The sequence below is a fragment of the Equus caballus genome, chromosome 20 (assembly GCF_041296265.1).
Source record: "Equus caballus isolate H_3958 breed thoroughbred chromosome 20, TB-T2T, whole genome shotgun sequence".
NCBI classification, from domain to species: Eukaryota; Metazoa; Chordata; class Mammalia; order Perissodactyla; family Equidae; genus Equus; species Equus caballus.
In genome coordinates, this window is record NC_091703.1 from 51,233,216 (window position 1) to 51,305,304 (window position 72,089).

General features: G+C 36.0%; 1 protein-coding gene across 2 annotated transcripts; it reads right to left on the reverse strand.

The window, feature by feature from the left end:
- Nucleotides 1–18,987: 18,987 nt before the first annotated feature.
- Nucleotides 18,988–49,635, reverse strand: CRISP1 (cysteine rich secretory protein 1). 2 transcript variants are annotated; one of them, XM_070243953.1, is made up of 8 exons: nt 48,913–48,969; nt 43,572–43,642; nt 39,870–39,998; nt 35,533–35,623; nt 34,159–34,307; nt 25,217–25,314; nt 23,064–23,152; nt 18,988–19,612 (listed from the first exon to the last, which is right to left on the reverse strand). In XM_070243953.1, exons 1-8 carry the CDS (start codon nt 48,929–48,931, stop codon nt 19,485–19,487), a joined length of 774 nt encoding a protein of 257 aa, XP_070100054.1. In that variant the 5' UTR covers nt 48,932–48,969; the 3' UTR covers nt 18,988–19,484. The 2 variants fall into 2 exon arrangements, with proteins under 2 accessions (XP_070100054.1, NP_001075342.1); NM_001081873.2 differs by lacking the exon at nt 48,913–48,969 and adding an exon at nt 49,412–49,635 and having other exon boundaries at nt 18,989–19,612.
- Between the last annotated feature and the right edge of the window lie 22,454 nt (nt 49,636–72,089).

Genomic DNA, 72,089 nt, shown 5'->3' on the forward strand with positions numbered 1-72,089 from the left:
ACCTCTGAAGTAGGTGCTATCGTTACCTCTGTTTTACTTATGTGGACACAGAAAGTTCAACGGTCTTGTCCACACTCATAGAGTGAGTCCACGTTGCAGCCTGGATTCACAGCTGCTGGGTGGCATCACTGCTTTTGCTCTTAGTCTCTAAATTATACACTTAGAACTAACTTATTTGCTACAGTGAAGTATGCGCTGCCGCTGAATATTGTTTCTGCTTCACAGTCACTTGTTAAAAGTTATTCTATATTCTGTTAAATTTGTATTCAGTGTTTAGAAATGTGAAAGGCATGGCAAAGAAAATAAAAGTCTTTCACCCTCAACTAAAAATTAAAATTGCCATTTTTATGAGTTCCCCAAAAATATTGGTGTTCTGAATGCATGTGAAATAATGTAATAATGGGGTTCTTACACACAAGGGAGCACCCCTCCTTCCTCATTGTAAGGGTACTTGTCATGCACCTCCAATTTACCCAGATATTTTTGGGTGAAAATATGTTTTATAGGATTTTTAAATATTATATGTAATATAATATATTAATATATAAATATAATATATTTGTAGTTAATGTCATGTAAGCCATCACAAAATTTATAATTGGAGGATGTAGACAAAGCTCTCTCTTCATTGCTTCCTTATTTGAAATGCTCTCTTAGACACAGAATTATCCTCACATCCCTGAACAAATCACATCCCTTGCCCCCTGCATTCTATTCATTATATTTTCCCCAACTCTCCCAACAGAAGCAATTTTATGCTCCTCTGCCACTAATCATATATTACTGGTATACCTTTTGGAATTGATTTATTTTTAATATTATGTCATACTGTTTCTATATCTTTTAGAATTCCTTTGGAATGAAGGAGACTACCTCCTATGTATGTACACATTACAGTTTGTGGTCATTGCTGGGAAAATATTTGTAAACTAATTATATACAATGTTTTTTATTCCTGCTTCTCATATGTGTTTAGAAATTACAATGAATATATGAAACCACTTCCAATTAAGTAATATTTACCTTGCAAGTAATGAGACTGGACTCTTTGCTTTGTGGTTTGTTTTAATGATTGATTTGAAACAGAAGTCAATGGAAAAGTGAAGAGTTCTTAGTGAATGTTAATTGCAGAGAGAAAACAAACATCAGGGAGGATGGGGACAATGAGACAGTTGGAGACGGAGTTAAACACAGTAAGACTCTACTTAAGCACAGGTTTTACTGCAAGGACTTAGTTTTCTTTCTTTCTTTCTTCTTTTTGGTGAGGAAGATTGGCCCTGAGCTAACATCTATGTCAATCTTCGTCTATTTTGTGTGGGACACCACCACAGCATGGCTTGATGAGTGGTGTGTAGGTCCTTGGCCATAATCCAAATCCATGAATCCCAGACTGCTGAAGTGGAGGCTTCAAACTTAACCACGACATCACCAGGCTGGTCTGCAAGGACTCAGTTTTGTAGTCAATTAAATTATGTCAACCTTAAGAACACTTGTAAATCACGTGTTTTAAATATGAAGAAGACGTTGAACTCAATCCTTAGCTCCAGCATTAATAGAGATTACAACAATGCTAGTTGAGGTTGGATCAGGACAGGAGTGGGTGATGTTAATGTTAGTAAACTGAAGCCTTTACTGATTGGTATAAATTAGGATTTCAAGTACGATTAAAACCAAACAAAATTCCGTAAGTATATTGCCTCTTTATTGGTAGTAATGGGAGAAATCTGCCTAACACTCTCACTCTCTCATTGTGTACATCCACTTAGAGAACTGTAACTACATCTATGTGCAACAGATGGCCAACCAAAAGTGGAATTTGTTGTTTCAATAGGCTCTTATGTAAATCATTTCGCTACTCCTTAGAATAATTTTTGGATTACAAACCAGCTTAGATTTTCATTATATTCTCTGGCATCAGAAGTTTCACTGTCATATGTATGTGCTGCCATCTTGTGGTCATTTCCTAGAATTACTCTTCCTGTTGATAAATTTACTAAGCCATGCAATGAAGTGAGTAATTAGCCTGGCACACAGAAATAACATGTTTGCAGGTTTTGATTTACTCATACGAGAGAAGATATGATTTGTCATGGCTTCATCTAACTGGGTGAATAAGTTTTACAGAACACATACATCAGGGTAGAAGATCCCTCAAATATGGAAAGGTCATTATACTCATTAGTAAGGAAATCCTGCCTGTTGTGGCCAGGTTACCAAACGATTAGGGCTGGCCTTAACTGCTAACTCATAGCTGATTGCTTGCAGTGGACGCTGTGATGCGTTACCCAGGTCCTTTTCTGCAGCGAAGCACTTATCCCCTCAGCAGCTGAGAGTCCTCCCACGGGCTCCCCACAGTCTCCCTACTGTCTGCCTCTAAAAATTGCCCTTGTCCACAGACATACTACCTTCTCTTGGGTGGTCCCCATGCAAGAACTGTTGGATGTGGAACTGTAAATGCCAGGCCACCCCTCTCCACCTGGGACGACACAGAAGGATCGTCTTAAGTTTATACCTTCAGTGGAATTAGCTGAGGCCTCTGCTCTACAACCCAAGCTCTGCATGCATCCATCGGGCTTCTCTCCCTACCTCCACAGGTAGGTGTAAATCTGGAGGTTTTCCCCGATGAACTCTTCATGCAAATCTCCATTTCCCAGTTTGCTTATCTGCCTGCAATACTCATACACAGTTTGCAGCTCAGACCTCTTTGAGGAAGCTCTCTAGGACATTACCTCTGGTTAGTGTTGATAAGATACTCCGTTTTTGTTGTACCTCCCTGATTAAAATCACGAGAGTATTTACCACTTTGGTTTTTGCACCAAAGCTATGAATTCTGTCTTGAAGAAATGATTCTCTTTAATCAGGTCCTAACCCTAGATACTGACTTTCTTTTCCTTTCTTTGGGAACGCTCTGCCTGGTGGTTGTATTTGCTTCTTCAGTCCTATTCTTGTTCCTTAGATTTGCTGATACGAATTCTATCATCTCCTTCCCATACATGTCCTATGCACTTTTTATGGAACAGCTCAATTCTCATATTCCCTTTGAAATGTTATTCAGTTTTACCTGTGCACTTAATCTGTCATCTTGTTGATCTCTCAGACCTTCACACTTTACCACTTTGCTTTATGGCACCTCGTCTGTTCACAAACCAGGTTTATAGCAGAACGACAATTTCTCTCTCCTTTTATGGGATGCAAGGGAACTGGGGAATAGATTTGCCAACTTTTGTTTATCTGGCAGCACCACCTGGCTTAGATGCTGGACAACTTGATTCTCAGAGAGTGTCTCAGCCTCTGGGCTGCTGCCCATTGAAGATAGCTATGAAATGCGTCTGTAACTTGTTAAACACAATTTGCTGCAGTGACGATATGGACTCTCAGCATTAGCAATGAAGAGGTGGAATTTGAAATTAAAACATAACACTATTACTTTAGCACTTCAAAAAAGAAAATGCTTAGGTATAAATCTAAAAACTTATACATAAGAGCTCTATTAGGAAAACTACAAAAGTCTGAGGAATAAAATCAAAGAAGAGCTAAATCAATGGAGAGATATTCCATGTTCATGGAAAGGAAGACTCAATTCTTCCTAACTTGATCTATAGATTCAGTGCAATCCCAATCAAAATCTCTGCAGATTGGTTTGTGGATGTTGACATACTGATTCTAGTGTTTATATAACTTAAAGATTGCAGCAAAGCAGTTCTAAGAGTGAAGTTTATAGGGATAAATGCCTACCACAAAAATCTCAAATAAACAACTTAACTTGATATCTCAAGGAACTAGAGAAAGAAGAACAAATTAAATCCAAATTTAGTAGAAGGAAAGAAATAACAAATATCAGAGTGTAAATAAATGAAATAGATACTAAAAAGGCAATAGACAAGATCAATGAAACAAAGAGTTGTGTTTTTTTTTTAAAGATAAACAAAGTAGACAAACATTTAGCTAGACTTCCCAAGGGAAAAAAGAAGACTCAAATGAGGAAATTATAAACGAAAAGAAGACATTACAACTGATACCACACAGATACAAAGGATCATACGGGACTACTATGAATAATTAAATGCCACCAAATTGGACAACCTAGAAGAAATGGAAAAAAAATTGCTAGAATCATACAACCTATCTATACTGAATCATGAAAAAATAGAAAATGTGAACAGACCAATTATGAGTAAGGAGATTGAATCACTAATCAAAAACCTCCCAACAATAAAAAGCCCTGGACCAGTTCATTTCACTTATGACATCTCCCAAACATTTGAAGAAGAATTAATATCAATCTTTCTTAAGTTCTTTCAAACATTAGAAGAGTAGGGAACTCTTCCAAACTCATTTTCTGAGGCCAGCATTACCATGATACTGAAGCCAAAGACACCACAAAAATGAAAATTATGAGCCAATATCCTTGATGAACATAGATGTAAAAGTCCTTGACCCTAGTATATTAGCAAACTGAATTCAACGGTACACAAAAAAGATCATACACTATGTTCAAATGTGATTCATTACAAGGATGCAAGGATGGCTCAACATCTGCAAATCAATATATAAGATACACAACATTAACAAAATGAAGAATGAAAATCATATGATCATCTCAATATATGCAGAAAAAGCACTTGACAAAATGCAACATTCTTTCATGATAAAACTCTCAACAAATGGAGATAGACAGAATGTACCTCAACATGAGAAAGGTTATACATTACTGTCCCACAGCTGACATCATACTTCATGGTGAAAAGCTGAAAGCCATCCTCTGAGATGAGGAACAAGACAAGGATGCTCCCTCTTTCCACTTTTATTTAACATATTACTGGAAGGTCTAACCTGAGCAATTGGGCAAGAAAAAAAAAAGACATCCAAATTGAAAAGGAAGAAGTAAAATCTTTTCTATTTGCAGATGACGTGATATTATATATAGAAAATCCTAAGGACTTTACCAAATAACTGTTAGGACTGATAAACAAATTCGGTAAAGTCACAGAATACAAAATCAATACACAAACATCAGTTTTGTTTCTACATACTAACAACAAGCTATCAGAAAGAGAAATTAAGAAAATAATTCCATTTATAATTACATCAAAAAGAATAAAATACCCAGGAACAAATTTAACCAAGGAGTGAAAGACTTGTGTGCTGAAAACTGTGAGACATCGATAAAAGAAGTTGAAGACAACACAAATAAATGAAAAGATATTCTGTGCTCATAGATTAAAAGAATTAATATTCTTAAAATTTCTATTCCACCCAAGGCAATCTACAGATTCAATGCAATCCCTATTAAACTTCCAACAGCAGTTTTCATAGAAATAGAAAAAACAACCTTAAAATTTGTATGGAACAACAAATGACCCCAAATAGCCAAAGCAATCCCCAGAAAGGCAAACAAAGCTATTGATGTCATACTTCCTGATCTCAAACTTTATTACAAAACTATAGTTATTAAAAAAGTATGATATTGGCATAAAAACAGATACATAAATCAGTGGAGCATAATAGAGAGCCCAGAAATAATCCCACATATATATGGTCAATTAATTTACAACAAAGGAGCCAAGAATATACAATGAGGAAAGGACAATCTCTTCACTCAGTGGTGTTAGGAAAAGTAGACAGCCACATGCGAAAGAATGAAACCGGACCCCTTTTTTATACTATACACAAAAATCAACTCAAGATGGATCAAAACCTTGAATATAAGACCTTAAACCATAAAACTTTTAGAAAAAAACCTAGGGGGTCAGCTCTTTGACATTGGTTTGACAATGGTTTTTTTGGACTCGACACCAAAAGAAAAGGTAACAGAAGCAAAAATAAACAAATAGGACTACTTCAAGCTAAAAAGCTTCTGTTCAGCCAAGGAAACAATTCATAAAGTGAAAAGGCAACCTATAGAATGACAGAATGCAAACTACATAGTCCATTAGGGGCTAATATCCAAACGTACAAGGAACTCATACAACTAAAAACAATTAAAGAGCAAAAAGGCAGATAACCCAATTGAAAAATGGGCAAAGGACCTGAATAAAACATTTTTCCAAAGAAGACATAGAAATGGCCAACAGGTACATGAAAATGTGCTTAACGTCACTAATCATCAAGGAAATGCAAATCAAAACCACAGTGAGACTATCACCGCACACCTGTTAGAATGGCTATTATCTAAAAAGACAAGAGATAAGAAAATGCTGTCTAGGATGTGCAGATAAGGGAGCCCTTGTACAACTATTGGTGGGAATGTAAACTGATGCAACCACTATGGAAAACAGTATGAAAGTTCCTCAGGAAGTTAAAAATAAAACTATCATAGGACCCAGCAATTCCACTTATGAGCATATATCCAAAGGAGATTAAACCTTTATCTTGAAAGGATGTCTGTGCTCCAGGATTCATTGCAGTATTATTCACATTAGCCAGGGCATGGAAACAACCGAAGTGTGTATCAGCAGATGAAAGGATCGATGGAATATTATTCAACCTTAGAAAAGAAGGAAATTCTGTCATTTGAGACAGCATGGATAAACCTGGAGGACATTGCGCTAAGTGAAATAAACTAGACACGGAGAGAAAAATACTGCATGGTATCACTTACATGTGGAGTCTTAAAAAAAGAAAGAAAAAATGAACTCAGAAACAGAGAGTAGAAAAATAGGAAAGTAGTTCTCAGGAGGTAGGGGGAGGGGGTAAATAGAGAGAGGTTGGCAAAAGGGTACAAAGTTTCAGTTATAAGATGAATAATGTCAGAGGATCTAATGTCTAACACAGTGACTATAGTTGGTAACATTTTATTATATAATTGAAATAAAAAAATTAAATTACTAACTTAGCACATGACATATGCTAAAGTGTACAGTATCAAGAAGTTATTTTGTGGTAAGACTTTTGGAGAATAGCTAAAACATTTTAGTGTTTTTTTCAATTTTGGTGCTAAAAATGAATCTTCAACAATGTTAGATTAAGATGTCCAATAGTCAGTAGCTGTGGAAGTAGCATTACTACTTCCATATTAAGTTGTAAAAAAGGGATTCTTGAAAATATTGTTAATGTGTAGTTGTGTGGGAAATGCTTATGGCTTTTCTGGAAACCAGCAATGAGTACCTATTTTATACAGTGTCTGTATTGCCGTAAGATGGGCTCATTTTATAGCACTGAAGATTGTTCTCATGAGCAGCTCAGTATAGCTGCATATCACACTTTTCTCAAAGCAAAAGAACTCCCTAGGGCGATATTGTGTGTAGCTGAGAAAACTACATAGAGTGGAAACCTTCTAGCTATCTAACTGCCATTCATCCTGTCATCATTGCATTACTGAAGTATTCTTAATTGTTAGATTTTTATTTTTTTCTCTTCACGATGAGGATCTGAAACCTGAAAATTTGAATATCCAAATTAAAAAATATAATAATAGAATAGTGTACCGGGTCACATTTCCCATCATGAATGGGTGCAAATGCAAATGCAGACTGGATAACCTAATTCATCATTGCCAGGTCACTCAACAGTTCTTGAGGATATCTGAGCCCAAAGTTGGATCACATAGACATATATCTACTTACAGTTAGTCACTCCTTTGCATTGCCCTCTGTCAGCTCACACTGCTTTCACAACGTTCTGGCATTTCTGCAGCATCTTCACTCCAATGCTACCGTGGAAGGGTAAAAACCAAGCACAGGGTCATTAAAATTTCCATGATAAGATTCTAGTTTATTTTCTGAAAATCCCAGTCGAGCAGTATCCTTAGTTGTAGAAGCCAAAAAGTAAAATAATGAGATTTTTCCTAAATATTTTGGTCAGAGGAGGAAGACAAATATTTCAATTTAATGTATCATTTGTTGATTCACAAGATCAAAATTCGGTTATAAATTCAGATGTAGTAAAGAGTTCAAGGGAATGCTTCCTATAAATCAGACCAGGATTAGGAATCCACCCGTGACTTATTAGCAGTTTTACCAGGCCGCGTTATTTAATCTCTTTGTATCTCAATTTGTGCATCTATGAATTCAACCCATTAATCACACCCAAGTTTGTTTCAAAAATTTAGTGAGTGCCTCAGGCAATACAATTGTGATATGCTAAATCTTCTACTAAGTGCACAATTAATAAGTGACAGCTTTGATTAGAAGCACGTATAGTTTCAGGCATCTCAATTTGTAATTGTGAATGATAAAAATTAATATCTAGGCCCAGCCCGGTCACGTGGTGGTTGAGTTTGTGCACTCCACTTCAGTGGCCAGGGTTCACAGGTTCGGATCCCGGGCACGTGGCTAGCACTTCGTGTCAAGCCACGCTGTGGCAGCATCCCACATAAAATAGAGGAAGACTGGCAGAGATGTTAACTCAGCAACATTCTTCTTCATACACACACAAAATTAATATCTAACACAACACGCCAGGATCTGTTGAAAATCTACTTTCCCTTGGTTTATCCTCACAGCAACTCTACAAAGGAGGTACTGTTATTATCCCCATTTGCAAATAAGGAAAGTGAGGCATAGATATGTTATCAGGTAGATGTCAGCAACAGCTCTTCTGCAGGTAAGATGAAAGAACCTCTTTGTCAGTAGGTATGGGACGTAATCTCCCTACCACTTTCATCCTCTCATATGTATGTCCACTTAAAGGACTGCAACTCATTACCAACAAAGTGTGGAGGTTGTTTCTTTTTTATTATAAGCTTTTGTGTAAATCATTTAGCTACTCGTTAGAATAATTTTAGGATATCAATCTAACAGTTTATTTTCTTCGGCTTCAAAAGTTTCACTATCATAAGTGTGTGCTGCCATCTCGTGGTCATTTCCTAGAATTACCCTTCAAGTGAATGAATTTTCTAAACTGGGATGAGTGAAGTGACTCAGCCTGGCACATAGGAAAAAAACACATGCTTTTTTCTTTTCATTTTAATTATTTTACACCCAAAAGACATATTTATATCAAAACTATATGTAATTGAAGTAATAAGATTGACAGAACCACCCAATCAGGGCACAGGGCTGCATACCACACATATCACAAATTCCCTGATGCGCTCACTAATAAAGACATCTCGCCTGTTATGACCAGGGTACCAGATATTTAGAACTGGAATTGACCTGGCTGACTCGAAGCTGGTTGCGTCCATGATGCTGCGAGGCATTGCCCAGGTCCCTTTCTGCACTGAAGCACTTATTTCCTGGCAGCTGGGAGTCCTGCCCACAGACAGCTCTACGTCTGTTCTCTCTAAAAATTGCCCTCATCCGTGGCCAGAAACTCTTGCCTCGGCCAGAGAACTGGTAGATGTGGGAATTGTAAATGCCAGGTCACATATCTAGATTCTTTTTCAGTTTTCTTGAGACACAATTGACATAAAATTCTGCATAAGTTTAAGGTGTACTGCATAATGACTTGACATACACACGCTGTGAAATAACCACCACGGTTAAGTGCAATTAACATCAATCTTCTCATATAGTCACAAAAAATGTTTTTCCTTGTGCTGAGAACTTTTAAGATCCATCTTCCCAGCAGATTGCAAATAAACCATACAGCAGTGTTAACTATCGTCATCATGTTGTGGATTACATCCCCAGTATTTGTCTTATAACTTGAAGTTTGTACCTTTTGATCACCTTCATCCAATTCCCCCACCGCCTACCTCTGGTAACCACAAACCTGATCTCTTTTTCTGTGACTTTGGTTTGTTTGTTTCTTTTAGATTCCACATATAAATGAGATCATACAGTGTCTTTCTCTCTGGCTTATTTCACTTAGCATAATGCCCTCAAGGTCCATCCATGTTGTAAACTGCAGGGTTTTTTTCTTTTTTATGGCTGAATATTATTACATTGTATATATATATATATACACCATATTTTCTTTATTCATTCATCTGTAGATGGACACTTAAGTTGTTTCCATGTCTTGGCTATTGGAAATAATGCTGAAATGAACATAGGGGTGCAGATAGCTCTTCAACATACTGATTTCTTTTCCTTCAGATATATACCAAGAAATAGAATTGTTGGATCATATGGTAGTTCTATTTTTAATTTTTCAAGGAAGCTCCACAATGTTTCAAATAGTGGCTGTAGCAATTTACATTCCCACCAACTGTGCACAAGGGTTCCCTTTTCTTCACATCTTCACCAGCATTTGTTGTTTCTTGTCTTTTTGATAATAGCTATTCTAAAAGTTGTGAGGTGATATCTCATTGTGGTTGTGATTTGCGTTTCCCTGATGATTGGTGATGTTGAGCATCTTTTCATGTAGCTGTTGGCCCTTTGAATATCTTCTCTGGAAAAATGTCTATTCAGGTCCTTTGCCCATTTTTTAAATTGGATTTTTTTTTTTGCCATTGAGTTGTAGGAATTCTTTACATATTTTGGATGTTAACCCTTTATCAGGTATATGATTTACAAATATTTTATCCCATTCCATAGGTTACCTTTCATTTTGTTGATTGTTTCTTTGCTGTGCAGAAGCTTTTTAGCTTAATGTAGTCCCACTTTTTTATTTTATTGCTTATGCATAAAAGTGTCATATTCAAAAAATCATTGCCAAGACCTATGTCAAGGAGCTTTTTCCCTATGTTTTATTCTAGGAGTTTTATGGTTTCTGGTCTTACATTTAAGTCTTTAATCCATTTTGAGTTAATTTTTGTGATTGGTGTAAGATAGGGGGCAAGTTTCACTCTTTTACATGTGACTATCTAGTTTTCCCAGGACCGTTTATTGAAGAGACTCTTTTTTCTCCATTGAATATTCTTGACTCCCTTGTCAAATATCAATTGACCATATATGCGTGGGTTTATTTCTTGCCTCTCAATTCTGTTCCACTGGTCTGTTTGTCGTCTTTTATGCCAGTGCCGTCCTGTTTGATTCCCGTAGCTTTATGATATAGTTTGAACCAAGAAGTGTGATACCTCCAGCTTTGTTCTTCTTAGGATTACTTTGGCTATTTGGAGTCTTTTGTGGTTCCACACTAATTTTTGGATAGTTTTTCTACTTCTGTAAAAAATGTCACCAAAATCTTGAATAGGGATTGCATTGAACCTATAGATGACTTTGGGTAATGTGGACATTTTAACACTATTTATTCTTCCAATATATGAATATGGGATATCTTTCCATTTATTTGTGTTTTCTTCAATTTCTTTCAACAATGTTTTGTAGCTTTCAGTGTAGAGATCTTTTACCTCTTTGGTTAAATTTCCTCCAAAGTATTGTATTGTTTTTGATGTTATTGTAAATGGGATAATTTTCTTTATTCCTTTTTTGTATAATTCATTGTTAGTGTATAGAAACACTACTGATTTTTTTTTTAAAGATTTTAGTTTTTTCCTTTTTCTCCCCAAAGTCCCCTGGTACATAGTTGTATATTCTTCGTTGTGGGTCCTTCTAGTTGTGGCATGTGGGACACTGCCCCAGCGTGGCCTGATGAGCAGTGCCATGTCCGCGCCCGGACTCGAACCAACAAAACACTGGGCCGCCTGCAGTGGAGCACGTGGACTTAACCACTCGGCCACGGGGCCAGCCCTGAAACTACTGATTTTTGAATGTAGATTTTGTATCCTGCGACTTTATTGAATTCACTGATTAGACCTAACAGTTTTTTGGTGGAGTCTTGAGGATTTTCTGTATATACTATAATGTCATCTCCGAATAGATAGTTTTACTTCTTCTTTTCCAATTCTGATGCCTCTTATTTCTTTTTTTAGCCTGATTACTCTGGCTAGGACTTCAAGGACTATGATGAATAGGAGTGGTGTGAGTGGGCACCCTTGTCTTGTTACTGATTTTGGAGGAAAGCTTTCAACTTTTCACCGTTGAATATGATGTCAGCTGTGGTTTTACCATATATGTCCTTTATTATGGTGAGGTATGTTTCTTTTACACCCGATGTTAAGAGTATTTATCATAGAAAGAATATTGAATTTTGTCAAATGCTTTTTCTCTGTCTATTGAGAATATCGTATTATTTTTATCTTTCATTCTATTAATGTGATGTATCACATTTATTGATTTGCATATGTTGAGCCATCCTTGAATCCCAGGTATGAATCCACTTGATCATGGTGTATGATCCTTTTACTGTGTTGCTGGATTTGGTTTGCTAGTATTATATAGACAAGTTTTTCATCTATATTTGTTAGGGATATTGACCTATAGTATTTTTTTTTTCTTATAGTGTCCTTATCTGCTTTGGGATCAGGATAATGTTGGCCTTGTAAAATGAGTTTGGGAGTGTTCCCCTCTCTTTGCTTTTTTTGGAAGAGTTTGAGAAGTATTGGCATTACCTTCTTTAAATGTCGGTAAAATTCACAGTGAATCCATTTGGCCCTGGGCTTTCCTTTGTTGGGAGGTTTTTGATTACTGATTCAATCTCCTTACTAGTAGTTGGTCTATTCAGATTTTCTATTTCTCCCTGATTCAGTCTTGGTAGACTGTATGTTTCCAAGAATTTATCCATTTCTTCTAGAGTGTTCAGTTTGTTGGCATATAATTGTTCATACGACTTTTTAATTTCTGTAGTATGAGTTATAATGTCTCCTCCTTCATTTATAATTTTGTTAATTTGGGACCTCTCTTTGTTTTTCTGGTTATTCTAGCTAAAGATTTGTCAATTTTGTTTGTCTTTCAAAGAACCAACCCTCAGTTTTGTTAATGTTTTCTATTATTCTCCTTTTTACCTATTTCATTTGTTTCTGCTCTAATTTTTATTATTTCCTTCCTTCTGCTAACTTTGGGCTTAATTTATTCTTCTTTTTCTAGTTTCTTGATGTTTGAAGTTACATTTTACATATATTAATTTTTTTGCTTCTCCTGAGTTTATTTAGAGTCTGTTGTGACTACATCTTAACTCAACTTCTCTGTGCGCCAATTTTGCTTATTTCCTACTTCCACAGCAAGATGTAAATCTGGAGAGCTTTCCCCAGTAAACAAACGCATGCTAATCTCTAATCTCAGAGTCTGTTTATCTTATTAGGTGAGCTATCTGCAACACTCTCTGTATCGTTTGCAGTTCAGACCTCTTTGAAGAAGCTCTCTGGGACATTACCTCTAATTAATGCCAGTTAAATACTCCTTTTTCGTGGTACATCCGTGGTTAAAATCACAAGTGAGCATCCACAGTTCTTGCAGTAAGCCATCAATTCTGGCTTTGACAAGTGGTTCTACTTCTACTTTTCCTAACTCTACAGATTCACATTTTGTTTTGAAAATCTCTGCCTGGCAGTTGTGTTTGTCTCTTCAGTCCTATTCTTGCTCCTTAAGTTATTGCTGCTAATTCTATCACTTTGTATCCAAGTCGTATACATTGTTTATGGAATAGCTCTAATCTCATATTCCATTTGAAATGTTACTCAGTTTTACTGGTACACAATGTATCATCTTGTTGATCTCTCACTTTTGCACCTTAGCACTTAAAACAATTCATTCCTTTATTATTTTCTAATATTTTCTGTGTATTTGTCTTTAATCTGCAATATTAAGATTTCTGAAATCAGAAGCTCTACTGTCCATTCACTCTTTTACCTGCTTAGCACCTCCTAGGCATACTTATTTGCTCATCTACAAACCAAGAAGTTTGGACCCTATTTGTCCTAAGAGAGGTAAGTAGTTAAGAGTAGGATTCTCGGGGCTGGTCCATTTGCGTTTGAATCTGGGCTCCAATACTTATGACTTTGGCAAGCTACCTAATTTCTCTGAAGTTCAGATTCACAGTCTGTAAAATGAAGATGATGGTATTATCTACTTCACGGAATTACTGAGAGAATTAAGAGTTAATGTAATAAGGTTCCGGAAGAGTGCCTGTCAATAGTAAGCATCTCAGGTGCACATCAGCTGTAACACTCACTATGCAGGAATGCCTATGATAGCTATTGATTTTTATTGTTTCGTTTGAATGACATTTTGGACTAAGACATCCAAAAGGTAAATCGCGAAATCATTTTTCTATTCACTTGCTTCCTTGCCCTTCATCATTTGCATGAGGAAGCTGTCCCTCAGAATCACCCTCCAGAAGCTGCACCATTTCTAACCCTTGTTCCTTTACACCCATCCAAGGTTCCAGGAACCAGGATACGATTTCCCAAAAACCTGAGTGATGCTTCTGGGAGACAATACATGCGAGTCTAATCATATGCCTGAGACTTCCCTACATTTGTTTTGTTTTATAGCACCTAGTCTGCTCACACAGCAGGTTTATAGTGGTAACACAATTTCTCTCTCCTTTTATGGGATGCAAGGGAACTGGGAAACAGATTTGTCAATATTTGTTTATCTGGCAGCATCCATTGGCTTAGATTCTGGACATCTTGATTTTCAGATAGGGTCAGCCTTTGGGCTACTGCTCCATGAAGACAGCTATGAAATGCCTCTGTAACTTGTTAAACAAACTTTACCGTAGTGATGATATTGACTCTCAGAATCAGCACCAGCTGAGAGCTTGGGGCTGTCTGCACCCTAGACCCCCCAAATCAGGATCTCAGAGTGTGGGGCCCTGGAACCTGTGCTTTACCACGTTCTTCAGGTGATTTTTAAGCACGCTCATGTTTGAGAAGCACTGTCCTAGGGTACATTATGAATGAAATTAGACTGTCTGAGTTGAAATTGTTGATCTCTTATTTACTAACTGTATGAATTTGGGAAAGTTATTTACCTCCTCTGGGCCTCCATTTCTTCTGCTGGTGCGTTATAGGTTTGTTTGTGAAGACCAAACTTTTAGTATATTAAAAGTGCTTAGAACTTAATAAAAACTCAATAAACACTATTACTATTATTGGCTTCATTATTGCTGCTGTTTAACTAATCTTACCATCTTCAGCATGTTGCTGACTGATGAAATTATTTCCTTCTTGACAATGTTACATGTGGTAGCAATTTTTTTCTTGGACAGTTGGCGATTCAGTGAATAGTGTATTATATGGGACTCTGACTATTTTGCCTGTTACCAGACTATTACTAATCATTCTTACTTCCTTCAGACAGAATTTGTCACATTAAATATAGCATTTGTAGACCTACGAGTGATATGAATTCATAGTTTAAAGTGAATAAACAGTAATATATAGTATTTTTGAATTTGTGGATTCCATTTCTCAATTGCTAGTCTTGAGTGTTTCTGAATCAGTGTGACATTACACTCGTCTATAGCATAGTGCACTGGATATTCTGTGAACAGGGCTTTTAAATTTATAGTTGATACTTTCAGCCATATTGTAGCATTTTTTATTGCTCAATACTAAGTACAGTAGAAGGTTTGATATTGCACTCTTTACTGATGACTTCCCTTCCTTGACTCATTTCTTGCCCCACTCAAGTGTTCACTTCATCTTGCAAATAAATCTCTCGCACTTGAGTTCTCATGTAAAGGTTTTTTGGGAGAACCCAAACTGGGAATGTCATTACTGAGTACAAAACCTCAAGCATCATTTTTTTTTTTTCCTGAGGAAGATTAGCCCTGAGCTAACATCTGTGCCAATCTTCCTCCACTTTATATGTGGGTCATCACCACAGCATGGCTGACGAATGATGTAGGTCTGCACCTGGGATCCGAGTCCATGAACCCGGGCCACTGAGTGGAGTGAGCCAGACTTAACCACTACACCACAGGGCCGGCCCCCTCAAGCATCATTAATCGGGGTTTATGTCTTTGTTTTATTCATATGAAATATACACCAATTTTTGCATCCATATGTATAAGAAATTTTAAAATATAGAAAACTCAAACTCAGTCTACAATCTAGAATTTGTGAGTATTCTTTTAATTTTTTACCTTTCAACTTACAAGTTACTAAAAAGAAAAATAAATGGCCTCATGATGTTTAGGTCTAACACTATCTCCCCTGACATTTACTCTCCAATAATGGTTTTCCTGTCACTTCTCCTCGTTCATACAATTTTGGTCTCCTGAAACAAATTCATCCTCTTGTTTTGGTTTCCATAGTCAACCTAAGAGGCTTTAATATGCATGTGGATGACTGTAACTTCTGATGTCCTAGGCCCTTGAATTCTTCCTATTTTAAATTTCTCCTTTAATGCTCTTTATCTCTTCCTCTTTCTTGGTCTTATCTGGAATATTATGATTGCCCCAAAATGCCATACCTCTAAAGGTCAAGTGTTTCCTTCTCCAACCAGGATCTCTGTTCTCCCAGATTGTTAAGGTTGCTCACCCTGAATGCTCTTCAACATAATGTAGCCCTGAAGGTCACTCTGCATTCTCTCTATTCTTCAGCTCCTTTATTTATTTATTTTTTTTTTTGCTGAAGAAGATTCTCCTTGAGCTAACATCTGTGACAATCTTCTTCTATTTTTTGTATGTGGGACACCTCCACAGTGTGGCTGGTGAGTGGAGTAGGTCTGCACCTGGGATTCAAACCCATGAACCTGGGCTGCCAAATCTGAGTGCGTGTAACTTTAAACACTCAGCCATGGAGCTGGGCCCTCTTAAGCTCTTTCTTGCTTGTTATTTCTTCTCTAACCATGTTCTGTCATTTAAAAAATTATTTTGCCAATCCTATGACTCATTTGCCTTCCCCTCTATTCCATCCAGACACATCTCACATTCTTCTTTGTAAAGTGGGAAGTTTCCAGCTCCACATTGAAAGAGTGAAATGTACAGAGATTCTGAGGGGAAAGAAGCAAGAGGTTTCATCAAGGCTCCTGGTAAAGGACAGTCTCTTCAAAAGTGGTGCTGGGAAAACTGGACAGCCACATGCAAAAGAATGAAACTGGACCACTATCTTATGCCATACACAAAATTAACTCAAAATGAATTAAAGACTTGAATGTAAGACCTGAAACCATAAAACTCCTAGAAGAAAACATAGGCAGTAAGCTCCTTGATATTGGTCTTTGGTGAAGATTTTTTGGATTTGACACCAAAAACAAAGGCAACAAAAGAAAAAATAAGCAAGTGGGATTACATCACACTAAAAAGCTTCTGCACAGCAGAAGAAACCATCAATAAAATGAAAAGGAAACCTACTGAATGGGAGAACATATTTTTAAATGATATATCCGATAAGGGGTTAATATCCAAACTATATAAGGAACTTATAGAACTCAATAGCAAAAAGCCAATCTAATTGAAAAACGGGCAGAGGACCTGCATAGACATTTTTCCAAAGAAGGTATACTGATGGCCAATAGGTACCTGAAAAGGTGCTCAATATCACTAATCATCAAGGAAAAGAAGAGCAAAACCACAGTGAAATATCATGTCACACTTGTTAGAATGGCTATTATCAAAAAGAAAAGAAATAAGAAGTCTTGGCTAGGATATGGGAAAAAACTCACCCTTGTGCGCAGTTGGTAGATATGTACACTAGTGCAACCACTATGGAAAATAGTACGGAGGTTCCTAAAAAAGTTACAAACAGAACTACCGTATGATCCAGCAATTTCAATTCTGAGTATTTCAAGAATAAATAAAGAAAATGAAAACACTAACTCAAAAAGATATTTGCACCCCCGTGTTCTTTGCAGCATTATTTCCAATAGCTAAGAAATGGAAACAACCTAAATTTCCATCAATGGATGATGGATAAAAAAAGTGAGATATATATATATATATATATATATATATATATGTAAGAATATATATAACAGAATATTGTTCAACCATTAAAAAAGAATGAAATCTTGCGATTTGAAAAACATGGATGGACTTTGAGGGCATTATATGAAGTGAAATAAGTCAGAAAAAGATAAATACCATATGATCTTACTTATACGTGGGATCTAAAAAAACTGAACTCATGGAAACAGAACAGATTGGTATCTAGCAGAATTGAGTGGGGAGGAGTGGTGGCAGGGGTGAGGGGTAGGGGTTGTTTGCGAAGGTGGTCAAAGGCACAGACTTGCTGTTACAAGTTAAATAAGTTCTGTGGATGTAATGTACACATGGTGACTGCAGTTAGCAATTCTGTATTGTATATTTGAAAGTGGCTAGAAACTGGACCTTAAAAGTCCTCATCACAAGAAAAAATTATTTGTAACTATGTGAGGTGATGATTGTTAACTAAATTTATTGTGGTAATTATTTCACTATATATATATTATTGTATATATATATATAGTATTGTAGAGCTCTTAAAATTGAGAATCAGGAATGTGTTACCTTTACCCAGGGCATCAAATCCAAGTCATTCAGGTTGGATTTCCTTCAAGTTTCCCTGTAATCTGGATCCATACTTGTGCTCATTTGCTCTCCGTTATTAAACGAACAACCTCATCAGATTTTTGTCCTCAATCATGCTCTTTACCGCCTTTGTTTCACAGGTCTTCTGGACGTTCATTAGTATATATACACACACACACACATATCTGGTTTTAACAGAACAGTGCCTTCCAGATCCTGAGTCCAGTCATGGCACTCCCCATGACCGTGCCCCTGGAAAATCCCATGAGATGTCATTCTGTGAGTAAGTGTGCTGCTGTGTCTATAAAGACTCCTGGTAAGCTGCAGTCATGGGGGTGAGTTGGGAAGCATTCAAAAAATTGCACTGTAATTTGTGTCACATTTCCTTGGAGATATTTGGCATATGAAGCTTATTTAGGGTCACACAACTAATTCTCACCTTGAAGTGAAACTTCTGTGTTATATGTGATAGGACAAACGGAGGAAACCTAGGGAATTTTCTTTTATATAAAATTTCAGAAAGAAAGGGCACATTTATGAAAAAAGAAAACCCAAAAATGAAAACAAAATACCAGGCACTGGGCTCTCTGTGTAGCCATACACTTCACCAGGTTTCTGTAATGTTCAGATTCACTAATATTTACCCCTCATTTGAAATGAGGGAGACAATAGCCTTTATATATGGATCACACCTTGTGTGTAATCACTGTAGAATACATATTTGGTTAATTTAAGGACACAGTTTTTGTTTTTTCCTGATTTACACTCGTGTATAGATATGACAATGAAACAATGAGATGTTTAAACTACTTTCAATTCAACAATATTTACCTTGCAAGTAAGAAGACTGGACTCTCTGTGTGCTTTGTGGATTATTTTAATGATTGATCTAAAATAGAAGCAAAGTTAAGAAGTGAAGAATTGCTAGTGCATGTTAAGTTGTGCAGGGAAGACAAATATCAGGGTGGCTGGAGACACAGGAGAGCAGAGGGAGGAGTTAAACATGGAAGACCCTCCCCCAGCACAGGTGGTTCTTGAGGGGCCCCGTCATACCATCAGTTGAGTTATGACAACTTATGCACGACAAGGCACATCATTTAAAGATGAGAAAGGTGTTGAAATGGATCTTTCACTCCAGCAGGAAGAAAGTTTAAGACTTTACATGAGGATGTATCAGGACAGAAGTTGGGGGCATTGATGTAAATATCTGATGCCCATAGATGATTAGTGAAAATTAGGATTTTGAGTGCAATTAAAACCAAAAGAAATTCAGCAGAAGCTACTGAAGCAAGTAAAGTAAAAGATATAATCTAGTAGACGTTTCCCCAACAGCACATTACAGTTGCGAATAACAAAGGTTATTTTATCTCAGTGTCACACAGACAAGTAGCTTTGCAGAACAGTTTAACTGACAAGTGGCTACATCCAAGAGCTTCTTTTTGTGTCTTACACTTATTGGATTCATCATAGTAGAGGCAGGGGTTAGCTGAAAGAACAAAACATATTTGCGTAATATTATCTCAAGAAATCACAGTCACTGAGAAAAGAGATCATCTCCTTAAAGACATAAACATAAAATTTATTAAGAATAGCTAATTAATTTTGATTATCACGAGCTAGTAAAATCAGAATGGAAGACAGCTAATGAGTTAAATGGGGTCAGTTATTAAAGCAAAGAAGATTAAAGTCTGGTTTGATGTTAAACAGATTTCTTTCATCACTTTTTCTGGTAGGACTATATCTAAGCACATTGGAGATAAATCATACTTATCAGTTATAACGCCATTCTGAAATCATCAACATCATAAGCTGTATATAAAGGGATAAACTTTCATTCATTCTCAAGATTGCTTTGGCTATTTGAGGTCTTTTGTGCATCCATAACAATTTCAGGATTGTTTGTTCTATTTCTGTGAAAAATGCCATTAGAATTTTGATAGGGATTGCATTGAATCTGTAGATAGCTTTGAGTTGTATGCCTTTTTTTAACGTTATTAATTCTTCCAATCCTTGAAAATAGAATATTTTCCCATTTGTTTGTGTCTTCAATTTTTTTCATCAGTGTCTTATAATTTTCAGTGTATAGATTTTTCACCTCCTTAATTAAATTTATTCTAAATTAAATTAAATTAATTCTAAATTAGGTATTTTTTGATGCAATTATAACTGGGATTGTTTTCTTAATTTCTCTTTCTGATAGTTTATTGTTAGGGCACATAAAGGCAATTGTATTTTGCATATTGATTTTGTATCTTGCAACTTTACTGAATTCAGTTATTAATTCAGTTAGTTTTTTAGTGAAGTCTTTAGGGTTTTCTACATATAATGTCATGTCATCTGCACATAAACACTGTTTTACTTCCTTTTTGAATTGGATGATTTTTATTTCTTTTTCATGCCTAAATATTCTGGCTAGGACTTCCAGCACTATATTGAATAAAAGTGGCAAGAGTAGGCATCCTTGTCTTCTTCCTGATCTCAGAGGAAAGGCTTTCGGTTTTTCACTGTTGAATATGATGTTAGCTGTGGGATTGTAATATATAACCTTTTGTATGTTGAGATACGTTGCCTCTATCTCCAGTGGTGGAGAATTTTTATCATGAAATAATATTGGATTTTGTCAGGTGCTTTTTCTGCAACTATTGAGATGACCATACGACTTTTATCCTTCATTTTGTTAGTGAGGTGTATCACACTGGCAGATTTGTGGATGTTGAACCATTCTTGCACTCCTGGAATAAATCTCACTTGATCACGGCATATGATCCTTTTAATGTATTGTTACCTTTGGTTTGCTGATGTTTTCTTGAGATTTTTGCACCTAGCTTCATCAGGTATATTGGCCTGTAGTTTTCTTTTATTGTAGTGTCCTTGTCTGATTTTTGCCTCATAAAATGAGTTTGGAAGTGTTCCCTCCTCTTCAGTGTTTTGGAAGAGTTTCAGAGGTGTTGGTATTAATTCTTTTTTAAATGTCTTCTAGAATCACCAGCGAAGCCATCTGATCCTGGATGTTTCTTAGTTGAGAGGTTTTTTGATTAGTGATTCAATCTTCTTATGAGTAATGAGTCTGTTCAGATTTTTTACTCCTTCACGATTCAGTCCTAGTAGATTATGTGTTTCCAGGAATTTATCCATTTCTTCTAAATTGTCCAATTTCTTCACAGTAGTCTCTTCTGATGTTTTTTATTTGTGTGGTATCCGTTGTAATTTCTTCTCTTTCATTTCTAATTTTGCTCATTTGAGTTTTCTCTCTTTCTTTTTTTGGTAAGTATAGCTAAAGGTTTTTCTATTTTGTTTATCTTTTCAAAAAACAGCTTAGTTTCATTGCTCTTTTCTATTGTCATTTTAGTCTCCATTTCATGTATTTCCATTCTGATCCTTTTTATTTCCTTCCTTCTACTAAATTTGAGCTTAGTTTGTTCTTCTTTTTGTAGTTCCTTGAAGCATATAGTTAACGTTTATTTGAGCTCTTTCTTTTTTGTTAATATAGGTATTTATTGCTATGAATTTTTCTCTTAGAACTGCTTTTGCTGCAGTTATATTGTGTGCATTATATAAATTACAGTAATTTATATAATTTCCTCTATTTTATAAGTAGAAGTTTTGTTTTCATAAAATTTACTTGAATTATACTCAACTGATTATATCTGCATATGCAGGTCTTATATTTCTAGCATTATTTCCACTCCAGTGTGTCCCAATCTTAGATATGGATCTTTCTTTAGTATCTGTCATCTTCTCATACATTTATGGATGACTAAAGGGCTTAAGATGTATTTCTTCTATGCCAGAGATTCAATCTTCTTGAGTAATACTTCTCTCTTTCCTACTCTCATTTTACTTCTATTACATTTTTCATACCATTGTAAACATTGCTTTTATCTTTTGGTAAAAATCGTAACCCATTACTCCCATCACAGATAATTAGTAGGTAGTTTGTCTTTCTCCAACTGCATTTCTTTTCAGAAATGGAGTCTAAAAAGTGAAGTTGAAAGTGAGAGAAAGAGGAAAAGAGAGAGAGAATGAAAGAGAATGAGGGAGAAAAGAGAATAGATATCTAGATCTCTCTCTCTATACACATCTACATAGAGAAAGAGAGAGTGAGAAAAAGAAAAACAAAGAATTCATTTTCCTTACTTTAAAAGCAAACAGTGACAACCTGAGCAGATGAAGGAAAATAAGCCTTGTAGCCTTCCAAGTCTGAAGAAAGATTTTTTCTGGGTTCGTTATTTCTCTACAAATTTATTGAAAATTGTCTTGTCAACATTATCCCCAAATTAAGGAATTACTTTTGCAGGAGGCTCTAGAAAAAGGAACTTTTGCTATCTAAGGGAATGAACATGTAAATGGAACCCATTTGGTTAATAGTACATTGTAGGTAAGATTTACATTAGAAATAAAAGGAAGTACTTAAGGGTAGAGTGTAATCATCAGCTAATCTCTTCCGATGTGTCAGTGAGAACCTGGAAGAATGAGGATCACTTTGTAGGAATTTATATGCCATAATAAGTGGTCAGATAGGTAGGAGAATTATTGAGTGGCAAGCAATCTGAGAACACTGGTAACCTGAAAACAACGTGTCTAATTTTGGGGCCACAGTAAGAGAGCCCAGAAACTTTTTCTAAAGCAGAGAAAAATTTATGCTTATATTAACATCTTAACCGGGGTGCCCCTAGTAAGGTCTTTAAGCTTTAAGGTAGGTACTTGAGTGTGTAGACCTAAACATTTCTAATTTCCATTCCCATGGATTTAATTAATGGTCTTCTTGGTCACACTGGGGATGGGGAAAGGGAAATCAGAAATAATGTTGATATCTCAAGTGTGAGGATTGAGATGAAAGGGCTAGGAAAGTGCAATATTGTTAAACGCTTGATTTGAAGTACAGATGGCCCCCGGATCAACAGCCATCACTAAGCAAACTGAGATGTAAAACTTACTACAAAGTCTATCTTCACAGTCATTTGGACAGTCTTTACACGGAGTTCCCATATTATAAGGCACGTTCTTTTTGTCGGGATCATTTCCCCTTAAAAAAGAATAAAGAAAAAAGTGGCTAATAAAGCTGATGTTTGGAAAATGCATATAACATTTTACTCTCTATTACAATCAACTTTAAAACAGTTTTTGAAAACCGCTTGTATCTAATGATGATAATCTTTTTTGTTTTTAAGATTTTATTTTTCCTTTTTCTCCCAAAGCCCCCCGCTACATAGTTATGTATTTTCAGTTGTGGGTCCTTCTAGTTGTGGCATGTGGGATGCTGCCTCAGCATGGCCCGATGAGCAGTGCCATGTCTGTGCCCAGGATTTGAACTGGCAAAACCCTGGGCCGCTGAAGCAGATTGTGCGAACTTAACCACTCGGCCACGGGGCCGGCCCCTAATGCTGATAATCTTTGAGACAGGTTTAAGACTTCTAGACTTATAATGATGCTAACTTATTCTTTTGCATGTACAACACGTGACTCTGGGGTCCTAACAACATTTTGAGGCAATTTGCACCTCTTCGGACAGTCAAGTTCTAACGGGACTGAGACCGTAACAGTCAAGTCCCAACAAGCAGGAGGGCTTTCGAGCCACTCACAATAGGACACTTTTGTTTTTTATACCCATAGGGACTTGGTAAACAGTCATGCAAAAGAACACGGTTCTCAACAATGTTAAGAAAAATTTTAAGTGACTCAAATTGAAGATGTTCTAATTTCATCTTGCACCATGTCATGAGAAACTTGATATATGTTAGTGTCTTTTGTAGAAACACATGGAGTGTTATAAAAGATGAAAGTACATCAGCAGGGCTAAATTTAAAGTGTTAGAGTTGGGGGAGAGTGAGAGTAGATGAGAATTTCCAGTTCTGAGCTAATTTGAAATTTCAGAGAAGACAGTCTTAACCAAAGATATCTAAGAAAATAATGTGGCTTACAGCTGATTCTTACTTAATATCAGTAAAAATAAAGTAAATGTTCTGGTTGAAATGATATTCTGTTTGATATTTTTCTCTTTGATATCTGAGCTGTTAAAATTTTACTTTATAAAAGAAACTGACTACTTCATTCAGTAAGGGATTTTGTGAGACACTTGGCTTAGTGTTTGGCTGAGAAAATTCTCCTATCATAGCTCCACTTTTTTTCTTTTGTATTGTTAGAAGTTCACCACAGACCGCCAGCCCCTGCAAAGATTTAGTACAATCGATATGTTATAGATGCAAAGAAATCTTACTGTCTTCAGCCCTAATTATATAGATAGAATCACAAGAAATATCTACTGAAGTAACGACATGACAAGACCAGAAAATAACTCATATAGAGCTATTATATGAGTATGTTATATTTATTGAATGTATAGTAATATTGGAGATCTCATTTAAAGTGTAAATATGGTAGTGTATTATCAGATAAATCATTTTTGTTGATTCATATTGAACATCTTTTATTGTGCTACACACATGGGAGACAGTGGTTAAGCACGATGCTTGGAACTCATATAAGCACAGTTGATGGGGCAAAGAAGCACACCAGCTCCTCACTGAAGCAATCAGATTATCTCTTCTAGGAATTTTTACTCACCCCTTTGACAACATGAAAACTTAATTTATAAAGAAAAGACATATACCAATAGTTAGACTAAAAAGCTAAATACAAGAACACTTGGCTTCTCCTGTATATTCATTCTTGATGTTCTACTGCATTTCTGCCCTTGTGTTCTAAAAATAGTCTTTCAATGTTGAAGTAAATCTTCTTTCTTTGTGTAAGCTGGCTCAAATTTGGTTCTCTTAACTAATACTACTTGAAGATTCAACGACACATAGCAAGACTACTGGTAATATTTCTGAACTTGAACATTCTATTAATGAGATATAGATTTATTTAGAAAAAATATTTAAGTGAAAACACCTGTGTGTGTGTGTATATATGTGTGTGTGTGTGTGTGTAATGTTTTAGGCATTGTCTAAATGATATTATATAACTAAAGTTCTGCTTAACTGAAATAGAATCTTTATTTGAGTTTTCTTTTATAAAGTTTGAGAAGCTAGATTATGTGAGGGGGATGTATTTCTAAAAGCTATGTGAAACCAAGCTGTATAATACATACTCATGACAGTAGTGACAAACGTAGAGATACTGAGTTGACCTTCTTTTGGAGCATGATGATATGCCACAGCCAATGAGGTAAGAAGTGGCCCAAACAAGCTGCAAAGATAAAGAGGTTATTTTATTAATAATTTGAAATTTTGCTAAATGATTACAATATTGTTATCCATGGTTGAAAATAAACACACTTGCTTTAAGGATGCTTTGATCATGAGTTATTAGAAAGATTCCTATGTGTCTAGAAAACACACATGCATATGCACACTCAGTGGCCACCACTGATACTTGCTCATTCCCTTTTTATCAAATCTATATGGAAAATCAGATAACATGATGAAGGCTGCCTGGTGGTTATATAAAAATTGAAGCATGGAAGGAACTTTACTCAATCATTAGAGCCCAGGCTTGGTGTAGAGTAATGAGTTGGCTTTGCGGCAAAATGACTCACGTTAAATTCTATCTCCACCACTTCCTGGTGGGATGGTATTTACCAGTTTGCTTTATGTTTTGAAATTTCATTTTCTTATTTGTAAAGTGAGATGTAATAATACTATCTTCTACATCATAGGTGTATGGTTGGAACTGAATAATAAAACTTTTAAGTGTATGAAAGAGAAAATATTAAGTTAGTATCTCAGACTGATGAGAGTTAATGCTCTTGTGATGGAAATAGTGGCTTTAGTCCACTTTTATCTGAAAGAAATGGAAGGTAGGAATTGATGTCACAAATTTTTAGCTCTCTGGGTGAAAATGTTATTTTTACCCCCTTAATGTTTGATAAACAAATTATATGAATAGTTTAATGTTATAGACTCCAGGCACATAATCTTTTATCCAAGGGTATAAATTCTAAAAGAAGAATGCTATTTGCTAATATTTTATTTAGAATTTCTGCAATGCTATCCATTAGTGATTAAGTCTACAATTTTTAAATGTTCTATCTTTGTCAGCTTTTAACATCGATTTTGAATAGGGGTTGTTTTAAATATATTTTATTTTTGATCTTGTGAAACTCATCAATAGTCACATCTGAGTCTTCTGCTTTGGAGACAGTAGTTGTTTTTCCAATTTTTTTATTTTATTGCATTTTAAGTGTTTAAAAATATCTATTATGGGTGAGTTTTGCTAATTCATATTTTTCTGGAAAATAACCCACCTGGATCAGATATTCAAAGTCATTTCTGTAGAACTAGCTTATGTTCTACACTGCAGCCCAATGATCTTTTAAAAACATGAATAAGGTTAAATCATTTACCTGCTCAATGACTTCTTACTACATTTAAAATACAACACAAACTTTATAATAGCTAATAAGGCTCCAATGATATGACCCCACTTCCTTTCTGTTCTCATCTCCTTCCACTCTTCTGTTTATCATGTTCCAGCCTCCTTTTGTGACTCCTTTCCTAGTCTTTCCTCTGTCCTTGAACACACCCAGATCCTAGATATTGCTTTCTGAATATTATTCCACACTAAAATTAAATAGAACTCCTTGGAGAAATGGTTGGCCTCTATATGAAATAGGAAAAAGACAAGGCAATGCTGGAAAATTTACCAATCTGGGTCAAGGGATGCAAAAAGCTAATGAAGTCATGGCCCAAAAAAAGCACAGTAAGTGACTTAAAATGGCTTCATTAGCCAAATAAGGAACAATGTGAGCATCTACTTAACACATTGAATTAAAACAACTTGTGAGTCTGTAGTGATTCTGAGAGACAGAAAAGGAGAGGGAACAGGATAGAGAGACTGTTAATAAATGAAGAATGAATGATAAATAGAAAACCAGCATTATACGACTTTAAAGGTAATAATTGATTCAGGAAAGATCATCAATGGCAGCTAAATGAGCAGAAAAAAGATTGTTGGGGAGTAAGATCTTCACATGATCTCAAATTGTTTTCCTATAGTTTATTTATTTTTTCCAAAGTATCATTACAATTGAGAGATCAGATGGTCATCATTTTAACTAATTCAACAAAATTTAGCATAACCAACTACATGGTCACCCTGAAAAGTGAGTCTTCTGATAATATTCAAAAAAGTTACAGAACATTATCTTTCCTATTCTTGCCAAAAGATTTAACTTAAATCTGATAATAAAGAAACGATCAGACAAATTCAGAATATGTGTTCTAGAATACAAGTAGCTTGGGTGCTCTAAAAAGTCATGAAAAACTAAAGGAGGGATAATATTATTGGAACAATTGGAGAAAATTATAGATGGAATGGGTACTAGATGATATTACTGAATTAATACTTATTTTCTTAGATATAAACATGATATTGTAGTTTTATAGTACACTGCTCTTATAAATAGGAAATACATGTTGGCATACTGAAGTTCAAGTGTTATGATATCTGTAACTTGCTTTCAAAGGGTTCAAAAAAAGTTTACATTTTTATAGAGATATAAAACAAATTTGACAAAATTTTAAGAATTTGTGAATCTAAGTAGTAAGGGTATTTATTATACCTTTATTGAAACCTTTTTGTAGACTTGAAATACTTTCAAATAAAAAACTGGGGAAAGAAGAGTGACGTCAGCAAGATGGTGGATTAGGAAGTTCTAAGCCCTCATCTTCCTATGTATACATTAAAAAAAAAAAAAAATCTACTGGAACCTGGCTAAAACAACTTTATAGGAGCTCTGGAAAACAGTCAAAGATCTATAGCAACCAAGTACACACCAAATCAAGAAAAAGCCACAATCAAAATGGTAGGAAATTTCATGATTTTTTACTTGTCCTTGACACATCTCCTCCCTGGCATGGCATAACATGGTTGGGAGGAAGTGGCTTAGTCCTGGTTTCCTGACTTGGGCTGGAGGAAGTAGAGAGGACTTTGTTTACAGTGTTCTAATCTCTTTATGGGCTGCCTCAAGGACAGTTCTCTGTTTTGCCTGACTGAGAGCTTACATGGGGAACTGTGACATAACTCAGATCTCAGGTTAGGAACAGCTGTGGGAAACAATGGCTGTAGCTTATGATAGCTGAAGAGAGACTAGAGGCTCACTAATACCTGAGGCTAGAGATTATGGGTAAAGGAATACTATAAAACATGGAAAGTGCTGAGAAGAAACTGGGATGAGATACTGTGGGAAATAAAGACATTTAAAAGAAGCTGTGTATTTGGGGGAATTGGGAAAAAATCACAGGCACAGTCTCTGACAAGATATGTGCTCAGAAAAAAACATGAGAACTGGACTGATCCCTAGTCTCAAAGTATGCTCTGCTGATTAGTCAAGGTCTTCCCTACCAGTCTCAAAGACTAGGAGAGATGGCTCTTTTTCTTTAATGCCCAACTTTCAACAAGAAAAAAAAATCACAAGGCATACAAAGAGGAAAACGTGGTTCATTCAAAGAAACAAAAGAAATCATAGAAACCATCCCTGAATATGCACAGGTGTTAGGCTTACTAGACAAAGACTAATACAACTGTGCTAAATATGCTCAAAGAGCTAAAGAAAAAACAGGCAAAGAACTAAAGGAAATCAAGGAAACAATGTGTGAAAAAAATGAAAATATCAACAGAGATTGAAATTGTTTTTAAAAAGGAGAACCAACACAACTTCTAGAGTTTCAAAATACAATAACTGAACTGAAAAATTCACTAGAGGTGATCAAGAACATAGTTAAACAAGCAGAAGAAAGCATCAATAAACTCGAAGACTGGTCATCTGAAATTATCACGTCCGAATAGCAAAAAGAAAAAAGATGAGGAAAAGTAAACAGAGCCTAAAGGATTTATGGAATATCATCAAGTGGACCAATATGTATATATTATGGATTCCCTGAAGAATATATGGAAAGAAAAGGGTAGATAAATTATTTGAAGAAATTATGGCTGAAAATCTCCCAAATTTGAGGAAAGACATGGATCTACAAATCTAAGAAGCTTGATGATCTCCAAGTAGAATAAAACCAAGACCAAAATACACTATATTCAAACTCTCAAAAACCAAAGACTAAGAGAGAATGTTAAAGGCAGTAAGAGAACAATGACTCATCATGCACAGAGAACCTCTAATGAGACTACTAGAGGATTTCTCAGCAGAAAACTTACAGGACAGAAGACAGTGGGGTGATAAATTTAAAGTGATAAAAGAAAAAAAAAGTTAACCTAAAACTTATATCTAGTAAAACTAACCTTCAAATAGGAGGGAGAAATTAAGATAGTCTCAGAAAAACAAAATCTGAGGGAGTTCATTACCACCAGACCTGCCTGACAAAAAATTCTGAAGGGAATCCTTCAAGATGAAATGAAAAGATGCTAGACAGTAACTGGAAGTCATATGAAAATGTAATAATCTCCAGTAAAGTAAATACACAGACAAATGTGAAAACCAGCATTGTTATGATTTTGTTTTGTAGTGTCATCTTTTATTTTCTAAGGGATTTAAAAGACAAATGCTTAAAAAAATAATAAATCTATGTTAATAGATGTGCAATATATAAAGAAATAACGTTTGATGATTAGATAAAGTGGAGAGTTGGAACTGTAAATGAGTAGTTTTGGTATACAAGTGAAGTTGATATCAGCTTAAAATGGATTATTATAACTTTAAGATGTTACGTATAATCTCCATGTTAACCAAAAAGAAAATATCTATACTGTATACACAAAAAGAAATGAGAAAGGAATCAATATGTGCCACTACAAAAAAATCCACTAAGCCAAAAGAAGACAGTAATGGTAAAATAAGGGACAAAAAAGCTATAAGACATACAGAAACATTCCTAAAATGACAAAAGTAAGACATACAGAATACTGCAGCTAGTACCAATGGAATACACATTTTTCTCAAGCATACATGGAAAATATTTCAGGGTAGACTATATATTAGGCTACCAAACAAGTCTTAATACATTTAAAAAGTTGTAATATAATAAAATATCTTTTCTAATTACAATGGAATTAAAATAGAAATCAAAAGCTGAATGAAAACTAGAAAATTCACATTAAAAAATCCAAATATGTGGATATTAAACAAAACACTCTTAAGAAACCAACAGGGAAAGAAGAAGTTACAAGGGAAATTAGAAAATGTCTTTACACAAATGAAATTGAAAACACGACATACTAAAGCTTAGTGGAAACTGCAAAAACAGTGATAAGAGGAAAATGCATAGCTATTAATGGTTATATTAAAAAAATAAGATTGCAAGTCAATAATGTAAGTTTTACCTTAAGAAACCAGAAAAAGAAGAACAAATTAAATCCAAAGCTCTCAGAAGGAAGGAAAAAACATAGATTAGAGCACAGATAAACAAAACGGAGATAGAAAAACAATGGAGACAATCAATAAAACCCAGAGTTGGTTCTTCAAAAAGATCAACAAAATTGACAAATCTTTAGCAAGATTAACTAAGAAAAAAAGAAAATAATCAAGTAACTTAAATAATAAATATCAGAGTAAAGATAAACAAAATAGACAATAGAAAAACAAATAGAGAAAATCAATTGAACCAAGAGTTGGTGTGTCAAAAAGATCAACAGTAGTCAGAAACCTCTCCATCAAGAAAAGTTTTGGCTCTGATGGCCTCACTGGAGAAGTATATCAAATATTTAAAGAAGAACTAACACGAGTAATTTTTAAAGCCATCTAAAAATTTCAAGATGAGGAAACACTTCCTAACTCATTTTATGAAGCCAACATTAGTCTGATACCAGAGGCAGACAAAGATGCTACAAGAAAAAGAAAACTATAGACCAATATCTCTTATAAGAGTGAAGCAGAACTCAACAAAATACTAGAAAACTAAATTCAGAAGCCTAGGATTATACGCTATGACCAAGTGGGACTTATTGCTGTAAAATAAGGATGGCTCAACATATAAAAATCAGTCAATGTAGTCCACCACATTAATAGAACGATTGGGGAAAAAAGCACATGATCATATCAATTGATGCAAAAAAAGCATTTTACAAAATTCAACACCTTCTCATGATAAAAACCAGTAATAAAAGAAAACTGTCTCAACATAATGAAGGCTATACATATAAACCTCTCTGCTAACATTACACTCAATGGTGAAAGACTGAAATTATTCCTTTAAGATCAGGAACAAGAAAAGGATCCTGGCCTTTGCCACTTCTATGAAACATAGCATGGTATGTCCTAGTTAGAGCAATTAGGAAAGAAAAAGAAATAAATGTCATCCAATGTGGAATGAAAGAGTAAAATTATCTCTGTTCATAGATAACATGATCTTACACGTAGAAAACCCTGACAATACCACAAAAAAATTGTTAGAACTAATAAAGAAATTCAGCAAGTCTGCAGAGTACAAAATCAGCACGCAGAAATCAATTGTGTTTCTATACACTTGTAGTGAATAATCTGAAAAGGAAATTAAGAGAACAATTCTATTCAAAATAGCATCAAAAAGAAAATACTTAGAAATAAGCCTAACTAAGGAGGTGAAAGATTTATATACTAAGAAGTAGAAAACATGGCTGATAGAAATTAAAGAAGACTCAAATAATGAGAAAGGCATCCAATGTTCATCGGCTGGCGGACTTAATATTTTTAACTTTACTTAGTATTACTCTAAGCAGTCTACAGATTGAGCACAATCCCTATCAGAATCCCATGACTTTCTTTTCAGAAATAGAAAAATTCATCCTAAAATTCCTATGGAACCTCAAGGGACCCCAAATAGGCAAACAATTTGAAAGTGCAGAAGAAAGTTGGAGGTCGTATGCTGCCTAATTTCAAACTTTACTACAAAGCAACAGTAATCAAAGCAGTGTGGTACTGTCATCATGATAGATATATAAAAACCCAAGGAATAGAATAGAGAAGCCAGAAATAAACCCTTACATATATGGTCAAATGATTTTCAACAAGGGTGCCAAGACCATTCAATGGGAAAAGGACAGTCTTACCACAAATAATGTTTTGGAAACTGGATGTCCACATGGCAATACATGAGGTTGGACCCTACCTTACACCATATAAAAAATTAGCTCAAAAAGAATCAAAGATCTCAATGTGAGAGCTGAAACTGTAAAACTTTTAGAAGGAAATATAGGGGAAAACTTCATAATATTGAATTTGGCAATGATTTCTTGGATATGACAAGAGAAACACAGGCAATAAAAGAAAAAATAGAACAATTGAAATTCATCAAAATTTAAAACGTTTGTTCATCATAGGTCACTATCATCAGAGTGAAAAGGCAATCCATGTAATAGAAATTAATATTTTTAAATCATATAATCGATAGAGGATAGACATCTAGAATATATAAAGAAATCTTACAACTCAACAACAAAAAACAAACTACCTGATTAAATAATGAGCAAAAGACTTGAATAGACATTCCTCCAAAGAGGATATACAAATGGTTGATAAGCACATGAAAAGTGCTCAACATCAGTAATCATTAGAGAAACGTAAGTCAAAACAACAGTGAAATACCACTTTACACCTATTAGAATGACTATTATAAAACAAACAAAAACCAACATAAAATATAAAAAGCATATGTATGTTATGAACTGAATTTTTACGTCCTCCCAAAATTCATATTCTGAAGCTTTAACCCAACAGTGTGGCTCTATTTGGAGACGGAGTCTTCAAGGAATTAATGTAGGTTAAATGAAGTCATAAGAGGGGGACCATGAGCTGATAGGATTAGTGTCTTCATAAGGAAAGGCCCCAGAGTCTGCTCTCTCTTCTCTCTCTGCATGCAGGCACAGAGGAAAGTGTATGTGAGGACATTGTGAGAAGATGGCTATCTACAAGCCAGGAAGAGAGCTCTCACAGAAACTGACTATGCTCCAGAAGGTCACAGACTATCAGCCTCCAGAACTGTGAGAAAATAAATTTCTGTTGTTTAACCCACCCAGTCTGTGGTATTTTGTTGTGGCAACCCAAGCAGACCAATACACTGTGGATGTGAAGAAATTGGAAATTTCTTTGCTGCTAGGAATGTAAAATGGTGCAGCTGTTGTGGAAGACAGCATGCCAGTTTCTCCAATAATCAAACCTAGAATTACCACGATTCAGCAATTCTACTTCTGGGTGTATACCCAAAAGAATTGAAAGCAGGATACGAACAGGTATTTGTACACCAATGTTTATAGTAGTGTTGTTCTCAATAGCCAAAAGGTAGAAACAATGTAAATATCCATCAGCGGATGAATGGATAAACCACAAGTGGTATTTACATGCAATGGAATATTATTCAGCCTTAACAAGGAATGAATTTTTGACACATGCTACAACGTGGATGAACATGGATTGAGGATATTATACTAAGAGAAATGAGGCACAGACAAAAAGACAAATATTGTATTATTCCAATTATATGAGGTATCTAGAGTGTTCAAATTCATAGAGACAAAAAGTAGAATGGTGGTTGCCAGAATCTGGTGAAGAGTAGGCAATAATGTGGAGTTACTGTTTAATGAGGACAGAGTTTTAGTTTGGAAAGATGAAAAGTTCTGGAAGTAGATGGTGGTGATATTTGCATAACAATTTGAATGTAACTAATGCCACTGAATGTTAATGCTATAACTTAAAAATGGTTAAAATGGCATTTTTATAGTGTATATACATACATGTGTATATAAATTATTTTACCCTCATAAAATTAAACTAGAAAGAAGGAGATATTAAAAGGCACTATTATTATTGCCATTCTTTACAAATATTGCAAATGTAATTTATAAATGACATTGATGTTTTATGATTTTGTCACTTCCCAGGAAACCAAACGTGTAAAGAAGGAAACTAAGAGGTTAAAAATTTTCTCTAAGCCATCTATTGAGGGAATCGCATTTCCCTGTGTTCCAAATTATAAGAGGAACTCAGTGAGTCAAGTGTAAGTTTGTAAAAAGTGGGTAAAATGAGTTTCCCTGGTTCTCAGTCACCTATTTTCCACACGTGCTTATAGTCGCTTAACTAATGTGTATATTTGCGAGTACACAGTTTACCTGAGTATAATGCTCAATTATTACTTCATCATCTGTTGATATCCATTGCCCATACTTGAAATATTTAGACTCACTGAACCAGATTCCAATTACATTTGACCATGAGATAGGATAAGATGTCAGATGCATATTTTCTCCACAAAAGGTATCTGAAAGGAGGAAAAGGGGCAGGATCATACTCTAAAAGCCTTGGAAATGTTTCACAAGGATGCTTTTCTCATTTTTATTTTATAAATGTTTGACTGGTCATCTAAGTAATGTCTTATAAGAGGAGGCAAACTGAGCTGTTTCTCTGCTGGCGGTTTTCTTGCTTATTAATAAATGAACTTGTGTTGCTCAGGTTTGGTGAGAAGTTGACAGTACGATATGATGTAAAAGCTTGGAAATCAGATCAGCCAACGTCTCAGTCTCTTACACTTCCTGGATGATGGAGAAGGGTGAAACAAATCAGAGTAACCTATGAGTTGTTAACAAGGCCCATGGCTTGAAAGTAGCCACACAGAGGTATTCATCATGCAAGGACCTTGAAGTGAACATTTGCTCCTTTAGGCATTCACTTGTGATGTGAGCTCTTGATCAAACATGGTTTTCGGGAGTGATCTGCCTTTCTCTGGGGCAGGGAAGACTCAGGTTGCTAACTCACAGCTCAACAACAATGGAAAAAGATGCCCAATAATCTGTAAATATAGTAGGAAGACTCACACTGCTAATTCACTGCTCAAAAACATTGGGCAAGGATGTCCAAAAATCTGTAAATATGGAAGTTTCATTAGTATTTTAAAAGTACTTTGTAATAAGTATGTCGTAAATGTTATTAATGTCTACTTGTGTAGAAATGGCTTTTCTACATTGCTTTTCTACATTACTTGTGTAGTAATGGCTTTTCTGGAAAGTAGCAGTGATCCACCTAAAGTGTCCGCCATGGGATGGACTCATTTTTGAGCAGCTAAAATTGTTCTTATGGGCAGCTCAGTAAAGTTGGGTATAACTCACTTCTCAATTGTTTTAGTGTTCCAAATCTAAAGATATTGCCATGGTGGATGTTGTGGGTAGCTGGATAACTACATAGAGTGGAAACCTTTTAGCTGTCCAGCTAATTAATCCAGTCATTATTGTATTACTCAATTAGTCTGTAATATTGAGAGCTTTGATTCTTTACTTCTGATGAGCAGAATCTAGAATTTGAAAAAATTTGAATATCCAATTTTAAAAATTAATGATAAAGAACAAAATAGTGCTGTGGGCCACAATTCACTGCCATTTATGGGGCAAATGGAAATATAGACTGGATGACTTAGCTGACCCTTGCCAGGTTACCTAATAATCCCTGAGAACTTCTGAGCACAAAGGTGGGTCATATAGACATATACCTACTTGTAATTCTCCTCTCAACTGCCTTGCTCTCTATCAATTCACACTGCGCGGACAACCTTCTGGCGTTTTGTGCAGCTTCTTCACTCCAATTCTACAAAAGGAGAGTAAAATGCAAGTAAAATACAAAATGCATGATCTTATTGGCATTTCTTATTAGAATCAGATACAATTCTAGTTTACTGTTTCTAAAAACCACAGACTAGCCATATCTTCAACTGTATGAGATAACAGTTTGAAGAATAATACTGCTCTTAAATATTCTGGTTGGAAGAGGAAGACAGAATTTTCAGTTCATCATTTTAGCCCTTGAATGTACAAAATCAAAATTTGGGTAATAATGTTCAGAAGTGGCTTCTCTCTCAGAAGTGTTGAAGAGTTTAAGTAAATGCTTCCAGTAAAACAGACCAGGGTTAGAAATCCACCCCATCTCTCATTAGCAGTTTTACCTCTGACACTCTATTTAATTTCCTTGAATCTCAGTTTCTTCATCTGTAAAATGTGACCCATAATTCATACCCAATAGTTTGTTCAAAAGTTTTAATGTGACAATCATCCAATACTACTGTGATATGATAAATCTCATGCTATGTGCTCAATAAATAAATGATGGCAGTGATTAGAAGCAAGTACACAGTGTCACACATCTCCATCTAAAATTATAAATAATAATAATAGAAAACAATAGCTAAACCTACATGCCAGGATCCGTGACCAATTCTGTATGTATAGTGTCTCATTTTTACCCACAGCAGTTCTACTATTATTATCTCCATTTGGAAATGAGGAAACTGAGGCACAGAGATACTGCATACATTTTCAGGATAACACAACAATAAGTGGCAAGAAGTGAATTGGAGTCCAGGTTATCCTGTCTGCTGAGGGTGTGCTATTAATTCTCAATGTGTATCAGTTGTGCTGAGTTGAAGCCTTTTCTTGGATATATATACCTTCAAGAAGGGTGAAAGGCAGATAGTCTATATCACTAGTTAGGGGACCCTGTGACAAATGTTCTCACTAACATGCTTTCATCCTCCCACTGTGTCCATCCGCTTAAAAGACTGTCCCAATATGTGCATGCTGCACATTACCAAAGAAAGTTGTGGAGTTTGTTTTTTACTATAGGCTTTTACATAAATCATTTAGCTACTTTTTAGAATAACTTTTGGATGACACCCTAACTTAGATTTTCAGTATTTTTCCTGGCATGATGGAAGTTTAACAGATATATGTATATGCTGCCATCTGTGTTAGTTTCATAGAATTACTCCTCAAGTTGATGAATTTACTAAACCGTGAGATGAATTAAGTAACTCATTAACCTAGGCTCAAAGTAAAAACATGGCTTTGTAGGGTTTGATTGTTTCACTAAAGAAAAGATGTGTTTTAGTAATGGATATGTCTAACTGAAGCAGCAGAGATGACACAACACATCCCCTTAGGGCACAAGATCTCCTGGCAGTGGGAATACCACCATTTCACTCACTAGTAAAAAATCCTCCCTGTTATGACCAAGTTGCCAATTGGTTAGAACTGGAAGTCATCGGCTAAGTTATAGCTGATTGCTTGTCACGCATGCTACCATGCACTACCCAAGTCCCTTTTTGGATCGAAGCACTTATTTCCTCTTAAGTTGGGAGTTGCGGGGGCCTGGAATTGGCCACCCCAAGATATGTCTTTGGCATGAAGATTGTTTGGGGTTGATTACTTTTAATAAACTGCAGACAAGAAAGCAACTGAAAAGTAGAATTTACTTACCCTTTGTTAGGAGACATTTACATTTGTAAGGGAAATCTCCATCTGTAAAGGTGTCTGCCTCTCTGTACCAGGAAGAAGGGGGATGACCTTATCTCTAGAAGCTCTTCTCAATGCAGAAGGCAAGGACTTAAATCTGTATAATAATCTTCTTCCTGTTTATTGTGCTTGTCTGGTAACCTCCTGTAACTGACTCCCCCCACCCCCAACATCCTCCTTTGTGTTTAGCTGAATGTGATATTTAAAGTGGTGGCTTCAGCCGTTTTGGTGAGTTGCTCAGGTTGCCTGAGCCTCTCCCATGTACACGTGTTATAAGTCTTTGTTTAATTTTCTCCTGTTATTCTGTCTCATGTGAATTTAATTCGTTCTCCGGCCAGAAGAACCCACAGTGGGTAGAGGAAATGTCTTCCTCCCCTACAGAGTCCTACCCACAGATAGCTCTACTGTCTATCCTCTTTAAAAATTGTCTTCATCCATGAGCATAATCCCTTCCCTGGGACAGTCCATATTCAACAGCTAGTAGATGCGGCAACTGTAAATGCCAGGCTACCTCCCTCCAAGTCACAACAACTCAAAGGGTTGTCCTAGTTGTATAGCTTCTGTAGAACTAGCTGAGGCCTCTGCTGTGACTACATTACAGCCCAACTGCTCCAAGTATCCATCCTGCTTCTCTCCCTACCTCCATAGGTAGGTGTAAATCTGGAGATTCTTCCCCAGTAAACGTCCTTCATGATAATCTCCATCTCAGAGCCTCCTTATCTTATTGTGTAAACTACCTGCAGCATTCATTACATGCCCTCTGTAGTTCAGACCTCTTTGAGGAAGCTCTCTAGGACATTACTTCTGATTAATGTTGGTAAGATACTCCTTTTTTGTGATACATCTGTGATTAAAATCACAAGTGAGTATTCATGGTATTGCACCAAAGCTATGAATTCTGGCTTGAACAAATGGTTCTATTTAATCAGATTCTAATCCTACGTACAGAAAATTTTTTCTATTTTGGAAAAATCTCTGCCTGGTAGTTGTGATTGACTCTTCAGCCCCACTATAATTGTATAAGTTCCTTTTCATCTGTGTCCTATGCACTGTTTATGGAACAACTCAACTCCCATACTCCCTTTAAAATGTTACTCAGTTTTACTGGTGCACATAATCTATCATCCTTTTCATCTCTCCTACTTCTGCTCCTTAGCACTTGAGCATATTCATTCTTATGTTATGTTTTAATGTTTCCTGTTTATTCACCTTTAATCCACAATAATAAAGTCTCTGAAATCAGAGGCTATATTTTCCATTTACTCTATAACCTTTTTAACACCTTTTGGCTGCACTCATTTGCTCATCTGGAAACCAAGGAGTTTGTCCTAAGAGAGGTGAGTGATTAAGAACAGGTCCCTGGAGCTGGCCTATTTGCATTTGAATCTATACTTATCCAGTACTTATGACTTTGGATAAGCTACCTAATTTCTCTAAGGTTCAGATTTATCATCTGTAAAATGGAGATAATAATACTATCTACATCACAGAATTATTGAAAGAAATAAATGAATTAATGTAATAAGGTTCCAGAAGAGTTCCTGTCAATAGTAAGCATCCTGTGCATGTCAGCTACAACACTTACTATGCAAGAATGCCTATGATAGCTATTGATTTTTATTGCTTTTTTCCAATAGCATTTTGGACTAAGATGTCCAAGAGATAAATTTTGAAATCATTTTTCTATTCACTTGCTTCCTCTGCTTCATCATTTCCACGAGGAAGCTGTCCCTCAGAATCGTCCTCTAGCGCCTGCTCTGTTTCTAACTCTTGTTCCTTTAAGCCCATCCAGGGTTCCAGGAACCAGGATAAGGTTTCCCAAAACCTGAGCAATACTCCTGGGAGACAATACATGCAAGCCTAGTCATACACCTGAGCCTTTTCTAAATTTGTTTTGTTTTATAGCACCTAGTCTGCTCACACAGCAGGTTTATAGTGGAAAGACAATTTCTCTCTCCTTTTATGAGATGCAAGGGAACTGGGGAATAGATTTGCCAACTTTTGTTTATCTGGAAGCATCAGCTAGCCTAGAATCTGGACATCTTGACTCATAGAGAGTGTCTTAGCCTCCATGCTCCTGCCCAGTGAAGACAATTATGAAATTCCTCTGTAAGTTGTTAGACAAGGTTTGCTATACAGACTATACTGACTCTCAGCATCAGCATTGGCTGGGAGCTTGGGGTGGTCTCCACCACAGACCTCTCAAGTCAGGATCTCAGAGTGTGGAGCCCTGGACCCTGTGCTTTGCTACATTCTTCAGAGGGTTTTTAAGCACCCTCGAGTTTGAGACGCACTGTCCTAGGGTACATTATGAATGAAATTAGGCTGTCTGAGTTGGAATAGCTGCTCTGTCATTTGTCCGTTGCTCTGTATGATTTGGGGAAAGTTGCTTACCTCCTCTGGGCCTCTTTCTTCTTCTGCCTCTCATAGGTTTGTTTGTGACGACCAAACTTTTAGCATATTAAAAGTACTTATAACTTAATAAAATCTCAGTAAACACCATTACTATTACTGCATCATTGTTGTTGCTGTTTAATTAATCTTACCATCTTCAGCATGTTGCTGGCTGGCGGAACTACTCCTCTTCTGAGAGTATTATGTACAGTAACAATTTCTTCTTGGACAGTTGCCAACTCAGTGAGAAGCGTATGATATGGAACGCTAGCTGGTTTAGCCTGTTATCAGAAAATTATTAATTACTCTTCTTTTAAGTGGAATTTGTCATGTATAACATATCACTTGCAGACCTATATGTAATATGAATTTATATTTTATATTAAATAAATGATAATCTACAGCATTTTTTAACCCACACTATCTCAGTATATTAGCTTCCATTTCTCCAGTGCTAATTTTGAGGATTTCTAAATGTCAGTCTGACATTATTCAAGTCTATAGAATAGTGCACTGGATATTCTGTGATTGGGGTTTTTCAAATTTGTGATTGGTATTTTGGGCCATGTTGAAGCACTTTTTATTGGGCAATATGAACCAGAGTGTGTTGATCTCACACCTTTTCTGACTGACTTCCCTTCCTTGGTGCACTCCTCACTCTACCTCCAATGAATGTTTTCTTTGCTTCCCAAATAAAACACTGTCACTTGACCATTGTCTGATGGAATATGTCTGGCAGAACCTAATCTGAGAGATTCATTATTGAGTACAAAGCCTCCAGCACCTTCAACTCAGACTCTACATCTTTATCTCATTCATGTGAGAAAACATTAATATTTGCACCCGTATGTGTAAGTATAAAAATAGAATTCAAATCAGCTACATTATAGAATTTGTGGCTGTTCTTTTAACTTGTTTATCTTTTGTCCTGAAACTTACTAAGAAGAAAAATAAACGTCCTTAATATTTTAGGTTAGCATTAATTGCTATAAAGAGCAGCTTCTTTCGTGTGTGCGATATGTTACATGTAATTCATACCTTTTTTTAAAAAGTGGCACATGGTTTAGTATAATTTGAGCAGTATCTATTTATTTCTCAACTACCACAGGACAATCAATGTAGCTTCTGAATGAATAGGACCCAGTGCCATACCTCACTCAAATATAGAGGCAGTTATTTTCATTTATTTTATTTCAACAGTTTTAGGGTATGGGGAGAAGGTATAAATGTGGAATCGAGAAGAACTCTCTAGAGACTGTCCCCTGTGGACATCATTTCCTCAAAAGCACACTCATGTGATGCTATTCTCCTGTCATACCACAGGCAGCTCTGTTCTAAACTAGGGGAGAGATTGGGAACCCACAAGAATCCCCTTACCATTTCCAGATTATAACTCTCTTTGTTCCTATGACAAATCATGCTCCAGTGAAACTCATGACATTTAGCTCTACTGCCTCGTCTCTGAATATTTACTCTCATAACAGTTTTCCTGTCACTTCCTGTCATTCATAGAAATTGGGTTTCTGAAACAAATTCATGCTGTCCACCCTGGTTTCTGCAGTCAACTCGAGGAACTTTAGCATGACCATGGATATCCCCAACCATCTGATGTCTCAGGCCTTTGAACTCTTCTTGAACCTTTCCTTCAAGCCTCTTTATTTTCCCACCATGATGTTTACAACGTATATCTCATGATCGTTCCAAAATGCCATACCTCCCAATCACCTGGTCAAGCATTTCCTCACCTGACCGGGATTTCCTGTTCTTCCAAGTTGTTAAGGTCAATCACTCTCTTTTCAACATAATCTAGCCTTCTAGCTCATTCTTCACTTTCTCTATTTGCCCTCTCTTGTTTTTGCATTTTTTCTTGTCCATATTTTCTTATTTCAATAACTCTCTTGCGAAAATATTGAATCTTTGACCTACCCACTCCCATCCAGGAACATCCAAACTTTGGAAGGTACAAAAAATTCCCCTGTCTGCACTAAGTCAGGTGAGCTCTTGGCAGAAAAATATCACACAAAATGACAAATATTGATATATCCAAAATCAGGATGTCTGATCTCAAATTGTCCTTTAATTCTGCTCATCAGTTCTACTCATTTGCTTGGTGAACTCATCTTGTCTCTCTCCACAATGTTATCACAGAACTTGTGCACTTTACCCCCATTGCATATACCTCTCTCAATAGATTGTGATATGTCCTACTTCTCTCAGTAGAGAGAAGCTATCAGAGGGCAGCTGCTTTGTCTTCTTTGTCCCAGTCTACTAGTCTGCCTGTATCTGCTTTCATTCTTTCCTCCTTCTCTTTTGTGGTACTACAGAACAGGTCATACTTTACTTTTTTTAAAATTATTTCATTAAGGTAGAATTGGCATGTAAAAAGTTATACATATTTAATGTGTACAACTCAATGAGTTTGGGGATAAATATACACTCATGAAAAATCACTCACCATCAAGACCATAAACATATTAATTACCTCCCCAAATTTCCTCCTGCCCTTTTTATTATAACTATTGCTATTATTTTGTGTATGTGATAAAAGCACTTGATATAAGATCTATCCTTTTGGCAAATTTAAAACTGGATATCCACATGCAAAAGAATCAGATTGGGCCTTTATCTTACACCATACATAAAAATCAACTCAAAATGAATTAAAGACTTAAATGCAAGACCTGAAATCATAAATCTCCTAGAAGAAAACATAGGTAAAAATCTCCTTGACATTGGTCTTGGCAAGCACAGACAATAAACTTGAAAATAAGTAGAATTACATCAAACCAAAAAGCTTCTGCACAGCAAAGGAAACTACCAACAAAATGAAAAGGCAACTTGCAGAATGGGAGAAAATATTTCAAACTATATATCTTTATCTGATAATGGGTTAATATCCAAAATATATAGGGAACTCATACAACCCAATAGCAAAAACAAAACAGAAACTTGATTAAAAAAAGACACAAAGGACGTGAACAGACATTTCTCCAAAGAAGACACACAAATGGCCAACAGGTATATGAAAAAGTCTGTAACCTCACTAACTGTCAGGAAAATGCAAATCAAAACCGCAAAGAGATATCACCTCATACCTGTTAGGAGGGATATTACTAAAATCAAAAGATGTCAAGTGTTGGCAAGGATGTGGTCCCATAAGATTAGTGTTCTACAACCTAGGTGTGTGGTAGGCTATACCATCCAGGATTGTGCAAGTCCACTTTCTGACATTTACTCAATGACAAAACTGCCTGACGATGCATTTCTCAGAAGGTGTATCTGTCATTAAGCAACACATGACTGCATTGACTCCAGTGGTAACAGCTCCTCATGCTCCTCTGCTTGTTGGCATCTTTCATTTTATATTTAATTTTTATGTGTTAGAGTCTTATTAATAGTCACAAATCAGATAGTTCAATTGGGATATTGTTGAAATACTTACCTTTTCAGGGCGAAAAAAAGTATTTTTTTCCCATTTAGTCATGGAAAATGCATGGATAGGTTATAAAGAAGTAATTCCTGCTCGAAATTCTTAGCTTTTTTCAATTATCCAGCTGGGCTATAATGAAGTGGGCATGGGCCCATGGAGCCAAACTGCTTAGGTTCACTTTCGTGCTCTGCCACTTCCTAGTCATCTGACCTTGGCCACATGACTTAACTTCCCTAGGCTTTCGTTCTTTTCTCTGTAATACAGAATTAAGAATAGTTCCTGCCTAATGGGGCTATGGTGAGAACTAGGTGAGTAATGGGCATAGAGTCCTCACAACAGTGTCTGTAACAAAGTAAGTTCTATTCCAGAGTTAGCTCTTATCCTTTTCTGGAAAGTAATTATGAAACATACAATCCTCACATACTCTTATGATCACAACAGGCAGGAAGCCAGCAGCAGCAGCAGCCAAAAACAAGAAGTGTTTCATTGTCATCTCTGAAAAGAAAAGTAACATAATTTTACATTGTTGTCAATTCATGGGATAATGTTTTGTAATAAGCCTTTTTTTGAACCACTTTTACATATATTTGCATTATCTGCAAAAAGACACCTGCAGGATCAGAACAAGATCTAATATGTTAGTTATTGGGACCAAGAGAGGAAGACAGAACTGTGACTGGAAGAATAACAGACTTAATGTCTTAGTCCCTGGAACCTTTGAATATGTTACATTATGTGACAAAAGAGAATTAAGGTAGCAGATGCAATGCAAATTGCTAATCAGGTGACTTTAAAGTAGGGAGATTATCCTGGATTATCCACGTGAGCTCACTGGAATCACAAGGGTACTTAAATGTGGGAGAAGGAGGCAATGTCAGTGATGGATGATGAGAAAGACTTGACTGGCCATTGCTGATTTTGAAGACAGAGAAAGCGACCACGAGCCAGAGAATACAGGTGAGCTCTGCAAGTCCGAAAAGGTAAGAAAATGGACTCTCCCCTGGAGTCTCCCTAGTGACACTTGATTTTAACCCCGTGGGACCCATTTGGGCTTTTGACCTCCAGAACTGTAAGATAATAAGTTTATGTTATTTTAAGACATTAACCTTATAGTAATTCGTTGCAGTAGCAACAGGAAACTAATGTAAAACCACAACAAGAATAGATTTGGATTCTGTTGCCTACAGAGAAGAGGGGTGATCTTGGTGCTAATAATTTATGTCTATGACTTAGAAATATTCTGTATCTGATCACTGTGCTAAGAATGATTGTCATTGTGAGTCAGGCAAATCAGAGCGAATATACCCCCTCCTTTGATGTACATTGCTGACTCTAGGATATTAATAAGCATAGGTTATTAAATTTGATTGGCACTTTCTTTTCACAATTTGCCAAGTTTATTTCTGAATCCATCCTGCTGAATGGGAAGCAGAAAGGGCTGACAATTTGGTTCTTATTTTAAAGATAATTTTCTAAGAGCAGGTTGGATGATTTGTGCAGAATAATACACACAATTTGGTTTGCTGTTCCTCTCAAGCTTCCCCCAGCCACTGCCAAACAGATTTGATATGAGGGGAATTCTGTAAATCAATTCTTTCAGCGAACATACTCACGCAAACAAGCTTTCCTTCAACACTTTTTTTCATCTCTTTCCTTCCCTTCTTCTCTTTCTCTCTCCAAAATGTCACATACTCTCAAATTCTAAGATTTACAATAATATAGTGACATAGATGATGAAATATGCATCCCATTCTCTTACTTTATCCTCAAAAAATTCAGTAAAGCAGATGATTTTCCCCCAAGATAATTGACGAAAAAATAAAACAGGAGCTTCTGAAATATAGCGGGTTGATATATACACACACACATTAATGTTTAAATCCCCCACACTCTAACACTACATATATGTATATATATTCACTGAAGCATTATTATTCAAGTTAGCCCCCATTATGAGGCTGTTTATAATGTCTGTTGTTGCATTTTCTGAGGGAAAATTTTTGGAGGTGGTGTGTATGACCATTATCTTAATTTTTATGATGTTTTCATGGATATACACTAACAATTATCTCAAGTGTACCTCAAAAAATTTTACCTGTTATAAAAGGTTAAAGAAATACCAAAAAAGTATACCTGTTTCACACCAAACAACTAACATTAACTTAGATTTTTATCTTTCAAGCCTTTTTTCTCTTTCTGTACAAATTCAGTACTTACATTTTCACATAGACACATAATTTATATAAAATATTGTATTCTCCCAGAATTTCTATTTTTATTGTACATTTATTTTGAGCATTATTTTGATAACGCAAATAACTTGTTATTTACTTAAGATTTTGGCTGAAATTTGGTTTTAAGTTATTGATATTTTTCTGTGTAAATAGTGTTGCTATGAATATTTTAACACAAACACCCAGGCATTTTAAGGATTTATTTTTTTATGACTTACCGTAGTGTTTGAGCTCCAGAATTGAAAATTGATTGAAATTTTTGGACTTTTTTCTTTTAAGATGATATAAATCTAGCTTTACTTCTAAGTGTATCTGATACATAAATGCTTAATAAATATTTAATAAATTTATTTTTCTACAGTTGAAATAATTGGCTATTTTAGACACACACACACACAATCTGTTAATTCAATACAGTGTGATATAACAAAAATCATACAGATCCTACAGTTAAAATACTAGTGTTTCATCCTAGTTCTTCTATCATCTATGACACTGATAAATCCACAAGTTCTCTGAAAATCAGCTTCCTTTTAAACAGAATGAATCTAATATGTTGAAGATATAGATGGCATTCAAATTTATAAGGCTACATGACACCACCAACTCTTTACAGTGAACTACCATTATTCTTTTCAGAAGAATATCTGCAATCTGCTTAATGGACTTCATAATCTAAATTTGAAGGCATACCACATTTTATAAATAGACTGTAATTAATTCTGATAGAAGGCCTTTAAAAACACATAACACCACTCATAGTATTAGAAATATATAAATGCAACCTTGATATTTTACATACAGATATGGTATCTTTCATCTGTCATAAATGGGTGAAAAATTATCATTTTACAATATAAAATATGTAAAGAATTGGATACAATACTATATCTTGATGATTTAATGCCAGAATTTATATTCTGTCCAAGAATTGAAAGCAACCACAAGAAAATGTATTGTGACCTCTTGAGAATGATTATGAGACAATTAGAGCCAATTGGGATTATAGTTACCTTAACATGTTTGGCTCCTCCAAAGAATTTTGATTGGTCAAAATTAAGGGCAACTAAGCTGAAGAGTAAGTGCTAAAACAAGACCCTTAGATTTTTGAGCCTCAGATTTGGTTTGGGGTTTATGAATAGGTAGAATGTGTACTCTTAACCTAAAACTCCATGGAAAACAGAGGCTACAAAGAAAATAGGAGGGTCTTTGTTAATACTTAAGTTTCAAGTATCCATTTGGAACAACTGAGTCAAAATGTGAAAGTAAGGTTAGTACTTGGGCATCAGTAGTACATTAAGCATTTTAGAATGAGGATTGAACCCAGGTAATTATGAAGGTATCTCCGTTGGCCCAGAATTATTATGAAATTGCAGACTTTGGGCTCTGGGATGGTCCTTAGAGATAGAGTAAGAGGGTGGGGCTGACAGGATGGAAAGCGGCAGACAATAGGCAGAGATTATGCCAAACAGCAAATCCTGCAGAAGTAACACAGGTGCAGGCATCAAGATTAGAATTGGACAGCTTGACTCAGCGTTTGAGTAGAGGTCATGCGGTAAGTGGGCCTGGGGTAAGAGCCTCTGGGGACCCAGGCTGAGGCTTTTTCACTGGACACTTAACGACAGGCTTAGTTCCAGGGCCTGGACCGGGGCCAGTTCTCCAGAATGATTTAAATGATTCTCCACTGCCTAGAGGACTGCAGACCTGGAAACTAAGTAGGCCATTTTAACCGAGGAATTACAGTCACTTGTACTCAGGTAAAGGCAGCTCTTTAGAACAGAAGCAGCAGAAACATCGCCTCATTGACTTCGGCATCAATCCCTACTCAACGCAATCATTTCATGCACAGTAGGCAATTTTAAGCCAAAACTCTTAAAATATTTTCAGATAATAATACGAGAAATTGATACACTTATCTAAATTTATTTTTCTTGCATTTCTGTTTCAGATTTTATTTCTTATTAATATAGAAACAGAATATGGATATTTGCAAGTTAATATTTAGTAAGAGGAAAGATCAAGAATGAGGGAAAAGACAGGAGAATTGAGTACTGCCCTCTGGCACGCCCTTGGGAATGCATCCTCCTGTGTGAAATTGTTAGACCAGGACCTTCTCAGAAGGCACTTACATGAAGAACAGTGTCTTCCTTGCCTTAATCAAAGAAATCACAAGAATGAACTCTACAAGGAAAATATCATCAATCCTTTTTATCTTCTTTGCCTCAGTTAATTTGTCAATTAAAATAAATTTTATTAAGGTATAACTTACATCTAGCAAAGTACATAAATCTAAAGTGTACAGAGTGATAAATTTGTAAATATATATACACCTATGTAACCACCACCAAAAGCAATGTACATAACAGTTTCAGCACCCAAGAAGGTCCCTGGTTCTTCCTTCCAGTCAATAACTCCCAAGAGCAAAAGCCGTTACGATTTCCATAACTATGGGTTAGTTTTACCAGTTTTGAAACTTTGTATAGGTAGAATATGATTTTTATACCTTTCACTTAATTTAGTGCCTGTAAGATTCATCCTTGTTGCATGTGAAGTTTATTTTTATTATACAGTAATATTCTACTGTATGCAACAATATAATTTATTTATCCATTCTATTATTAGTGAACATTTGGTTTGTTTTTAGTTTAAAGCTATTATGAATAAAATTTCTATGAGCATTTTATCCAAATATCTTTTAGTATGTATTATTATTCACTTTAAAAAATATGTATATACCCAAGAGCAGAATTATTGAGTCATATGATGTATATATGGTTTCTTTCAGTAGGTACTGTCAAATATTTTTTCAAAGCCGTTATAGCAATTTATACTTTTTGTACAGTTATAGCTATTTCTACCAGCTTCAGATCGTCACCCATATTTGGTATTCTCAGTCTTTTTTTTTAGTTTTATGTATTATGTTTGTCTAATGGTATTTTAACATGGTTTTTAATTTGTACTTGTCTAAAGGCTGATATTGAACACATTTTTAATTGTTTATCAACCACTTTGATACCATCTTTTGTGAAGTTTTTGTCAAATCTTTTGCCCACTGTTATAATAAGATTGACTCTTTTTCTTATTGGTTTGTAGGAATTCTCTACATGTTCTTGAGATTTGGATCAAGATATTTGTCAAACGTATGTACTGCAAATATCTTCTCTTAGTCTGTGGCTTATTTTCTGAACTCTGTTAGTAGTTATCTTTTGTTAGAAGTTTTTAATTTAAATATGACCAGTTTATCTTTGTTTTTTAATGGTTAATGCTGTGTTTGTATCTGTGTGTGTGTCCATCATATTTAAGAAATGTCTGTCATCCCAGAACTAAGTCATAAAGTTATTTTCTTATAGAAGCTTGATTCAACACTGATGAAATATTGAAGACGAATAAAGCTGGAGGACATATAGTATGAGATATTGACTTACTATAATACTGTAGGAGGTAAAACTGAGTGTACTAGGGGCACAAGTGCAGATACATGGACCAATGTAATATAATGAAATATAGAAACATATTCATGTATAGAGTTACCTGATTTGTGACAGTCCATGAAATGCCCAGAGACTCCCCACGGTAAAGTCTGAAACAAGCCTGCCTTCAGTTAGAGAAGGGACAGAGGGCCACTGGCTGAGTGAGGATGACCGGCTAGTTGTTTTGGAAGCAGTGTCATATAGTTCATGACCTAAACGATCCTTACCCTGTCACTTTAAGATCTATATTACTACATGGTAACTGGCCCTACATGAAAAATAGTTTCTCCTTAGCCCTGCTACAAGAAGTTCATGAGGACGATCTGAATAAGTAATACTGGTTTACATTTGCATAGTGTGTTTAAGTTTATTAATTCTTTTGTTAAAAGCATAGAATAACCACAATTTACTTTTAGATTATAATGGATCGGATTAAGATAAGACTGCATTATTAAATAAGATAATCTTTTATTTAACACCATAACAGTGCTATTAGGCAGTCATTATTATTAATACCACTTTTCCAATGAGTAAACTGACAAAGACATTATATAACTTACCCAAGTTCACACAATTTGTAAAGTTCAGTGTCCCGATGAGACCCAGATCTTTGGCTAGATAGTGTGCTAATGCCTCGCAACAGCCCCCTACAGGAAAGATTTGCTCTATGAAGAAGTCAGTGCAAGGAAAATGCTTACAAGACATCCAGGAATTTACAGCAGGCAAAGGGCACAAACGCATAGTAATCAGAACAAATCTAGAGCCTGTGAAGATTGCAAATCATGATTGTGGATGCATTTCTGGTTTATAATCCACCGTCATCAGTGGACGTCACCAGCCTTAAACTTCCATGTTTGGAACAAGCTGCAGAGATCACCTGCATGATTCAGTGGAGCCGCAATCAGATAGCAAGAGCCCTGAAAGGGAAAGTGACCCCATGGCCTGAAGAAGAGAAGCAACTTATCAGCTTTATTACACGCACGCATGCACTCATGCATTCACTACATATTTATTGAGGTACTAAGATGAACCATGCCCTCTTTCAGACGTGGAGGACACATAGAAAACCAAACTTAGAAAGTGCACAATCTCAGGAAAATTGCAGTCTAGTACCTGGCATATAGCTCATAACAGTGCATTTATGGCAACAGCCTTATAAATGCCAGACACTTTGAGATTCTCAGAATGAAAAGATATATAGTCCATTTTCTTAAGGAACTTCTTGTTCAATAGGAAAACTATCGTCAATAGGGGAGCATTCTAATAGATATTTGTCCAGAAGTGATTCGGAAGCAGCTAACTGCCTTGAAAAGTCTGGAAATACTATATCATATTACACTAAATAGTAAAATACTACATTCTCCAGATGTCATTTGAGCTTGATAATGGTAAATAGGACTTCTAAAGCAAAGAAGGACATTGTTGCACAGACAGCAATCATATACGAGAGTGGAAAACTCACTCTGAAACCAGGCATAATCAGAGGTTTTTGATTTATTTTATTATTCTTAAAATTTGGGAAATGTCTGCACATATTAGGATATGGCCATTTATATTGAAGTCTCTATCTACGTGGCTTGCTGGTATCCTTTTCTTTTTTTCTTTTCCATGGTGGATTATGGCTTTGTTCTTTGGAAGAAAGAAGACATTATTATTTAATAAAAATGTTTTCATCAGATCTTGCCTGAGAAAGTTCAATTGAATATCTACAAGGGAACAAAATAAGATAAAGGGTGTATAGCCATGAGTTATTTTGTGTTATGTGTTCAGGTGGGGGATGTAAAATAAAAAATAACAGAATGGTTGGAGGCTTTTGAGACAGAATTTTATGGCCTTGCCTAAGAGTTCATAATGAATGTCTGTAAAACAGTCTGAGGGAGCGGAGGACTAAACGTCACTCAAAAATTGCTCACCTGTAGCCGTAAGAGTATTTGTGGTTGTTGGAGGGGGGGTGGGATTAAGCTGGAAGCATGCCAAAGCTCATCTACAAATCCTTTAACATTCTGCACACAGAATTTCACATGATCTCTGAAGTAAAACCCACAAATTACTGAGGAACTTTTTTTTCTCCCATGTTGTAAAAAGAAAGCTGGAAAAGAATTCTGTTACTTCATCAAACCAGCACGGTTTATATATTGGAAATGTATGATTTGTCATTTATGTCTTGCTACACTGCTGTTTATAAAGAAGAGTGTTGATTCAACACCGAGTCAAGTGTTTATGGAAACTTAATTGCTTTGGTTTTATCTGTTGGTCCTGTCAATTCCTGGCAGTGCTCTACCCAACACAATGCTGTCCCTATTTATATCGCCGATGTCTTCATATAGAGTTGCTCTCCAGCTTCAAATATGGTTTTAAAAGAATTTGGGAAGTGTTGGAAAGCAAAGAAGAACTTAATTTGCATGTAAACCCCAAGCATGGATGCCAGTTGGCTGCTTCTGCTCACATCTCTCCTATTTTCATATATTGTTCTTTTTCAGTTCAAGCTTCTTAACATAGTAAGAAATGATCTGCAATGACTTTTTTTTCTGAAACAAAAAAATCAAGACACATTGGTCTAACATATGATATAACAACATGATAGAATATTTTTAATTGGAACTATCCCAGAAAACCCTTGGGAGATAGATGAAGACTAACGTGTTTATAAGCACATCATGTTTGTTAAAATATATGCATTTAAAAAAAATTTTAAAAAATCAATCATTTGCTTAGAAGTTGGCTACCACAAATTTTAGAAAAGACAAACATATGAACACAGTGAAGGAAGAAACCAGCATCTATGTGTTAAACATGATTTGAAAATGATCATTGTACAAGAACAGTAGCGTACATTATGGCCATCACGTGGTAAGGGCAAGATTTAATCTAGGAACATCTCCTGTGAGACACTTGTGCTTCTTTATACGTAGATAAAGCATTTCCAATTCAATGGCTTCACTCTCATTTTCCATTGGCCCCAGATCGCCTCTCCATTCTCTTCCTCCATGGCTGAACTCTTACCTACTAAAGTCCCATTTGAGACTGATTGCCTCTTCATACTGCTCAGTAAAATTGTACTTAAGCTTCAAAGCCCTCTACATTGCAAGGCTTGACAGCTCTAGACTTGCCTAAATTTGGGCCCACCCACCTCAAATTCTTTAGACCTTATGAAATCCAAACATCTGTCACATACGGAATAAAGTCAAAGTGATTTTTTGAATTTGAATTCTAAGCAATTCAAATTGTGCCTCCTGGACAGCACAACCCTTTGAACTTTTGTCTCTTGTCCTATAATTTATAGCTTCTGTAAGAGCAGAAAACTTCTCCCTTCTTCCTTTCTAGATTCTTTGGCTGGTCTAATAGTTAAATTGACATAAGACAAATTAATGGAGAAAAACAAATTTCGTACATATGGGAGCCCCATAGAAATATGAGGTCATAGGCAGTTGGGTAGCTGAGGCTTATGTACCATCCTGAGCTAAGCAGAAAGGGGTAGGGGTCTGGGCCTTCAAAAGAGAGGAAGACAAATCACAGGAAGATGAGAAGAGCAAATGTTTGGCAAACAAATGTTTGCCCTGCCACGTGGTGAATTCTTTCTGATATGGAAAGTGGTCTCTGGTAACAGCTCTCTTCTGTCTACAGGCCCCCTGCCTAAATTTTTTTAGGCAGTTAAGAAAGAGACAGAAAGGTTTCCTGTGTCTGCTGAGTCTTAATTGCCTTCATCTCAAAACAATCCACATGCCAAAGTGGCACATTTTGGGGTGGTGTATTCTGCTCCCCCTCAAATCCATAATCTGGAATGAGAGTCAGAACACATTCTTCTGTTCAACTTTGTTTTAGTTCTTTACTTCTTGTAATAAATTATCCCACCTCTTAGTGGCTTAGAACAATAAATATGACCTCTCACAGTTTCTGGGGATCAGGAATTTGGGACTGGCTTGACTGAGCAGTTCTGGCTTAGAGTCTCATTGGCTTAGAGTGTCTCATTGATTGCAATCCGATGCAAACATCTGCAGGCTGCCTAACTGCTTCCAAGTTGACTCATTCATATGACTTGCAAATTGGTTCTGTTTGTTGGTGTGAACCTTTTTTTTTTCCTCAATGGAAACGTTTGTTATTTTATTTGTTTTATTGAGGTAACATTGGTTTATAATGTTATATAAATTTCAGGTGTACATCATTATATTTCAATTTCTGTGTAGATTACATCATGTTCATCACCCAAAGACTAATTATAATCTATTACCACATACATATGCCTAATTACACCTTTTGCCCTCCTCCCTCCCAGGCTTTCCCTCTAACAAACACCAATCCAATCTCTGTTACCATGTGTTTGTTTGTCACTTTTTTTATCTTCTACTTATGAGTGAGATCATACGGTATTTGACTTTCTCCCTCTGATGTATTTCACTTAGCATAATACCCTCAAGGTCCATCCATGTTGTCATGAATGGCTGGATTTCATCGTTTCTTATGGCTGAGTAGTATTCCTCTGTGTGTATATATATATATGTACATCTTCTTTATCCATTCATCTCTTGATGGGCACCTAGGTTGCTTCCAAGTCTTGGCTATTGTGAATAATGCTGCAATGAACATAGGGGTGCATATATCTTTATGCATTAGTATTTTCATGTTCTTTGGATAAATATCCAGCAGTGGACTACCTGGATCATATGGTAATTCTATTCTTAATCTTTTGAAGAATTTCCATACTGTTTTCCATAGTGCCTGCACCAGTTTACACTCCCACCATAGGTGGGAACCTTTAGTTGCTCTCCTGATTGGCCTCTGCACAGGGGTGCTTGAATGTCCTTGCAACAGGGTAGCTATTTACCCCCAGCAAATGATCTAAGAGCACAAGGAAAAGCTTCAATACCTTTTATAACATAGATTGGGAAGTCACACACTATAGTATTCTATTGGTCATAGAGATTAGCCCTGATTCAATTAAGGGGATCATACAAGGGCATAAATAATAAGAGGCAAGTATTATTTGAGTCATCTTGGAGGTTACTATCATAAACCCCTAACCCCAACCCTTTTTAACCCAAATCTAGTTTTTCCTCTCTCCACCTTAAGAAAAGCCTTGTAATTGCTCTCCAGTTTTCAGGAAGATCTCATTAGGAAGCTAGAAGTATAAAAATAGTTTCCCTTCTTTCTCAGAAGTAAAAGTACTTAAGCATCATGCCTAAAACTTGAGTGAAAAAGGAAAGACAGGAAAATATAATGCACCCATACCAAAAGAAGAAATTCCAAATGCCACAATCATATGGATATTTTAAAATTATTACTATAGAGATTTAGATATAGTTAATTTGGAGTTTGTATCAGTCAGGATGACAACGGAAAACAGATGGGTAATTTGAAGAGAGTTTAATAAGAGAATTTCCAAAGATATGGGGAGGATGTACGGAAATCACTGTAGGCAATGCAGTAATCAGTACTAGTAAGTGCATTTATTACCCCCTAGCCTGAGGGGAAGGAGGAGTTACTGGAAGCTGGAAAGTGAGAGAGAGCTGTGTGGAAAGGGCCGCCTTAGAGGGAGCCAGCTTTGGGTATAGAAACACAGCCAGCCCATGAAAATCCTTCCATGAGGGAGTTGAGGGAATAGATATACCTGACTTTGGTCAAACTTAGCCTGAAGCCAAACTCAAGAGATCCTGTTGGATACAGACAGTTATGCAAATACATGTGTTTAATTTCTCAACTTCAGTTCCTTGTGAGACCCACTATATTTCCTGTCCTTGGGTTATTGTAACCATAGGACCAGTTTAAACTGACCCCCGTCTTATTGATAACAGAATGCTAATACTGTCTTGCTGGGGCACTGAGCTAAAATTGTAAGTCATCTAGCTGGAGCATGCGCAGAGGAGAAAATTTTGACTTGAAATAACACATGGAAGCAAAGATTCACCCCTTCATGGGACCAAAAGGACCAAGACACGACCAGCACATAAAAGACAGACACTCTTCAGAAGTGAGGAATCTGTTGTTCAGGAAGATCCAGTTGAAGCCCCTTTCCATACCTTATCATAAATGGTCTTGTTTGAAGTCTTTCCAATCGAAACTTGTCCTGCTGGGCATTCTGCATACCAACCTGCCCTCTGTAATCCCTTAAATTTTTTACCCCAGACCCGGATTCAGGAGACAGTTTTGAGAGCCTTGCCTCCTGTCTTGCTGAGGAACCTCACAATAAAGTCTTCTTTTTTCAAAAGCTTGTGCCATAGTATTGGCTTCTATGTGCATCAGGCAGTGAGGTCTTACCTGGTAACATTCAGGGAAATTATTTTCTGCTTTGAATCAATTCCCAAATTTTGCTTGAAGTAGTTCGTATAAACTTTAGTTTGAGTTTCCAACAACAAAATCATCTCTGAATAAAACATATGCCAACGTCCCTTCTTTCGCTATGATCTCAAACTGTATACACATTTATCTTTTGCTAACATAGAACAAGGACTGAAATGCGACATAAACCATAAGATTATCAGTTGAGTTGGTGAGGGAAGTTGCAAAGCTTACCAGGAGTGTGACAGAAGTCAATAAGGTTGTAGGAAGTTTCATGTAGAAAAGAACATAGTTCTGTCAAAGAACAAAAGTCTGGGGAGAGGCAGAGTTAAGTGTAATAGCTCAACCTTAAATTAAAGAGGTGTCTGAAGTGGATATGGGTGCTGAAAGCCTATAAAGTGGCTAAGAAAGTCAACTATGGAGTCAGAATGCACAGGTCCAAATCCTGTGGCTGCTCACCAGGATAGTTGTCACTCAACATCTCTGCGCTCCAATTTCCTCATTTCCATATATAAGTAATCATAATGCCCACCACTCAGGATCTCTCTAGTGATTAAATGATTTTAATGTATCTGAAGCATCTACCTGAGTTCCAAGCACTAAGTGTTAGTTTTTTTCATTGTCATCATTATTACAAATCTAATATCTGTTAGAGGGTCCTGCAACCTGAAAGAATGACATCAAGAAGAATACAGAAAAGTTTAGTTTGAAATAATGATCAAATCCCATGAATCAGTAAACATTATATGTGTGTATTCATTACATAAAAAAAGTATTTGGTGCCTTCCTTCCAACCCGATGCACCATTTATTTAACAAACGTTGATTGAGAGCCAACTCTGTGGTGTACAAGACGATGAAGACCTGGTATTGAATAGAGCAATTGCCCTGCTGGCATGGAGCCTACACTATAATGACTGCATGGCTTAAGGAAGTAGCTATAGTGATGAGGACAAAGAGATAGATACTGCAAAAGAAGTCCATAAAACAGGGTGGTAGTCCATGTTGAAGGAAATGAACTGGAATTAGATTACCAGGAAATGGTGTAAGTATTAATGGGAGGCAGCGTGCAGGTCTGGGGGTAATGGAGAGTTTCACATGGAACATATGCTGAACAGAAACTCATTCAAAGTCAACGCCAAATTCTTCTAAGCCCTTCCCGCTATACAGTTGAAGAATATATGGAAATAGTTGGGAAATCTGTACACAGCGACACATTGAAAGAAGAGTTAAGCCAGAAAACCTGAGTATTTGTTCAAGAACATAGCAAAACTTTCCTTAATTCTATTTGGGGGACTTTCTCAAAACATATGTCTGGAAGGACTTAGGCAAAGAAAGAAGCAATAGTAAAGTAAGATGGCAGAGAGATCTCAGAAGATTCTTCTTAATTTTTTAAACAGACACCATTAATTTGATTGATGGTCAAATACGGTGAATCAATATTTGGCTTAGTCTTCATCAATTTTCAGGTTACATTTTGGCCTCTGGACTCTAACCTAAAGTAGCCAGCTTGACAGTTGCTTCTCTGTCCTCATGTGAAGCTCTTTTGTCTGCGTAGGGGATACACTACTTAAAATGGATCCTCAATGTGTGCGCTCAGACCTTTGATATTTCAGGATGAAATTTATACTAGGCATCAGGAAAATGAAGAAAATATAAGGACAATGTACTGACTTCTTCATAGAATTAGTGATATTAATGTTCTTGTTATCTGATATTATGTCTGGCTTAGGTTGTTGGTGTTAAAATTTCTATCTGTAATGAAATTACCTTAACAGTAGATGAAAGATTTAAAGTTGTTTTTAAAGCTTAGTACACATCCTTGACAAAATATAAATTTGGCAGCCCAATTGATCTCCAGCTTTTATTTCTCTAAGTAGTTTCATTGCAGTGAATCTGAACAACTAATACCAACTACTAACATATTTTAAAGTGTATCAGACTGATAGCCACAAGAAGATACCTATTTATGACTTGTCTCCTAATTAGCTGTTTGGCCTAAATACATCGTTTAACTCTCAGAGATTTCTCTTTCCTTATTTTTAAAATGAAGGAGTTAGGATACACGCTTTCCAAGTTTTCTTCTTGAATTAGCATGCCATGTTGAATTTTTAGTATTTTCCTGCAGTCCCGAAGTTATATCTTGTTAGGAAAAAATAAGTGAATGAGGGGGGTGCACTTTTAGTGAATTATAGCATAGAGCTTTAGCAAGCCAGAAACCAATGTAGGTATTTTGCTACCAATGACAGATCATCTGTCAGTACTTGTTGAAAAATAAACATGGCAATTCCGAATAGTGTTAGAGCCAAAAAACATTATATAGTTTCTTAAGGCAAGTACTGACGCCCAGTGCTATAAATCATTTTTTTTTAAATGGACCCAATTGATTTCAGATGACTGGGAACACTCGGAAGGACTGTGATTTTTCTTTGTGTTCTGCCAGAAAATTTCAAACCATAAAAGATAATCTGCAAAGAGTAATGGCATTTGATTTTGAATATAAATTTTAGAAAAAAACTTTCATTTTTCTTGCACTTTAAATTAAATAAATCTGAGCCCTTTCTTAACTCATCTCTTGCCTTCTGGTCTTTACAAAATAATTTAAGACAAAATCAGTATACACCTACTCTCATGCTGCGGACCCTGTAACAGGAACTATGTCCAGTGATTTTTCCTTATCTGGAAATTCCAAGCAGATCAGAAGCAGAATGGCAATGGGCGCGAGTGAACCATATGATACTGGATTCATAGTAGTCTCACAAATTACACTCTGCAGAGTTGGATGCTTATTGACAACATAGACGAAGAGTCACAGCCTTGGATAAGTTTGGGAGCCATTTTTAAATCCAACCACAAGCAGAAAGACACTGTTGTGCATGAAGCACTCTGAAATCATTTCCATCATCATGGCTTGGACAAAAACTTCAATAAACAAAATCAATAGTAAAAAAATCACTGATGCCTAGTAATACGGCTACTAATAATACAAATACTAATACTAATAATACAAATAATTAGAATGATGCCTGCATCTGCCAGGGTGTAGTACCTATTACCCCAATATTTTTAAAAGCAAACATATTTAAGGAGAAAATCAGGGATACTGCCTCAAGCTCTCACAAAGTGATATGATTAATTTTACCTACTCCAGGTTATGCTGTTTGCCCATTTTCTTGTCTGCTAAGGGAAATTTTTCTCTGCTAATATCAGAGGGAGAAGAACCTCTTTAATCTATTTATAATCCTTCCTTAATTCAGTTAGGAAAATGACAGCACTTCTGCATAGTAGGGGCTATTATTATTTCTCTTTTACAAATGAAAAAGACTGGTTCTGAGAAATAATTTAAACAAAATCTCAGAGTTAGTAAGTGGCAGAACTGGAATTCAGGCCCTGTAGCCTGAGTCTAGATTTTTAAACACTACCCTCTACCACTTCACGTGATTTAAAACAGATAAACAAAATGAAACAAAAATGCTGTGTCTCCCTCCCTCACATATTTTTAGTAAAGATGATCTTTCTAGCTAATTCATAAATTGGCCACCAAGACGTACAACGGACTCAGTAAGAACTCCAGCAGACTGGGAAGGCCTTTTGCCCAGAGGAATGAATCTGTGGTGAAACACCAGATGAAATGATCGGGGTACTAGTAACTCAATGACTTAGAAGTACCTACATTTATGAAATAAGTAGTGAAACAAGCCACAAAAGTGCTTGGTATATTCTATGGTCAGAAAAACATAATAAGCAACTTAGACTTGGTGCCTCATACTTGCGTTAGGTTAATGGGTAAGGTCCTCTGCTTTATTTTTATTTATTTATTTTCTTGAGGAAGATTAGCCCTGAGCTCACATCCATGCCCATCTTCTTCTACTTTATATATGGGACACCTGCCATAGCATGGCTTGATAAGCTGTGTGTAAGTCCACACCCAGGATCCAAACCGGAGAACCCAGGGCAGCCAAAGTGGAATGCACACTTAACCTCTACACCACAGGGTAGCCCCAGAAGGTCCTCTGCTTTTGAAAGCCTCCCCTTCTGTCCCAGTTCTTGGTTGGATACCCCCTCTATGTTCTCAGAATTGTGCTTGTATCTGCTCTCACACAAAGCAAGCATGAGAAGTAGTCATGGAAAGTAGCTTTTTCAGCGCAGGTGTTTTCAATGGTGTGTGTTTGGGGAGGGCTTGATGCATCTATTTTGAGCTAAGTACATTCAAATAACCTTGTCAAAATGCAAAAAACATGTTTTGAAAAGTGCCATCTAATATTATCATTATTCTGTCCCTAACTCTTACTATGATTGGTATGGAACTACTTATCTTTGTTGTTGACTTTTGTAGTGTGAATTTTTGTGAGCCTGTTTTATCTAAAATGTCTCTTTTAAACACAATGTATGTATATATTGTATGTTATAAATCTTCCTGTGATCTTCCAGTGCAATCTGTGGCTGAAAAATTGGGAATCTTAGGGAGACCAATATTCTCTCTCCCAAAACAAGATTTGCATGATTGGACAGCTTATAAAAAGCAGAGATATTAATCCATATTTTAAAAATGTTTAATGGAGTAAAATGCATAAAAAAGAACACAAATCATAAATATACAGTTCTTTGGATGTTTACAAAATGAACACACACATATAGTGGGTTGAATGGTGGCCTAAAAAAGATATGTCTACATCCTAATCCTTGGAAAAAGGGTCTTTGCAAATGTAATAAGTTAAGGATTTAAGATGTTATCATCCTGAATTATCCAGGTGGGCCTATATCCAATGACAGGTCCTTACAAGAGACAGAAGAGGAGAAGACACAGATACAGAGAAGAAAGCCATGTAAAGTCAGACACGGAGATGGGAGCTCTGCAGCCACAATTTAGGAAGGACCAGAGCCTGGTAGAACAGGGAAGGAAGGATTCTCCTCTAGAGGCTTCAGAGGGAGGGTGGCCCCGCTGACACCTTGATTTCAGACTCTGGCCACTAGAACTGTGAGGAAAAAAAATTTTGTTGTTGTAAGCCACCCAGTTTACAGTAATTTGTTATGGCAGCCCTAGGAAACGGGTATGCCGCATCACCACCCAGGTCAAGAAGTAGAATATTAGCAGTGCTTAAGAAGCCCCTCTTGCGCTTCCTAAAGCACACTCTGCTCCTTGAAGGAAACTGTTTCCCTGAAAGCATACAGTTTTTGTGGATGCTTTTGAATTCTATATGAATGAAGTCATTCAATATTTATTTTTATGCCTAGTTTCGTTTGCTCAATATTATTTTTATGACATTTGTTTATGTTGCTCTGTATAATGATATGTCATATATTTTCATTTTTGAATAGTAACCCATTTTGTAAATATATCTATCTCTTGAACTGTTGATGAACATTTCTATTAATTTTTTGCAATTGTGAATAATGCTATAATTTTTGATAATAGCATTATGAACTCTTGGATGCCTCTTTAGGATACATGTACATATTTTCCTGTTGGGTATAGAAATTATTTTGCTGGGTCACATTCAACTTTAGTTTAATTCCAGCTTCCAGAATTATTCTCTAATGCCTGCTATCCTATACATGCTAAGTTCCTGACCACAAGCCACCGTCAGACGACCTACCTGGCCAAAAGAGAAGAAACTTCAGCCTAGACTGTTACAATAAGGAGTTTCTCCTTTGTTCTAAAGAAGATATATCTATTTTTTATGACTGCCCATATTACACTATTGAGAAATAAATGTTTGTACTATCTACTGCTGACCTATCCAGAGGCGATTTTCAGAGGTTTTCAGTAGGATCCAATTGTCATTGTCCACAGTGGCCTCATGTTCACTTTCAGCTCCTACCCCCTAAGATCTAGACTTGGAGGTGTAAGCAGAGATCTTTCATGACCTCCTTCCACCTAGTCCAAACTTTATTTTAGTAGTTTTGTTCTGTTCTGTTTTGTTTTGTTTTACTATTTGGTAAAACTTTCCCTCAGTATGGACTCCATCAGGTTGCAGTTAAAAATTGTTATTCTTTTAAAAAATCTAAAGGTTTGATTAATATGAATAATGTCTAATTATCGCATGTTTGATATTCCTTTATTAAATGAAATCTTGATCATTTGAGGACTCTACTATTCCTGACTGATCAAATATATAAGAATATTGAATAGTCTGATTAGCTAATTGTCAATAACAGTAAATTAAAAAAACAAGACAGAACTAATAGCTGCTGGAGACTGATATTTCTTTGTTGTTGTTCTTCTAGTGATAAACCTGTAATGTAAGGACTCCCAGCTAAAATGAAACAGTGGAGCTGCTAGAATCAGTGTAAGAAATGAGGTATCAATGTCGGGTGATGACTCTAGTCATCCTAGAGAGAAGCTCTTGTGTATAAGAATTAGCCCCCTACCATAGCTCTTCTTTGATTTCTCTGTGACATTCTGGTGAAGGGAATACAGTGCTCTGGGAGAAATTATTCCTAGTTTCTCCCCTACCCCAATTCCTGCCCATGGACCTACCATTCTGGCCCCATTTTTCAACTGGATTTTGTTTAGTAAAATTTTCTCCTAGCATTTGATAGGTCTGAGCAAAAGTCTTAATTTCAAGTGCTTAATCCCCACTGCTGTTGAAATTTGCATACATTTTATGTGTGTGTGCTTTGTGCTTCTCAAGGCACTTAACAAACATGAATTGTACAGTAAATGTTTGTTAAAGAAAGGAACAAGAAAGTGAAAAATGAGAGTGAAAAGAAATGCATACTACTTTTATTATTATAACACAATTGGGCACAGGATTTTAACATAGTTTAATTATGTTATACATACATATTCTAGATTTTTGATAAATTAAATTTAAATACATGTGTTTCCTAGAATACTCTCTATGCTGCTGACCAAGATGGGCTTAACAACTTGGCAAAACTTTAAGCAGGCTTCTTCTTGACTATAGGCCCCTGACCTGCCTTTTATTAGAGCATTTACTTTAGAAAACTTGAAGTTGTAAATTCTTTCTCTGCCTCTTTGAAATGTGACCTTCAACAACCCAGGAATGTCTTTCTCAAGGACCTTGGAACCATCCTTCGAAATGTGACCATCATGACAAGCAGATAACCTGTCTCCCAGACTCTGTGTGAGGGAGGGTAGGAGATTAATTTCAATGAGCACAATTAGTGAACACAGATGGCCTAATCGCATTGACCATCCTACCCCGTCATATCATCCAGTACTTTTCCATTGCCTCACTCCAGCATTTAAAAATCCTTCTGCCTTTTGTTTCAACAGTTGAGTTCAGTCTCTATTCTCCCTTGCATTATAATCTTGACCCTTATTGCAATAGTCTTGAATAAAGTTTTCTTGCTTTTTTAGCAAGTGTTAGGTGCAATTTTCCTTTTACGCCAGCTCCAATTCTGTTCCTTTACCTCGTTGGTTCCTCTTCATCTTTTATACTCCAGGTCAGATGTTGTGACACATCCATTTTGAGGAGACAGCAGAGTAATGGATGAAGGTGAACTCAAGAATGTAGCTCTCTACATTCAGCACTGGGCTAGATTAAAATTGAAAGTATCACCGTCTTCCTATGGAAGCGGAGTTCATCCCTCCCAACTGCAGACACAGCAGCAGTCTGGGTAGAGGAAGAAATCCATTACATTCAGCTGTCAGAGGAGGCTTGAATTGGCGGAGTAAAAAAGAAACAAGGAGGACAAAGGGGTCCTCTCTTTTTCTTTTTTCAAGGGGTAATGGATAGCAAATGAAGGAAATACTTAAAAAGAAGACAACAAGAGAAAGACACAGGTCAATAAGAGAATCAGGAAAAAAAAGAGAAATTAGGAAATGTTAAACAATTTAAAAAAGGCAAAAAGAAAGAAACAATTCCTTCAGCCTCCACTAAGTAACCTATGAGCTTTGTTCATTATTGATGTATGACACATTTGGATGAAGAAGTGGCTTCCTCAGCTTCTGACTAGTCAGTGGGAAAATGAATCTTTTCTTCTGGATGTGCATAGTCAGAGAGGATAACTCTCCAAACTGGAGATATCTTAAGGCAGACTCCTCATGCTTCCTCAGTTCCGTCTCTCCCTTCAGCCTCCATCAACCCTGGAAAATGGAGAGACTGTCTTATGTGGATTATATAGCACTCGTATCAGTACTTCTAGATCTTAAAATCTAGACTCTAGATGAAAATATGGGCTTTAATTTCTAGGAAAGCATGACCTAGAAGCAAATTGTTTGTGATTTATTTTAAGCATTTGGTTTCTCTCAGTTAGGATGACCATTAGAAAATCTTGAAGTAAATCATATATGTTATGTTGCAATAATGTCAATATTTTTGAAAGCACTTTATACATTATCATATCCTACTAAGAATTTCCCAGTGGTTCTTCCTAGCTTTTATGACATGTTTTATATTATTGGTTAACAAATCACTTCTCTCAGGATATGGTCTTACCTACCTCTTGCTCTCAGTTGCCTTCTTAACCTCTTAAAACTCATTTGGAAATCTCTGCCTTTGTGTTTGTTGAGTAAATCATTTAATAGCTGCTTCTGGTGGGGATGGATGAGATAACACAATGAGCATGTTTGTATAACATGTAGTCTTTTTCTCCCCTTTTAAAAAAATCTGTAAATTGAATTGGCTCTTTTTCCTTTATAATTGCTTTCCTTGTTTGTTGGCTTTGGTGCCTTTTATTTTTATGCTCAAAATATTTGCTGACTTATAGCTGTCAGCTCATATTTGAGAGTGAAGCACTACATACACTGACTGGAAGCTCAGTATGTGAAGGCAGGATTTAGCAACCAATAAACTTGACCATAGAGTAATCAGACATCAACAAGGCTTTTATTTTAGAGACCACCCCAAGATGCTCATGGACTTACCTATCAGAGTTAGGTCATTGCACTGATGGAGAAGGGCCTTTAATGGGATGCTTAAGCCCAGGCATGGCTTTTCTTGGCTCCCAAAGTGAATTCCAAAGGACAATGAAATTTTAACTTATGACTCTCTTTTACTCTTGCTTTTTTTTCCTCCTCTCTTCTGATTTTGTGTTTTTGTTTTTGTTTCTTGTTCACACACGACCACTAACTTATTCCCCGGTGGTGAGTGGCAGCAGTAATTGAGAATTTGGTTTTATTGTCTGACCATTTGGTGATTTTGGTTGCTGGATGAAAGGAATCTGTTCTCCATTAGATGAGAGATGATGGAGAATCTTGTTTGTTAGTCATTTTCATTTATTTGTCTATTTGTGAGCTCAAATAAATGAATAATTTATGCCTGCTGGGAAGGAATGTGTGAGTGAATATTGTATTTGTTTACTTTGTGGCCTGTGGCTGAAGTTGTAGAACTGAAGCTATAAGCTCTCTACATGTTAGTATGTCTATCAGTCTGTATTTGTAATTAGAGAAAAGCCTTGACCTTCGTTGTGTGAGTATGAAATGTTGTCCCTCCTCCAGTTATTATTAGTCAATTATTATAAAAGGAATGTGCCTGACTTTAGAAAGTTGTGCTATGTGAAAGGCCATTGCACTGGACAGTTAAGGAGATAATTTTATTCAGTCTATTGTAATAGAGAGAGAGAGAGAGAGATGAGGAACATTTTAAAAAAGGAGGAGTCTGGGGTTTTCTAAAGGCAGGTAAACACAGGAGTCATACACTAGTATATGAAAGTCATGAGGAAGGAGGGAGAAGTGTATTATCTTCAAATGCGGGAGAGCAGGATGGGCCTTTTTAGTTAGCCCTTTCTCGGAACATACAAGAGTGGGGATTTTTTTCCCTTTTTTTTTCTTCTCCCCCAAACCCTCAAGTACATAGTTGTATATTCTAGTTGTATGTCATTCTGGTTCTGCTATGTGAGATGCTTCCTCCGCATGGCTTCATGAGCTGTGCCAGGTTCACACCAAGGATCCAAACCAGCAAAACCCTGAGCCACCAAAGTGGAGCACATGAACTTAACCACTTGGCCATGGGGCCAGCCCAGGGATTTCTCTACTGTTGCTGCTTTCCAGGAATGTAGCGCTCAGATAAATTTCAACATTGCCAGTTCCATGTTTTCAGTTAATCTCTTAAAATGTTTGTGTATGATTCTCATTCTTATTTACCTACCTTTCATGTTTTTCTCTGTACAATATGTTAGGCTGTTATTTTGATTGAGTTATAATTACTGTTGCTAGTGAAGCCTATACAAGCAGCAACAATGACAGATAAATACGTGTGTATGTTCTCTTTTTCAAGGAGAAATACAACAATTTTATCTTAAAGTACCAGTTAGTCCTAGAATATGAAAACATATATAGCAATTAATGTACAGTGAGAGGCAAAACTGTTCTGCCATAGCTGAGTCTGAAAAGAAGTCATGACATATCTTAACATTTTTGCTAAGTTTGCTCCGTTCCCATGGGCTTGCTCCTTTCTTGTATTGATTAATGCCTTCCTCTACATAGGAAAGATTATTCTTTACCTTTCACGTAATGTGCCTACCTAGCAAAGACTCCTTGTCTTACCAGAATTATCTTTACTTATTTCACAGGAGATAGCACCCCTGTCTCCCTGTTTCTGTGGAGGTGGGATGCTAATTGTGGTGGGGAGCCTTGCTCCACCTTATAAAACTACCTCCTGTCTCAAAGACAGGAGAAGTTTGTTTTTCCTTTAGATGAAACCAATTAGCAAATACAGATGGCCTATGACCTCCTGGCAATCTTCTCTAGTACTTTTCTTCCAGCTCACCCCAGCCCTTAAAATCCTATAGCCTCTGCTTCAGCGTCATGGAGTTCAGACTTCGTTCTGGTCTCTCTCCCCTTTTGCAGTTGTCTCTTTCCCTCCCTTGCAATAATCCTTTTGAATAAAAGTCTGTCCTTACTAAATCCAGATTTATTTTTTATTTGACATAATGTTATATTTGTACAAGAATCATGATTTTCTCTTTTTTGAAAGATTTTTTGAAAAACACCTCAAATGTCAAAATGTGGAGGATTTTTTCTCCCCTAAGGAAAAAGTAGTTCTTTAATTTAAAAAGTAAGAGATCGTTACAGAATTGTGCCTGCTGGTATGCTGGGCACAGGGAGGAAAATTAGAATTTAAAATTCTAATTCCGCAGATAGAGATTATCATGTAATAGCCACTTGTTTTATTCTTTTATGTAATTTATCCCTGTCTGGTGCTTCATTTTGCATCCCTGAATCCAAAGTTCTTCTTGTTTGATTTCTCCAAAGTATAAACCGCCCATTTTCTGGAAGGAGTCATCTGACGATTGAGATAAAGGAAGACACTGAAGAAGAGTTGGGAGGTTTAAGTCTTAAATAGAGACTTTTAATCAATCATTCTATTTCTTATATCTCCATCATTTATTACATTTATATTTCCCAAGTTGGGTGATAAATGTATGTTTTTTAAATTTTATATTTCCCACTCACAGTACCATAATACTTTCCTCATATTTGTTTGTTGATCAAATGCATGATAAGCTTATAGTCACCATATTTGTTCATACACATAAATTGCAAAAATCCCTAAGAGTTTGTTCTCTTCTTTTATATAGTAAAATATTTCTGTTTTTAAAGTTATTTTCTTTTTCTTTCTTTTTTTTTTAAGGAGAGGCATCATCTGAATACCAAGTATCCTTGTAATTGCGTTTGTGAAGATCTGTATTTCTGCTTTGGCAAAGAAGAATAAGTTTCCCCCAAATTTAAAAAAATCATTAGTAGTATGACATTTTTCAGGGTAAGAAGAAAGGGATTTTTAAAGTGAGCCCTATAGATTTTCCACAAAGGGCTTCCCTAAATCTAAAAGGAGAAATGACTCAGGAATTCCTCCGTTTAGGCGTAGAGGGTGAAATGTGCTGTAATTTTAGTAGTGCCAAGGAGTGGTGCAGATGGGATGCGGAGATAGGCAGGCAGATGGTGCCAAAGCAGGAACAGCAGCTGCTGGTGAGTGAGAGCTGAGCAGATGGTGCAATGGCATAGGCCACGACAGCCGTCAGCGGTGAGAAATAGAAGTTCACGGTAGAAGATTCTGGAACAGCTGTCCCGAACCTAGCACAATATGAAGTCATTAATTTCAATGATCATTTGTTAGTGTGCACTGGTGTTGAGTGTTGGGTAAAGACAACCAGTGGTTATTGATCAGAAGGATGCGTCTATGAGAATACAGTCATTGATTTTGTATTTGATTAAGTCAGTTAATTAGGGCAAATCTTATTCACTGCACGTGTAATTGCAGGGAAGGAAGGAGATCTAATATTTGCACCAGGCATTATCATTGATGTTTTCCAAGTATTACCACAATATAATTTCTTAATCCTTAAAGTTAATTTTCCTTAGGATATGAAACTTTCAGACGTATAAGAAATACGTGGGGTATTGGCTAAAAAATACAGATCCCTGGGTTCTTTCCCCAAACTGTGAAATCAGAAATTCTAGGAGTGAAGCCATAAATCTGTCACTAACAAACTTCTCCAGAGTTTCTTATGCACATTAAATTTAGAGTGCCCACCTTAAGAATATTTGGGGGAAAAATGAAAATCTCTGTGAATAAGTATAGTTGCAAATGAAAGAAATTATGTATTTTTCATCTGTATATGGGAAGTTGGATGGGATGGGTTTGACTTTGTGTATGGCTAGACCCAGCTGCTCAAATGCTCTTTATCCATTTCTCAGGTCTGCTTGTCTCTGCTGGGCCTCTCTCTAGAGAGTAGGAAAGTTTACCTTCCAAACAATTTCTCCACTCATCCCTGAAAATGACTCTGTTCTTAATTGAGTTATATTCCCATCCTGGAAAACAATAATCCCCAGGCCTGCAATGGGAATTTTATCATAGGCTGGCAAGGGTAGTGACTGGAAGGTTAGTGGATATGGGTCATTTGAGAAATTGAACATAGCTTGATTTAACTCTAACTAGAACATGTTAGGGGTGAGCCTGAAAAACTCAATAGAGAGCAGATCAAAATACTCATATGCTAAAAAACTTAAACCTTATTCTTGAGGAAATAATCAAATAAACGTTGAAAGATTTGCTTAGGTAATTGGCAGCTTTAGATAATCATTTTAAAAAAAGATCACCCTTATCATCCCTCATATTCTTAGGTACAAACATTGTTCAAAGATTCCCTGAAATCTTACCAAAGGGATCTTAACAATGGAACTCCTCTCACGTCTCCATTTTCTTATCTTAAAATGTATTTCTTTTGAAATAGACAAAGGGTTAAAAAACAAGTATTTTTTAAAGAATTTACCCTGGGACTCAGAATTTATAATTCTGCAATGTTGTATTTTCAGGTCAAGAGTAGTAATGTATACTGTCCACACTAAAAAAAAAGAACCAAAGAAAGAAAGAATGCTATTCATGTAAGGAATTTATATCTTTTTGCCATGGTGGCAAACTTGATTGCTCCTGAATCTCTGTAATATGAAAAGGTCACATCTTAAAACTGGTTTTTCCTATGTCCTGATCTAACCATTAGAAAATAGCGTTAAAGATTAAAAGATGTCAAACAGCCTGTGGGTTTTTTGACAATATAAGAGAAATAGCTCCCCACTGAGTGCTTACAACATGTTAAGAGTTTAACATATAATCTGACACTTAATTCTCAGTACCATCCTACAAGGAGGTGCTGTAATAATACCTATTTTTCAGATGAGGGATCTGAGACTTTAAGATATTAAATAACCTGGCCAAGATAGTAAGAAGTAAGTGGCAAAGATAAAACTTGAATGCTTTTCGGTCTGATCTCAAGACATATACAGTCATGGGCCACATAAAGACGTTTTGGTTAACAATGGATTGCATATACGACAGTGGTCCCATAAGATTAGTACCATACAGCCTAGGTGTATAGTAGGCTATACCATCTAGGTTTGTGTCGATACATTCTATGATGTTTGCACAACGACGAAATCACCTAACAGTGCATTTCTCATTGTTAAATGATGCATGGCTGTATGCTTAATCACTACGTCCATCATTCCAGTGATGACCTACTTTATCCTCAATTTCCTAATTTATTAAATGAATATAACACTGCATCATAGAGCATTAAATGAAACATATAGACATAAAGTGACTAAGGCAATGATTTAGGTTCCTCGTCTGCAACATGTGAACTCTGGAAACACTGTGGCTTTGGAAGGAGCAGTTGGAGTATTGCTTACTAGTTCGTTTACATTCTTAGGCCAAGAAGTAATTCATATCCCATTTGCTGAGAAGTATGGGGAAGCTGATGGAATATTTGGTGAGCACCATTGTCACTCAATGATATACAGCCAACAAAATCATGCTATGATTCCAAGAAAGGATTGTCATGATATAAAACCTAATTTTGTCTCAAATGTAAGTACAATTATAGGGGTTTTTAAACTGAGGGGGAAAATTGAAACTAATTTTCAGATGTTTTAAGCTATATAATTCACTCCTTTACAATCTATTTTAGTTTTTATAAGAATTCTCACTTTCTAAATGGTCCTCAAATCACAGATTTGTTTTAGAAGTAATTGTGACATTTATATGTCTTTATTTTTACAGTTAACTGTAAATTACTCTACTTTTTCACATAACATAGTGAGATTTTATATTCCTGGTTTTAAAATCTGAACAGTTGAACTGGCCAAGTTGGAGGGGGGAAATTTCTGCCCCCTTTTCTCTTTAAGAACCAGGTTTTAGGTGTTTTATGACTCCTAATTAGCAAAATGCCACCAGAATCTCCTTTTTTTATCCAGAGCCTAAATGAAGAATAGCAAAGCAATAACTTTTTATTACAATATTAATTATAAACATTCTACATAACATGAAGTCATGCATGAGAATTTTTTCCCTTGCCTTTTATTTATGTTGTAATTCTGAGCTTTTCTTTTCTCTTGATTTCAAGAGCACATTATGAAATCATGATCCATGTTTTACAACTGTATAATCAACATGATTAAGAGTTTATTTTGCCCCCAAATTTCCTGCTTCATTACTTTCTATCAGTACATAATAACCATAACTAAGGAAATAATTAATTTTAATTCTAAGAATTCCTATAGGAATAAGTTATTCTTCTGGCAGTGTTCATGAATACTTGTAGATATGCCAAAAATAAATCACGGGAAAGTGCTGTTTGTCAGGATCTTAGCCTCAAAATGGGGTATTGTCAGCATCTAGCAGATGTGAGGTGATGACACAGTGGCAGGTCATATTCCCAACTAGACTTGGCAGTCCTGTGAGTAATAGAAGCCAAGAAGTGTTAACCTTGACTAAGGCAGGAATACCCCCCTAAAATTTCTTTTCCTCACTAACACATAAGTAATCAAGGCTTCTGTTCTCTTCTTACATCTAATCCTAAAAGTAAATAACCAAAGGAGTAGACTATGTTTAACACCTGTGTTATGCATAAAATACCTCTTCAGAGGATTTATAAACAAAGAGGAGCCTTTTGACTTGAAGAAGTTGTTTATTCTAGACAGAAGGATATTAAACTTGTAATTTTATATAGTCCCTTTACGTCTAGAGGATCTGTGCTATTATCATGACCAGTTAATGTAGAACTTGTTTCTACTTGTTTTCTGCTTATAGACTTATAGATATGATTATAAGAAACCCATTTATTTTAGGGGAACTAATTCTAAAATATCTTCCCTGGAATATGTGATTTTTCTATGTTTGCAAAACGAATTTAATTCACCATTTAAAAGCATCTATTAATTTTCTGTTTATAGATATTAGCTTTTCAATAAAGCAAAAGAATTCGAACTAATTACTCATATTTAATGAGTAGACAGTCCCTAAATGACAATGCAGATTTATTTTTAAGAAAGCTATAAGAAAAACTTACGTGACTTTTGTTGTTATTGTAATCAACCAAACTTTCTCTGTCTGTTCAGAGGGATTTTCTTAGTTACTTAGTTTCTGACATGCTTTTTACTCTTCATTATAGGTAACTCAAAAATATGTTTACCATGTCTGAACTTAGGTAGTAAAATGGAGACTCATTATTTTACATTTAGTGTTAAGTACCTGTCTTTATGAGTATTGAGTATACCTACAATGTAAAGACTTTACTCTTCAGTCTTGAATATGTAATAACTTTGCGAAATGTTTTGTGAGCAAAGTACATATTCAGGATATTTCAGTGCCTGAACTTTGATTGATGGGATAGAGAAATAGCATACTGTTAGAGTAATTTTTATGATAATAATAATGAATATGATATCATATATCATTCTGTATTTTTACCGTCAGATACTCAGGTAGCCACTTTATCTCTAACTTTTAGAACAACCTAACTTAGTGAGTTCATGTTGTAGAAGACAAAGAGGTTCTGTACTTACCCGAGGTCACATAGCTATGAAATTCTTGAGTGAGGATTCTAATCCAGTGTTTTGTACTTCTCTGCTTATGATTTTTCTAGTGCATGACATTACTATTATCTTATGGATGTTTTTTCTCAATATTACACTTTTCAGTCTAGACATCAATATTTTGATGGAAGTCAAAGAGCTGGGCTTTCGATTAATAAGTTAGGGATTGATATATAAACCGAAATTGATAGCATTGGAGATAACGTACTTAAGTCTGTTCATTGCAAGCATGTTGAATTTCTTCCGTCTAATGAGATTTTGTCTTTTATTCTAAAGCAAGTTTATAAAGCACCATAATACTTAAACCGTTTAATTTCTAAGTAGTGTCATTGGTTATTGAGTGCCCTCATTGACGATGTGAGCACCAACTTTTCACATCATCTTGTGCATTTAATTTTGTAGAAAGCTCTTTTTATTTTTTCACTTGGGTTTTTACTATTAGTATTCATCAAATCACATTATTTCCCAGCAGAGTATTTGAAATTTGGTTATTGTAGTGACACATTTGCATGCAGATTTAAGTAATTTCCTTCAACATGGCAAGTGAAAGGGAAAGAAATGGCAGGATAATGCATTAGTAAGAGTTTGGGGATAGAAAGTATTTATTATGAGTGCTGTTTAAGAAAGATGAGTAATTATAAAATGATGTAATTTTGTATTGCGTTGGAAATGAATTCAATCTGA

Bases quoted from the DNA above. Each gene is read 5' to 3' on its own strand.
- CRISP1 (XM_070243953.1), bottom strand. The intron at 35,624-39,869 runs GTAAGATTAATT...CTCCTTTTGTAG, and splicing joins CCAGCAACATGCTGAAGATG to AATTGGAGTGAAGAAGCTGC. The intron at 19,613-23,063 runs GTAAGTTTTACA...TTGTTCTTTCAG, and splicing joins CTGTGAAGATAGACTTTGTA to CTAACCCCTGCCTCTACTAT.